We start from the raw sequence: 71,515 nt of genomic DNA, 5'->3' as shown, positions 1-71,515 counted from the left end.
TTGGAGACTTCTTCATTGACAGATAGATCTGGCTATCAGGACCCTCTTTGTGTCTTCCCTTCCTTAACTTCAGCCCAGACTCAGTCCTGCAAAGGTGCAGAGCGCGCTGACCCTCATCCAGCAAAGCACATAAATATCTGTGTAACTTTCAGCACAGGAATAGTCACCGGCCTTAAACACATGCTGCAGTCCTTGCTGATTCAGGGCCGCGGTGGAGACACCTTTCAGAAATGTGTAAACTTATAGCTGCCTGCGAATGGCTTACGTCTTTGTTGTCTCTTATCCAAGCCGTGCAAATGCAGCTCTTTTCAGCCTTATGGTTTTTATTGTTTCTGTTAGTGCCTGGAGGCCACAGTCATGACAGAAACCCTGTGGACACAGGATAGGCATAAAGGAAGACATTGTCTCTGCTATGACGAGTTGGACAATCTAATTTTAACATCAACCATAACACGTGGTTTTCACGAAGAATAACACCGATAAGATCATGTTACAGGGACTAGCTATCGCATGGCTCACAGTCTGGTCTGATCTGGTTTGGGTTTTTTTATCTCTAAAAACCCCTGTGCTTTTTCACATTGCCACTTCTTATTTAAAAGTCAAACCTCTGGTTTTCTCATGCCCAGGTGGCTTTGTTTTTGAAGCAACACCCTTCTGACTTTTCCCGTGTCTCATCATTTTCTTTAATAAGGTACTTTTTTAAAGTCTCCATCTTTGCCTGTGAGGGAAGGTACAAATCAAAACAAAGCCATCAGTCCAACTCCATCCTTTCCCTGCTTATTCTTTTTCCTAGGCCCAGGCCTGTCCCATGGTCAGATCGCTGTGATCTCCCCAACACAGTCATGTCCCCTTTCCCAGAACAAAAGCAATGCACTGTTGGCGAAGGTTGCCCTGCTGTGCTTGCTGCTGCCAAGAGCATGGACCCTTTTATAGGCCGCTCCCTGGGATCTCTACTCTCCGCAGAGCTCCCCGAAGGTGGCTGAGGGTTATAAATCAATCCCTCCACACCCCAAATTATTGGTATTGCTCTCCCTTAAATTCCTTCCCTCCTTCTGGTACAGCGGTGCCTAGAAATCAGTGCAGGATTCCAGGCAGGCTCACACCACCCATGCAGAGCCATGACTCTTCTTTGTATGTAGGCTTCTGCTGCATTTGCTGATTTGGTGCCATCTCTCCGTGCACATTGCATTCTAACTAGTTGTCCTCCATCACCTCTAAGCCTTTTTCAGGCTCATGGCTTGCCAGAGTTTTCCCTCCCACTAAAGAGCTGCGTTTTGAATTATTCTTTTCCCCTCTGCCGCCATCAACCCAAGGAGAAGATACACAAAGAACAGTCATTAAAACTTGAGTACTCCCCATTGTCCTCAGTCTGGCGTGTGCCTGCTCCAGGTCCCGCCGAGCAGTGGTGGAATTCACGTAGAGGCACTAAAAATACAGCAATCCCTTGATAACAACTTCACAATATCAGCCCGAATTCCCACGTTGTACAGACACATCCCCCAGATCATCACGTCTCCCTTTTCGAAAAAAGGATGGAAGCAAGGGGTACTTGACAAGGGCATGAACCTTAAAATCTTGCCCAAATAACATAAACCATAAAAAGCCTCCCAAAACTGGGCTCAAGGCCCAAAAACAAAAAATGCAATAAATAAAAATTAATAAATAAAAATATTATTCAAAGCCAATATATTCCTTTTATCTATTAAAATATATAATACACACAAAAAAAATAAAAAAAATAAAATAAAAAAACTAACACACAAACCAGCCCATCAGCAAACCAGCCTGCTTGCTTGCTTAAAGCCTTGTCATGTCTTGTATTTAAACCGCAACACCCAACGGCAGTTTTAAGGCCTGTGTGAATTAGCCTCTGCTTTCTCAGTGGGCAGAGTTGTGCAATTTGGAGCAAAGGGAAGCAATCATTAAGCAAAAAGGAGGACTTGTGGCACCTTAGAGACTAACCAATTTATTTGCGCATAAGCTTTCGTGAGCTACAGCTCACTTCAATGAAGTGAGCTGTAGCTCACGAAAGCTTATGCGCAAATAAATTGGTTAGTCTCTAAGGTGCCACAAGTCCTCCTTTTCTTTTTGCGAATACAGACTAACACGGCTGCCACTCTGAAACCAATCATTAAGCAATAGGTTCAAAAGGTTATGCTGGGATATCTCCAGGCTTTCAGTGCCTTAGGTAGAAGGCAGAGCACCAACACCATCTAACAAGGAAGGGTATTTGAGGGCGACATGCCCCTGGGATTTTGGGGGGCAAAAATAACAGAAGGATTGAATTAATAGTGTGTTAGGCTTTGCAGAGTCAAAGCAGCTCTGGCTTCAAGCAGTGATGCTTCTAGGTTAGTCCATTCCAGCTGGTGGCTCAGACACTAAGCTGGGACTCTAGAAATCTGTGTTCAGTTCCCGGCTCTATCCCCAGCCTTCTCTGTGATGATGGGCAAGTGACTGAATCTCTCTGTGCTCAGTTCTTTGTCTCTCAAATGAGGATTGCAATACATCCCCACCTGAACTGTCAGACTAAGTTTACTGGGTGCTCTGATGATGAGGGACCAGAAAAAGACCCCTAGATAGTGAGGTAAAGCCAAGCCCCTTGTTCTGCTGCTTTGGGTTTTACTTTGTCTGAGGCTGTGAATTCAACCCTGAAGAAATTTGCAGATGGCGTGAAAACCGCCTGCAAAGTGAGCCAGAGAGGTGATGGCAGTGCGGGCTGCAGGCAGCTGTAGGGGAGCAGGTATCAGTACATTCAAAGTCCTCCACGCAGGGAGAGGAGAGGAACTGCCTGATAGTGAGTGCCTGGGCGGAATGACACAACTGCATCCATCGGCCTTACGGAAACTGATTTCATTTGGTCTCTACACCTGTCCTAAGGTGACCGTTTAATGTAACCCAGTGTTCTAAATGCACCAGAAAAAGTGACCACCTGGGGCAAGAGTCTCTGTCTTAGGCCTTGTCTACACTGGAGGCGGCATGTAGGGTACATGAAGCTACACGTTGCAGTGAAAAGCCAGCTGCGTCCACACTGACGAGTAGCTACATGCAGCAGTAAACGGCTGTGGCGGGGCTCTTCCAATGGTTAATTACTCTCACCATTAAAAAGCTACCCCAATCTACCCTAAATATTTATTATTAATGACGATGCAAGTTTTCCTGCTTCTTTGACAGGTGTTTTTCTCTTGCCTTGTCCATACACTCCTGCTGCCTGCAACCCAAAGAGCAGGCAAGAGAACACATGCAGGGCCAAACCCAGGTATCACCAGGGTCATATGGAAACTTTCAGCTGCCTTCTTCACGGTTCTTCTTTCAATAGAGTTTAGAAACAGCTGCAGGCCTTGGTCTTACGCACTTCCTCCTGCCCACGCAGACAGCATAAAAACCTGAGCTTAAGTTTTCATTAAAAAAAAATCCCTTCAGGAATTTCAGAGACCTATATATTTTCAGAGCTCTGTGGCGGCTATGACAAGGAGGGCATTTAGGGCATTCATCTGTTAAAGGGTTTCCATTGAGAAAATGGGAGATAGCTGCACACGGAACCACCAGAGCAGATGGGGAAGGGTGTGCACATGAACTGCCGGAGGCATATGGGAGTAGGTGGGTGTCCTCTCCAGGTGCCTGAGAACTAAAAGTAAAACTGAGCATCAGATAACAAACTCTTGTCACGCCCTCAGTCACAAGACTCAGCTTTTTAAAGAGAAGCTGGGTTATTCTGAGAATTCACACCTTTTGTTTAAGGGTTTTGTGCAAGTACAGACCTCAATGGCCAGTCACGAGCCAGCCTCCTTCTGCACCACCCTCTACACCCAGTCCCTACACACACACATTAGCCACTGAACTAACTCACACACTGTGCTTCCACCATGTTTCTAAAGAGGTAGCTCCCATTTCCCATATTGCATCATTTATATCCCCATTAGAAACATACACAATAATAAATAAATATTCAAAATATAAACAACAGCCAGGGACCTCACACATTCACCGTTGAGATCCCCTTAGTGGTTCCCCATCGGCTGGTGAATCAAAGGTCTACATAACATTGCCCTTCCCTCATTAGCTTCATATTGCACCCCATCCTCTGCCAACCTCCCCAGCCTTGTCCTACCATTGGTTATTCATACAGTCATCCACACAGCCCCTGTGCGTGGTATGCCCTCCCTTAGCTCTTCTGTGCGGTCCCTACACCTCAGCCATGCAGCCTACTGTGAATCCAAAGGACTTGAATATCAATTGCCTTTTATTGTTCTCCTGTCCCTAATCTCCATCTGCTTGTCTGTCTGTCCTTCTTAACACAACGCACAGTCAAGTTGTGGAACTTGTTGCCAGAGGATGTTGTGAAGGCCAAACCTGTAACAGGGGTCAAAAAAGAACTAGATAAGTTCATGCAGGAAAGGTCCATCAATGGCTATTAGCCAACAGGGATGCAACCCCATGCTCTGAGGCTCCCTAAACCTCTGACTACCAGAAGCTAGGACTGGACAACGGGATGTATCACTCGATAATCGCTCTGTTCTGTTCATTCCCTCTGAAGCACCTGGCACTGGTCACAGTGATAAAACAGCACCCTGGGCTAGATGGAGCCGTGGTCTGACCCAGTATGGCCATTCTTAGGCAGTGAGTTCCTCGGCCTGGAGACCAGCCCTCCTTGAATGTTTTGAAAACGCCCACCATTTTGTGGGTACAACTGTCAATAAATAATAATGTTCAGAAGATTCTCTCGGGAATCAGTATTTATACAGCACAGATCATCAGAATATCTGAATTGCTAACAGAAAGCCACCACCACCACCACCACAATCCTTATGTGATTCACCTGGTTTCCTCCAACCCTCCTCTGAAGCACTTGGGCAATTTAAAAAAAAAATCTCTTTCACTTCCTCCATCTTTTACCTGCTTCCCCGCTGTGACTATTTTTGGTTGTAGCTGTGGTAAAGTTACATGAAAAAGGTAAGGTTGTCACTTGAAGAAAACTGATGTCTGAATTGGCCCTGGCTCCCTTTCAGCAACACATTCTACTGTGTGAAAGGGTTCAAGCTGGGGCCACTGCTGTAAATAACCGAGCCCACATCAGTTCAGACTGCAGGAATAAATGGGTAAGGGACTGCAAAGATTGCAAGGTCCCCTCCCTGACACGCCTCTGTATCGTGAGGGGTGAGGATGCAGGACATGTGAGGCCTTTTTCCCTAACCACGTGATTCCTCCAGTTTCCAGGCAGATCTCAGGGATGTGTCAGAGGCCAGCACTGCCGACGTAGGGAGAATTGTGTTTTCACATTCCACCTGGCCCCTCTCTCCCGTATTCATAGAGTATAAGGCCAGACAAGACCACAGTGATCATCTGGTCTGACCTCCTGCATAACACAGGCCATTGGACTGCCTTGAATTAATTCCTATTTGAACTAAAGCAGATCTTTTAAGAAACAAACATCCAATCTCAGAAGCAAGTTATCTGGACCTGTTGATTTAAAAACGTCCGACTCGAGTAGCTGCAGTTTAGCAGCCCCTGGAATGCAGCCCTGTTTCTGTGGACATAACTGGCAGCCGTTGCACTAGGGGTAATGCCTAGGGGCTAGGCAGGGCTCCCCAGTGAGAGGGCATGCACTGATTCAGGGCTGCCCAGAACTGCCAATTCTCTCACAATTCTGTTTTTTAAGCTTCTCCTGATGTCCTGCACCTTTCTCACAAATTTTTGCCCTCTCAAAATGGCTGCCATTTCTCACCACGGGCAATGGGACTGAAGCCACAGGCCAAAATAGCTGTGATTTCACAACAGCCTCTGCTGGTGTAAGTGAGGCTGCACCTAATGAAGACAGCCACCATCTCCCACGGTTTCCAATGGCAATAAAGCCAGGCTGCCCCCAGGGAAGATGGACTCCTGGCTAGGAACCTATCAGGGGGCAGGAGATGGTAGGGCTAAGGGAGACATAGGGGCATGCCTTGGAATGTGGGCAGAAGGATGGAGGCTGATGGCATGTAGGGGGAGTAAAGGGTCGGAGGCTGCGGGAAAGGGAGGGAATGAACAGGGGCAAGGGAATATTGGGCATAGATGGGGGTCAAGAGAGTGTGGGGGAGAGTGCTCGGGACAGGGGACTGATGGGGGCGGGGAGGAGTTAGAGGGAAAGGGGGATGGAGAATGATATAATAACAGTTCTCTCACCCCAGGGGCCAGGGCAGAATGAGCAAGCCCCTCTCTGGGGAGGCTGCTATTTTGTGTATATCTCTCCAAGTGCGTTTGGACCTTGGCATGATCCCACACCACCGGGGTCAGCGTCTTCCCCAGAAAAGCTCGAAAACCAGATGAACAGTGGTGGGGCTGGTTGCTGTTATTGGGCCAGCCTCTGGGCTCTGCGGTTCGTCTCATGCTAGTTTGGGGTTGGCAGCACCTTTGGACTTGATCCTGAGAAACCGGAGAGGCAGGTGGGTCCCTATCAACTGTGGCATGTGTAACCCTTCTGCCAGGTGAAGGCAGCAGCAACAAGGGCCGGGTTCAATACCTAGGGGTTCCTCATAACACTACAACACAGAACCGGCTCGAGCCCCAGCCCAGTAATCTGGGGAAACGAAACAGCGCCCCTCTAAGAGGTAATACTTCCCCTCTCACTGAGTCTGTGTACAACAAAAGAGAACTTGTATTAAAAGAGAAAGGCATTAGTTTGGGGAAATACCACAACCACATTCAAAACCGTGCAATCCTAAGCCAAACTGACCCTAGAGCACGCTGGGCAGTGTCCTTTGCCTCCGTTTCCCACCTGGTGGTGGGAAAGAACGATGAACGAATGTCCCTGTAGCACATCACTCTCCTCTCCCTCCCCTGCACCCCAGTCCCAGTTGCTGTCCTTGGTCAGCAAAGACCCAGAGCTCAGAGGTGCCTTCGTACGGGTTCCCCTTCCACTCCCGGGAAGGAGGGGTGGGGAAGCATTGAGCAATGACGGTTGCCGCTGTTCACTCTGCCGTCGCTCACTGTGGCCCCGCTGGCCACTGCAGCTGCTTCTCCGCTGCCACCTGCCCCTCGCTACCGTGACACATTTTGAGGTACCCCCATGGAACCCAGCTCAGTGGGGAACCGCCTGCTGCTGCAGGCCAGGCACTCACTTTCACTGCAACCCTACCCCACAGCAGGTCTAAGGCTCAGCAGCTGGACCTGGGCATCTATGATTTCAGCTCTTGGGATCACTGGACAAAATAAAGACTCTCACTGCAGCTTAATCAGCTCTGCCTTTAAACAGGAGAAGGGGGAGCGATTTCAAATGGTATCTGGGACTCTTGGAGCCCACACCCTCAACTCAGAACCCTGCCCCTGCCCTCTTGTTCTCTCTTCACTAGGCTTTGGCTTCCCGCCCCCTTGCTTGGTGAGTGCAGTTCAGTTTAGGGTGATCTCCTCAGTCAGGGCAAGCTAAGCACAGTCCTGCTGCCATTCACTCGTATAGTCAGGGTAACCATCTTCCACTACCCCTGCACTCAACACTAAAGTGATTTTTAACACAACACCAGCCAAAATAGATCACGTGGGGAACAGAGCTCCAGCTGCTGGATGCCTAGGCAGAGTGGGTGTGTTCATGTAAATACACCCTGGTCCTTGGTCTTTTCCCTCTGGCTCAGCGGTTCTCAAACGTGGGTTGGGACCCCAAAGTCGATCATGACCCCATTTTACTGGGGTTGCCAGTGTAGCTCAGCGGACCAGCTTACCTCTATTATATTCACTGTTTTGCATTATATTCTGCTTTATTATATTCAGCAGTAATGCAAGGAACCTCCAGACTTGTATCCTGTAAGATGTTGGCTTCAGCAGTTAGCATGAGGTTTGAGGCCTACGAACTTTGGCATAGAGAAACATAGGTAACTCATAAGTTCTGGGGAAGTAGCGTGTAGGGGGGAATTTTGTCCATAATGACATCAGCCAACCACAGAACATGAACTGACACCAGTTTCTGGAAGGTTTTGGATGGAACATCCGTCTCCAAGAGTGCCATGGCAACGAATTGACGTATATGATAATGGGGTGAAATCTGAAATAGACTAACCTATAGAAGAAGGGCATTTTAACATTGGTGAGGGAAGGAAATACAAATAAGGAAGCGTGGAGAAACCCCTATTGAATATGCATTAGACATGGTAACGTCATCGTAAAAGTGGCATCCCAGGGCAGTAGGGAAGAGAGCTGTAGCCCTTGGGAAGGGCCAGAATGAGAGCCACTGGTGAAGATGAGGAAGGTGATGGTGATGAGGAAGATAATGGCTAACGTTTCAGGTTGTTCTGCAAGGGATGGTGGGAGTATGGATGTTCAGATGTACTTTCTGTATTATCTCTATCTACCTGACTGGGGTAGAGTGCGTGTGACTTTGTTAAATGTATTCATAAATTATTTATTTGTAAATATAAAAGAGTTCCTATAGTGTGTGTGTGTTACACCTGTGCACGTCAGGGTTCCCCACTCTATAATCATTTTAATAATACTAGGCCTGATCTTGGGACAAGAACCTGTCAACCCTCAAAGTGATAACTGGAAATTTCTATTCATAATCTATAGATCAGGCCACACCAGGGCCAATGTTAGACTCGCTGGAGCCCAGGTCTGAAACCGAAGATTGAGCCCCGCCACCCCCGGCTGAAGCCCCTGGGGTGGCAGGGCTCTGGCTCTGGCCTCCACTACCCGCCCGGGAGAGTGGGGCTCAGGTTTCATCTCTGTCTACCCTGTCTCCCCCAGCCTGGGGTCATGTAGTAATTTTTGTTGTTGGAAGAGAGCTGCAGTGCACTGAAGTTTGAGAACCACCACCTAGCTCATCACTAGAAGTCAGGGGAGAGCTCCTTCAGACCGTGCTTACCCATGGACTCCCCAAGGGCTCGTGGGCGGGGGAGATGGACAACATGAAAACCATGCCTGTACTTCTCACTCTGGCTGCTCCCTAATGCAGCTTACCCTGCACTGCTCCCCTCTCCCTCCCTGACCTTTTAAAGGCTACTTACCACCCCCCCCACCCCCACACACACACTCAGTCTTCCCAGTTTTATTACAGCCTCATCCCCACTGACATCCGGCTGGGCAGGAAGATCTGTGAGCCACTACTGGATACCACTTCACTCACAGGGAACCACAGGACAGTATCAGGGAATTCCCAGAACTCAGCTTAGCAGCCGATAGACTTTTCAGAGCTGCAGGGTTGGGGCCTATATTGAATCTGGGAAGCCTGGTTGTTAAGGAGCCAGGGAAACAAGAGTGAGGCAATGTGGATGAGGGGAAAGCAGTGGATGTGTTATTCCCTGACTTTAGCAAAGCTTTTGACACGGTCTCCCACAGTATTCTTGCCAGCAAGTTAAAGAAGTATGGGCTGGATGAACGGACTATAAAGTGGATAGAAAGATGGCTAGATCCTCAGGCTGTTGTTAGAAGCTACCGGTGTGGTGCTCTGCTCATGTTTGGTGACGATAACAGTCGGCTGCGTGCGTGTTCCCTCTGTGTGCTGCCCCAGCTCTGCGCAGATAGCTAACACAGCAGACCCCGAGAGAACCCCCAATGACCACAGACTCCAGTAAGGTATGAAGGCACGTCGGCCAGGTTTATTGCTCAAACGAAGTACAGTGTTAGTTCCCCATAGACTCTACAGGGCGCACTACGAATTTGTGCTCCCTGGCAATGGACTCAGCTCAGTCAGTGGCGGGACTTTCCGCTGCCCCCTAGGCCGGACAAAGACACCACCCCAGGGATGCATTTTTATACACAGGTACAAACAAGTTACACAGCGCTCCTGATGGATTGAGGTGCAACCCCTTTACGTAACTATGCACCACCCTTCTACGTAGTGAGGTGCCGCCTCTCACCTTGTACATGTTGGTTCAAACAAAACAACTCTATCCATCATACTAGCCTTTTGCCCCTGTCCTTGCTAGCTATGTGGATGGTATAAAAATGTTCTTGTACCATTTGTATACAGTTCTGGTGTCCAATACACTTTAGATATATGTCTATGCAACCTCAGCCTTTTCCTTGTCAGCGTCTGTGAGCAGGGCTCTGGATCGCAGCTTAACTTTGCTTTATGTTAGCAAAGTCTTGACCATTACTTTAGCTCAGGCCTTAGGTCTCCTACCAGGCCCCTGATACCAAGGGTTTATGTTTCAGGGCCTCATCTTACTACAACGGGTAGTGATCAATGGCTCCATGTCTAGTTGGCAGCCGGTATCAAGCGGAGTGCCCCAAGGGTCGGTCCTGGGGCTGGTTTTGTTCAATATCTTCATTAATGATCTGGAGGATGGCGTGGACTGCACCCTCAGCAAGTTTGCAGATGACACTAAACTGGGAGGAGAGGTAGGTACGCTGGAGGGTAGGGATAGGATACAGAGGGACCTAGACAAATTAAAGGATTGCTCCAAAAGAAATCTGACGAGGTTCAACAAGGACAAGTGCAGACGGAAGAATCCCATGCACCGTTACATACTAGGGACCGAATGGCTCGGCAGCAGTTCTGCAGAAAAAGACCTAGAGGTTACAGTGGACAAGAAGCTGGATATGAGTCAACAGTGTGCCCTTGTTGCCAAGAAGGCTAACGGTATTTTGGGCTGTATAAGTAGGAGCATTGCCAGCAGATCAAGGGACGTGATCGTTCCCCTCTATTCGACATTGGTGAGGTCTCATCTGGATTACTGTGCCCAGTTTTGGGCCCCACACTAAAAGAAGGATGTGGAAAAATTGAAAAGCATCCAGCGGAGGGCAACAAAAATTATTAGGTGACAGGAACACATGACTTATGAGGAGAGGCTGAGGGAACTGGGATTGTTTAGTCTGCAGAAGAGAAGAATGAGGGGGGATTTGATAGCTGCTTTCAACTACCTGAAAGAGGGTTCCAAAGAGGATGGAGCTCAGCTGTTCTCAGTGGTAGCAGATGACAGAACAAGAAGCAATGGTCTCAAGTTGCAGTGGGGGAGGTTTAGGTTGGATATTAGGAAAAACTTTTTCACTAGGAGGGTGGTGAAGCACTGGAATGCATTACCTAGGGAGGTGGTGGAATCTCCTTCCTTCGAGGTTTTCGAGGTCAGGCTTGACAAAGCCCTGGCGGGGATGATTTAGATGGGGATTGGTCCTGCTTTGAGCAGGGGGCTGGACTAGATTAGGTCCCTTCCAACCCTGATATTCTATGATTCTATGGAATCCAGGAATCTGGAGAAGGGTTACATTTTGTTTTCCAGATAAGTCTGGGGGGGAAATATAAAGTATTGCTTAAAGGGATTAATTTGGGTAGGGGGGTTAATTACATACCCAGCATTTAGTGATTGACTTAGTATTAGAAGTAAATTTGCAGCGACATGGAAATATTCCCTATTCTGACATGGCTACATACATGTAGGCAGGTGTTTTGTGGCTATTTGCACTGCTCTGTGGAACACAGTGATTGAAACAGGTTTTCTTTGCGGCCACAGTTTGAGGTCATTTTTTTTCCCCAAAGTGCCCAAATGAGTGAGGAACCTCAACGGTATTTTCAACAGTGACTTAAGCACTTACCACCAGATTTTCAAAGGTATTTAGACACCTAAAGATGCAGCTGGGCACTGAAATCAATGGGAATCTCTTTGGCACCTCTCTGCATAGCCCTGCTTTGTAAGCAGAGTAATTATTCTGGAATAAAGTCACCTCTATTCCAGGGCAGAATGGCCACAGGGGGAGCGATTCTGGAACAGCTCTTCTGGTCAGGTTTCTTGCATAGACAAGGCTCTTTGCTGTTTAAGACACTTTTGAAAATAGGACTTAGGCTCCTAAATGAGGTGCTCAGGAAAGTTTTACCCATGGTTAAAATGGAAGCTCAGATTTTGGAGCACAGTTCTGCAGAGAGCAGGATGGATTCAAGGGTAAATTCCTTGGTTGCAGAATGTACATGGTGGCCTAAAAGGCACACAACCTTTCCTGACTTATTTCCTTTTAAATACAGTAAGATGCCCATCTTCCTCCTTCTCATAACCTTGTCCTGGTCTGTGGAATCTTCCTTAGAGGATCTCCAATCACATGGCAAATAACAATGGATTGAAGCCCCAGTTCATTGCCCTAGATTTACAGATGGGGAAACTGAGGTACAGAGAGGGGCCGTGATTGATCCAGGATTACACAGCAAATCTGTGACAGGCCTGGAAATAGAGCCCTGCTGACTCACAAGCATGTGCCTTAGGCTACCAGCTGGGGTGCAGAGGTGTCAACTCCGTGGGTGCTCTGGGCCTGGAGCACCCACAGAAAAAAAAAAGGGTGCTTAGCACCCACGGGTCACAGCTGTTTGGCGGCTCAGGGAAGGGCTTGGGGGAGGACAGAGAGTACTGAGTGGTGGGTGGGCGGGGGCCTCAGGGAGGGGGTGGAGCGGGGGCAAGAAGAGGCGGAGCAAGGCAGGGGCCTTGGGGAGGAGGTGGAGCGGGGACGGGAAGAGGCGGAGTCAGGGTGGGGTCTCAGGGCGGACTGGGGGTGGAGCACCCCCGGGAAAAACTAAAAGTCCCCCCCTATGTAGGGGTGCGATCCCCCTGCTCATGTACGCATACTTGTGCTAGCTCTCAACAAGCGAGTGTGAGTACAAACAGCCAACTGGGCAGCTGCAATAGCATGGGCACCTGGGGCACGGCTGAACCATGCCAAGCACATGCCCACCGGGTTCAGGCCAGTTTGTACACGGCACAGCTCAGCCATGCTTCATAGAATACCAGGGTTGGAAGGGACCTTAGGAGGTCATCTAGTCCTACCCCTTGCTCAAGGCAGGACCAATCCCCAATTTTTTGCCCCAGATCCCAAATGGCCCCCTCAAGGATTGAACTCACAACCCTGGGTTTAGCAGGCCAATGCTCAAACCACTGAGCTATCCCTCCCTTCCTCTGGCCCTGCATAAGAATGACCTAAGGGGTCAGACCAATGGTCCATCTAGCCCAGTATCCTGTCTTCCGACAGTGGCCAACGCCAGATGGGGCCCCAAAGGGAATGGACAAAACAGGCCATCATCCTCCCAGAACCTCCCAGCTTCTCCCCGTGCTACCATGGCTCTGCTGCTATTTATACTCATGCTAGCTCTCTGGCTAGCGTGAATATGTACCCAACCAAGGAAATCACACTGCTAGCTCCTAATGTAGACGTAGCCTTAGTCAAAAATCCATGCTTCAGACACCCACCTAGGATACACCGAAGCTGATGCCATACTGAGCACATCAGCCCTTTTCCTGGCTGCCCCTTGGAGAGCCCACCAGATCCTTATTCTTATGGCAGTGCTTCCAAGCAGTCAGAAAAGCCAAATACAGGACAGGTTATTGGGATGGACTAAACGACTGTGAGGGAACTTTCCATGCAGTAAATAAAAGCCTCCCTTCTTCACCTTCTTTTTGATAAATTAAATGGATTGAGTCCTTTAAGTGTTTCACTGGCAGGCATTTTTTCTAGCCCTCATATAATTTTTATGGCTCTTCTTTACATACCCTCTCCAATTTCTCAGCGTCCTTTTACAAATGTGGACAGTAGAACTGGACACAGTATTCCAGTATCAGTCTCTCCCATGCTGTCTATGGAGGTAAAATCGCCTCTCCACTCCTACTCACTGCTCCTTTCTTTACATGTGCAAGGAGTTCATTACAATTTAAGCACAAGCGTTAAGTGCTTTCCCGGATCAGGACCTGTATAAGTACTTTGTACATCATCTGGTCGGATGTATCCATAGGTTACAGCATTGTTCAGTTGATATTTCCAGGTCTTCAGAACCACAGATATGTAAGGTGGTGCTTGGGATCTGAGAGCTGTGGCTCTGGACCCAGTGGCAGAGACAAGAACTGTGGTGTGAAAAGTGATAGAGATGATATTTGCTAAGGGGGTCCGAAGTGACACTTAGAGCATAGGGGGAAGTGTTAGCCCAAAGGAAAGGTTTGCACAGAGTAGGCTTTTGGTGTCTCAGTGGGGCCTGAGCAGGTTCTTCAGGGCATAAAGTCCTCTTTTCCTGGCCCATCACAGTCCAGATCTGAAGATGTAGATGAAGTTAGCCAGGATCCCCATGGAAATCATCAAGTAGCTGGTTTCTATGCTGCTGGTTCCATTCACATTGCACAATAGTTTATCACAGCAAAACACTTTAGCAGCTGTTTTGCCTTGCAATTTTGGACACTCCGGAGAGCACATCTTGGAGATGCGGTATTTGGATTTGTAACCTGACCCAGGAAAAGGAAACAAAGAGAGGAATTGTTGCTGAAAGTTTCCTTGAGTTCTGACTACATTCAGTACCAAGGAGATAATAGTATCAAAGTGGCTATGCAATAATGACAAACAGGGCAGAATTTCTTTACAATTAATGACCAACTAGGCCATTAACCCAGTCAGTCTTTATAAACCAGGAAATGCAGGAACCAGAGGTCGTTGTTGCTTTTAGATAATGGTTAGACTCAGGCTATGGTGTTCATTTTACAGCTCTTAGTATTTAAAGACCGCTAGGTAGTAGCCTCTAACATGCCCTTTCGATTCCTGACCCAGACAGGCACTATGGTGATATAAGAACCCAGAGAGATGGAACATCCAAGAAATAGACTGGCCCATAGAGAATCCAGTCCAGATTTTAGGTTGAGCCCACTGCATGGTAGGATGAAAATTTGAGAGTTTGGTGAGTGCCCTGAGCATGCCCAAGCAGTGCATGTGTGAGCAACAAATTCAGCTGATCAAAATCCTGTGATACAGTCATGCCCTCTGACATGGCATGGCACAGTCACTGGTGCGGGGAACAGGAATTCTTCCCCAGTATTCCTGTAGGATCATAGGGTCACATTTCCATAGGGGAAATCCTAATGGGACCAGTGCAGGACTACAGCCAGCATGGGGGGCATGACAAGGCAGGATGGCATGGTACTGCCCACTGACCTGCAGGATGTATGATATCGCCTGCACTGGCTTCATCCCAATCACTCACCAGACTCCAAACCCTCCAAACCAGCACTGGGCTCTCCCACCCGTTAGTGTGTCTTAGTGAGATTCTGGGAGCATCCCGTCCCATGGAGACTGCCTCTTGGTGGTGTGAGGTTTCCTGCTGCTCAGCAATTTGATGTTCAGTGATCATTTATTTATCTTTCCAGAAGAAGATGAGGGGGAAAAGCCACAACAACTTGGAAGAGTGGCCTAAGAGAGGGAGGTTAAATAATGCTGTGCTTAATACTACATAAACTGATTCGGATGTCTCTTAGACACCATGTTGACTTGAGCCTTAGAAATACCTCTGATACGACAGGTTTCAGAGGAGCAGCCGTGTTAGTCTGTATCCGCAAAAAGAAAAGGAGGACTTGTGGCACCTTAGAGACTAACCAATTTATTTGAGCATAAGCTGTAGCTCACGAAAGCTTATGCTCAAATAAATTTGTGAGTCTCTAAGGTGCCACAAGTCCTCCTTTACCTTTGATATGGTGGGCCAGAGCCTCGGCTGGTATAATCTGCAGAGTTCTCTCGACTTCAGTGGAGAAACCCCAAGTTACTCCTGCTCAGGATCTGGCCTGGTAGTTCTAAAGCTAGGCAAGAGGTGAGCAGAGACCTCTGTTTAGGGTATAATAGGCTCACCGTGGATGGGATTGAAAGTCAGTGAGACCTGTGCTCCTAAGTCACTTAGGTGCTTTTGAAAACTTCATCCTTTCCTCTTACCTTGCCCTCTGCCCACCCCAGTCTGTCTGTCTCATCTACCTGTTGCATCTACTCATTACCTAGATCTTGAGCTCTTGGGGTCAGTCCTTTAATGGAATGTCTGAATAGCAACCAGCACAAGAAAGCCCCAATCCCTGCCTGGGGCCCCTAGACACCACTACAATACATTATAACGCTGGATGATTCCAAAACGTACCAGTGTCTATAACATCCTTGATTGTCACACAATATTTGTCTTCTTTTGCGCACATAGATATCTTCATACAGTACTTGTTAGACGTCTCCCCTTGGCATGTGTAGCACATGAACGAGTGACCTGCAAAAGGAGCACATGACATGGCTGAGAATGTGGTAGCAGAAGATGCTTCATTCTCAGAGGATCTAGCTCAGTCGTTTACAACCTTTTTTTCAATTGCGGCTCCCTACAATATTTCAAACGGAGGTGCGGACCCCTTTCGAAATCTTAGGCACAGTCTGAAGACTCCCAGGGGTTCGCAGGCCACAGGTTGAAAACCACTGTTCTATGGTAACGACAGCCTTTCGCAGACCCCTTAACATAGACTGCGGACCCCCAGAGGTCTGCGAACCACAGCTTGAAAGCTATTGATCTAGATGCCTCTGTTTTCCTTCAGCCTGGGTATGGCTTGTGACAGATTTGGCAGTTTCCTGCAATATCCTGAACAAACCTTACTAAATTAAGTTTAAGTATTTTTGGAGTCCAGTGTCTTAAAAATGCAAAGTTTATATTGTATAGTGCAGTTCTCTGTAACGTCTCTAGGGCCAATGTGAACCTTGGGGAAGGACTTCAAAGAAATATTTTAAACAATGTGCCTAACAAAGTTAAGTTAAGCTCCTAGGCAATACCTAGGGGGAAGTGAACGCAAATTACCCCCTTCGGTTATGCAAAGACTCAGCCCTCTCGAAGCTTTGTCCTGAGAAGTGGCCCATTGTCTGGCTGATGTCCCATTCATAATCTCCGCAGATCAAAGACCCCAAATGTATAAATGAGTGACTTACAGATCCATGGTGGGGATCAGGGCTAGGGCAGAGGGTTGGAGTGAGGGGGGTGAGGGCTCTGGCTGCGGATGCTGGCTCTGGGGTAGGGCATTGGATGAGGGGTTGGGTGCAAGCTGCCTCAGGGCTGCAGTGGGGAGAAAGGACTCCACCCATCCCTCTCTCACCACAGCAGCCTGGGGCTGGTGTAGAGGTATCTCTCCCCAGTCCAGCAGCTCCAGGGCTGGGGCCACAGGAGAGGCACCTCTCCTCCCCGACCGCAGCAGCTCGGGGGCTGGGGCCCAGGGAGAGGCGCCTCTCCACCCCAGCCACGGCAGCTCTAGGGCTGGGGCCGGGGAGAGGTGCCTCTCTCCTCTCTAGTCCAGACCCCTGTGGCTGTGCACCTGTGTGGCCACATGGCCATGCAGCTTAGAGGGAACTTAGGTGGGGGGATCCTTGTTCTGAGCTAACAGCTGTTATGAACTTGTAACCACAGAACCCGCCCCGACCCTTGGTGGGGTTTGAAAGACAGTCCATGTGGGAGCTGGGGAGATCTCTGGTAAGCTTATTAGCATGCATCTAGGTTCCTTCATTGTTTTAATATGTTTTCTCCGTAGCGCTGTCTTCTTAACAATAAATGTGCTTGCTTAGAAAGGCTGTGTGGTATCTTACACCTATGGGCAATTGTGCTATTTATAGCCTCTGAGGAGACATGCAAAGCAGGCCTGCTTGGGCAGTCTGACTTGCTGGTGAGTTCCCTGTGTAGACAGGGAACTGTATAGCCTGGAAAACACCCAGCCAGGAGGGAGAGAGACGCAGGTCTCTGCCCAGGAAAGGGGAAAGCTGGGGAGCCAGAAACCTAAAAGTGGGTGCCCTTGTTAGACCATGGACAGGAAACATAGGTGCAGTTGCCCTGGACTGTCCTGGGACTTTCTCCTGGTGATGGACAGATGCCCAGGCTGACATTGGTCAGACCATCTGCTGCTTCCCATAGCTGGCTTTGTGAGGTGTTAATGGCATTGTTATGGTCCCTGTCAGGAGTGGGCGGGACTGGATATCAGGGGCTTTGGTCCTTTCAGAGAGAGAACACAGAGGTTATTGTTGGGCAATTACCCTCCCTCCCCTGATGGCTCTCTCATGTGGGGGTACAGCTGGCACGACTCTGCTTTGCCACCCCTTTCATTCAATGGGTAGATCACACCAGTAGATGAGATTGTGAGGAGAGATGGGCTGCAGGGTTTTCAGCAGGCAGATAATGCCCAGTTTCATCTCTCTCTCTCCTCTGATCCGGAGACTACAGTCAAATGCCTTCCTGGTGCCCGGGTGGAATTGGGGCATAGAATCATAGAATATCAGGGTTGGAAGGGACCTCAGGAGGTCATCTAGTCCAACCCCCTGCTCAAAGCAGGACCAATCCCCAACTAAATCAAGCATGCACAGAGCAAACTGGCTCTGAAGCTCAGTCCTGAGCAATCTGAGGAGATGATGGTGCTTTGGAGAAAGACCTGCAGGCCTTAGATCAGCCCCTCTGACTGAGGGTGTATGACCAACGTTGGTCACCAAAGCCACAGCTTGGGGTCTTGGCTGGACTCCCAGCTGCTTCTAGATGATCAAATAGCATCCGTGCTTGAGGTTGCTCTTTTCCATCTGTGTCAGGAGGCTGTGACCTTTTCACTTTAGATGTGGGAACCTTGCTACTGGGATTCGTGCCTTTGTCGGCTCCAGCCTGGACTAGTGCAATGTGCTCTATGTAAGATGACACCTTTAAATCCATTTGGAAGCCAAAGCCAGTACCAAGTGAGAGATCCTGTCTGATAAATAGAATATCTCAGCCAGAGGGCAAGCGCCCAGTGCTCCGGGATATGCACTAGCTGCCTATTGCTTTCCAGGTGAAGTTTAAACTATTGGTTTTGACCAACAAAGCCCTAAATGGCCTGAGACCTTCCTATCTGAGACCCCCCAGCTCGCTCCCCACTCTTCCATGCAGTGCAGCTGAGCTCGACTACATTAATATAAAGAGGAGGGGACTTTAGGCTGAGCATTCTGCATGAGGGTCCCCTTCCTTGGACTCCTCACCCTGCCCAGGTCTGAAATAGCCTGACCTTCGTGGTCTCCTAGGCCCACCTGTCTGTTTGGGCATTGGTGGAGGGCTCGGGAAGTTAGGAGTGGGATTTTGATTTGGGGAAAAGACTGGCGTGGAGTGAGAGCTAATTAGGTGCCTCTGTCTCAATCACTTTTCGACTTTCTGTGCCTCAGTTTCTCAATGTTTAAAATGGCAATAAAGGGACTGACCTCTTTTGTAAAGCCCTTTGATCAGAAGCGCTAAGAGCTGGGTATTGCTGTTGTTTATTCTGGTGTCTAGCAAAGGACTAGGGGTGGGAATAAGGTTCACAGTTGACGTCCGAGAAGTCATGCAGCAATACGTGTACGAGCTACAGAAGATGATCACAAACCTACAGTGCCTGTGACCAGGGCCATATTAAGGTTATGCGGGGTCTAAGGCTCATGGGAGGGGAAGGCCTATGTATACGGTGACAGGCATGAGGACCCAGGGAGGCAGCGTCCTGGAGCTGCCTGCCAGCCTCAGCAGAGGAGAGGGACAGAGGGAGCCTCTTCCCTCCCCGACAGCTAAGCAGAGCTCTGGAGAAATCGGGATGCGGGAGGGGACGGACGGACAATGCCTGCTTAAATTACACCCACGGCTGGCACAGGTTCCCGTGGTCACCAGATTTTTAGTGTCCGGTCAGCAGTGTTAACCGGATCCCTGGCAGTGTGTTCCTGCAGCGCGGGGAGATGCAGCAGGCAGGCAGCTGGCTGCAGGCTGATCTCCTTCTAAGCCGCAGGGGGCTGCTTTGCCTTTCCTGCTGGCAGGAGCACTCCGGCAGGGCTATGTGAGCAAGCTCGCTCCCCTCACCCGGCCGCGGCCGCGCCCCCTGCCTGACCAGTAAGGGCCTAAAAATAGGAGGACCTAAGGCTATAGCCTTATTAGCCGAATGGTTAATCCAGCCCTGCCTGTGACGAGATAAGTGAACTCTTTAGTGGCTTAGGGCACGTCTTCACGGGCAACGTTCAAGCACTGCCGCGACACGAGGGGCATAGCTCCCAGCGCTGGGGCACTGTCTACACGGGCACTTCACAGCACTGAAACTTGCAGCACGCAGGGGGGTGTTATTTCACATCCCTGAGCGAGAAACTTGCAGCACTGTAAAGTGCCAGTGTAAACAAGGCCTGAGCTAAAGGGACATCCTCAACTTGACACATGCATGAAACCTAATCACGTTCAAACAATGAGTTAACAGTCCTTTCAGGCCCCTGAGACCTATGCAAAGCTATGGTTTACTGTTCCATTTTCTTGTTATGTTCCTTTTACGGTTATGGCCTTGTGACATCCGCACCCAACAAACAAACCACGGAGCAAAAGCACAGACGAGGCATGACCAATTGGGAAAGCAACAGTATACGAAATGCTATCAAAGGCCCAAAGTAAACACACGGAAAACATAAGAACATAACATAAGAACATAAGAACGGCCCTACTGGATCAGAGCAAAGGTCCATCTAGCCCAATATCCTGTCTTCTGACAGTGTCCTGTGCCAGGTGCCCCAGAGGGAATGAACAGAACAGGGAATCATCAAGTGATCCATCCCCTGTCACCCATTCCCAGCTTCTGACAAACAGAGGCTAGGGACACCATCCCTGCCCATCCTGGCTAATAGCCATTGATGGACCTATCCTCCATGAACTTATCTAGTTCCATTTTGAACCCCGTTAGTGTCTTGGCCTTCACAACATCCTCTGGCAAGGAGTTCCACAGTTTGACTGTGTGTTGTGTGAAGAAGTACTTCTTTTTGTTTGTTTTAAACCTGCTGCCTATTAATTTCATTGGGTGACCCCTAATTCTTGTGTTGTGAGAAGGAGTAAATAACACTTCCTCATTTATTTTCTCCACACCAGGCATGATTTTATAGACCTCAATCATAACCCCCCTTTGTCACCTCTTTTCCAAGCTGAAAAGCCCCAGTCTTATTAATCTCTTCTCATACAGAAGCTGTTCCATATCCCTCGTCATTTTTGTTGCCCTTTTCTGTACCCCGGCAGAAGTTTGCAACAGCAGTGTGGCATCGATACCATGAAGGCTGCAATAACTCTCTGAAATCCACCATTCCTGAGCTGCTTCCCAGCCTTTGTGTAACCTCTGTCTAACCTAGGAGAATCACTGGAGTCTCACCTTGCTCCGCACACAGGGCTGCAGCCAGCAGGGCGACAAGAAAAGCCTTCATCTTTGTTGACTCCTCTCCACCTGCATAGGCTGGGCAGATGCTCCAAGGCAGGTTATATACCTTCCGCAGGCAGCAGTTTTACTGGTTTGGGATGTCTCATAGAGCAGGACATCAAGTCAGCCAGGGGGCGTGTAACATGTGTGTGGGAGTTTTCCTGGCTGGAGTCTATGTGGCATATGTTGGCATCCCTGGGGAATTTCCCTGTATCTGACTTTACCCTTGCTGGATTTTGACTGTAGGTGGGTGGAAGGCCTCTGGGAATTAGTTTTTCCCTCTCTATCCTCCCCAAGTGTCACCTTCCAGCCAGAGCAGCACCACTGATGAATTTCAGGGACTGAAGGAATCTCACTTACAGTGCTGGGTTGTTCCCAACAGCACCGTTGCCGAGTCTCGTCTCCCACCTGCTTGTCAAAGTCTGAGGTATTGTGCGTCCTGCCATTCCTTTAGCACAGGGGTACTCAGACTGTGGGTTGGGACCCCAAAGTGGGTCGGGACCCCATTTTAATGGGGTCACCAGGGCTGGCGTTAGACTTGCTGGGGCCCGGGGCCAAAGCCCAATCCTACTGCCCAGGGCTGGAGCTGAAGCCCGAGGATTTCAGCCCTGGGCAGCGGGGCTCAGGCTCAGGCTTCGGCTTCAGCCCTGGGTGATGGAGATCAGGTTATAGGTCCCCCCGCCTGGGCCCAGGGTGGTGGGGCTCGGGCTTTGGCCCCCCTCACCCAGGGTGGCGGGGTTCAGGTGGGCTCAGGGTTTGGTCCCCCCTCCTGGGGTCGTGTAGTAATTTTTGTTGGTGGCCGCAGTGCGATGAAGTTTGAGAAGAGGTGCCTTTAGCAGACCATTCCATAGAGTCCTGGGGCCCTGTCCTCAGCTGGTGTCAACTGGCCTAGCTCTACTGAAGTCAGAGCTACACTAATTTACACCAGCTGAGGATCCCCCTGGGAGGAAGGTTCGGCCTAAATCTTTCCTTCCTTTACATCTTCCCATTGTCCGTCACTGAACCCTGTGTTCTCCTCCCTGATTTTGGGTGCCAAACTGAAGACACCTGAATGGGGTATGACTTTTCAGAGGGCGGGAGCTCCCCACTTTCTGAAACTCTGGCCCTATTTAAGGTGTCCCAAACTGGGCACCCAAAATCACTGGTCCTGTCTGAAAATCTTGGCCATACCCACGCTACTCAGCTCTTTTAATCCCTCCTCATAAATCAGTCCCTCAAGCCCCCTATTCACCTGCATTGCTCTACTCTGTAACCATTGCAGCCTGTCTGTATCTCTCTGGTACTGAGTGCCTGGAAATGAACCTCAAATCAGGAACCCAGGAGCACGTCGGAATTGCCTTGCCAAATCAGGTCAGGATCCTCCCTCTGACAGCCGGCAGCGGTACCTGTGTCAGAGGAAGGTGAAATAAACTCTTCGATGGGCATTTAGGGAATAAAGTAACAATAGGGGAGGTTCCTTCTTGATCCCCAGCAGCTAGTGGTTTGTTTATCCCCTGCAACATGATGCTTTGTATCCCTTATAATGTTTTAAATCTTATCTATTTTAACAGTGTTGTCATTAGCCACAAAACTCTCTAATCCTTTTCAGATCTTGCTAAGCTCTTGGCTGCCATAATAGCACCTGGCAGGGAGTTCCACAGGTTATTCATACATCCTGTAAGAAGAATTTCCTTGTGTCGGTTTTCCTAGGTTAATAGATTCCAGAAGGGGCCCTTGTGATTATCTAGTCTGACACAAGCCATAGAATGGCCCCAAATGCGTCCCCTTTCAATATCAGTGGTTGTCTCCTTGTGCTTGGATTTTGAGCTAGGGATAAAAGGGAACTCCCAATTTACCTTCTCTTCCCCATTCGTTGTTTTGTGTACCTCTATCATGTTCCCTTTCGTTTCCCTCTTCTGTGAACTCAACAGTCCTCTGACCATTGCCAAGTCTCCAGTCATTTCTGTTGCCTGTAGAGTCATAAAGCCAGAAGAGATCCATCTCATCTGATCTCCTCTGTCACACCCCTGAATTAATCTCTGCTTGAATTAGAGCTTATCTTTATTTTGAAAATTGCCAGTGATGGAGAATCCACCACAACCCTTGGTAAGTTGTTCCAAGGGCTATGTACCCTCACTGTTAAAAATGTTCACCTTATTTCTAGTCTGAATTGTCTAGAATTGCCCTTCTGTTTCTGCTTCATCTTCACTGAGATGGGGTGACAGTCCCAGAAGTGGTTGCAACAGATGCCGCAGCTCAAAACTGCACTAGTTTTTCCTTTATGCTCTAGCCTATCACAAATCGTGGTCTAACTTGCTCTGAGTCTGTTTCAGGCCTACTGCTTTCCAGATTTCAAATGATTTCAGTTTATTTTCCCTGGAGAGGAATTAGTTCTCATCAGACATTCCATGCCGCATTGCAGTGTTGTAACTCTCCGGTTCGCACTCCTCTTTGACTTGTAAACATCCCTAATTTTGTAAAGAGCATGACTCAGGCATGGAACACTCGGCTTTCTCAACAGGTTTAATCTGAGACATGGTAAACAGAAGCGACACTCGTGAGCTGTGTCATGATGATCTGTCTCAAGGCCTTTGGCCCGGGGGCCGGCATGAGGCAGAAGGCACAGTTCTGACCCCAGGTAAGGATTGAGGCTGTCGCAGCATGTCATCTTTCGTGGGGAGTCTAAAATATCCCCCGTCAGTATGATGAGTGGAATACGAAAAGGAGGATTGACTGAATTCTCGGTTAGGTTACCACTTGACTCAGCGCTGGTTATGTGTAAAATTTTGGACACCAATGTCCAAAAAGGTTGTAGAGAAACTGGAAATGATCCAGAGGCGAGCGACAAAGATGATCAAAGGGCTGAAATTCAAGCCAGATGAGCAAAGGCTGAAGGAATGGGGTATGTTTAGTTTGGAAGAGAGGAGATTAAGGCTAGACATGATAGAAGAAAGGTCCCCAAAGTGTGGGGTGGCGGGACCGTCAGGAGGGCATGGCAAGTCTAGGCCAGCCACCACGGGGGGCAGGGAGGGAGCGCCACCCAGCCTCTCCCCACCCCGAGCTCTGCTCCAGCCCTGCCCCCAGCCGCAGACCTGGCTCCCAGCCTTGTGGCTGGTTCTGCACCCAGTTGCGTGCTCGAGTGCAGCTCTGCTCCCGCCCAGAGCTGAGGCTTGGGGTGGGGTGGGGCTGGGAGTGGAGCCGCACCTGGCCACAGGCTCAGCTGCCAGCCCTGACTGTGGCCTGGTTGCGACTCTGCTCCTGCCCCTGCCCCCAGCCTCGGCCACTGGCCGCGGCTCAGTTCCTGGCCCCACTTCCGGTTCCCACCCCATCCCTGCGGCCCAAGCCTCGGCCACTCACCACTGTCTGCATCCCATCCCAGCTGCACCCCGCTCCTGGCTCTGGGGGGTGGAGAGCAGGGGCACGGGCAGGGGTAAGAAGGGCATGGCCCTCCAAAGTTTGGGGACCACTGTGATAGAGGTCTTCAAATACTTGAAAGGTATATTTCAAATGCTATTAAATAAACACAACTATGAGATAGTTGGCATCACAGAGACCTGGTGGGATAACACGCATGACTGGTATATTGGTATGGAAGGGTACAGCTTGCTCTGGAAGGACAGGCAGGGGGAAAAGGGAGGAGATGTTGCCTTCTATTTTAAAAATGTATACACTTGGACTGAGATTGAGATGGAAATAGGAGACACACTTGTTGAAAGTCTCCAGCTAAGGATAAAAGGGGTAAAAAACAAGGCTGATGTCATGGTAGGGGTCTACTACAGACCACCTAACCAGGTGGATGAGGCTTTTCTTAAAAAACTAACAAAATCATCCAAAGCTCAGGACTTGGTGGTGATGGGGGACTTCAACCTCTCAGACATCTGTGGGGAAAATAACACAGCAGGGCACAGATTAGCCAATAAGTTCTTGGACTGTATTGGAGACAATTTTTTATTTCAGAAGGTGGAGAAAGCTACTAGGGGAGAGGCTGTTCTAGATTTGGTTTGACAAATAGGGAGAAACTGGTTGAGAATTTGAAAGTGGAAGGCAGCTTGGGTGAAAGTGATCATGAAATGGTAGAGTTCATGATTCTAAGGAATGGTAGGAGGGAGAACAGCAAAATAAAGACAGTGGATTTCAAGAAGGCAGACTTTAGCAAATTCAGGGAGTTGGTTGGTAAGATCCCATGGGAAGCTAGTCTAAGGGGAAAAATAATAGAAGACAGCTGACAGTTTTTCGAAGAGAGATTATTAAAGGCACAAGAGGAAACTATCCCACAGCATAGGAAAGATAGGAAGTATGGCAAGAGACCACCCTGGCTTACCCAGGAGATCTTCAATGATCTAAAAATCAAAAAAGAGTCCTACAAAAAATGGAAACTAGGTCAAATTACAAAGAATGAATATAAACAAATAACACAAGTATGTAGGGACAAAACTAGAAAGGTCAAGGCACAAAAAGAGATCAAACTATCTAGAGACATAAAGGGTAACAAGAAAACATTCTACAAATATATTAGAAGCAAGAGGAAGACCAAGGATAGGGTAGGTCCATTATTCAATGAGGGGGGAAATAATAACAGAAAATTTGGAAATGGCAGAGGTGCTTAATGGCTACTTTGTTTCGGTTTTCACCAAGAAGAATGGTGATGATTGGACGTCTAACACAGTGAATGCCAGTGAAAATGAGGTAGGCTCAGAAGAGGCTAAAATAATGAAAGAACAAGTCAAAAATTACTTGGACAAATTAGAAAAGGAGTACTTGAGGCACCTTAGAGACTAACAAATTTATTGAGCATATTTGAGCATAATTAGATGTCTTCAAGTCACCTGGGCCAAATGAAATGCATCCTAGAATACTCAAGGAGCTGACTGAGGAGATATCTGAGCCCTTAGCGATTATTTTTGAAAAGTCATGGAAGATGGGAGAGATTCCAGAAGACTGGAAAAGGGCAAATATAGTGCCCATCTATAAAAAGGGAAATAAGGACAAGCCAGGGAATTACAGACCAGTCAGCTTAACTTCTGGAAAGGAAAGATAATGGAGCAAATAACTAAGCAATCAATTTGCAAACATCTGGAAGGTAATAAGGTGATAAGTAACAGTCAGCATGGATTTGTCAAAAACAAATTGTGTCAGACCACGCTGATAGCTTTCTTTGACAGTGTAACAAGCCTTGTGGATGGGGGGGAGCAGTGTGGTAAATCTTGACTTTGGTAAGCTTTTGATACTGTGTCGCATGACCTTCTCACAAACAAACTAGGGAAATGCAATCTAGATGGAGTTACTATAACGTGGGTGCAAAACTGGTTGGAAAACCATTCCCGGAGAGTAGTTATCAGTAGTTCACAGTCACGCTGGAAGGGCAAAATGAGTGGGGTCCCACAGGGATCAGTTCTGGGTCCGGTTCTGTTCAATATCTTTATCAATAATTTAGATAATGGCATAGAGAGTACACTTATAAAGTTTGCGGACGATACCAACCTGAGAGGGGTTGCAAGTGCTTTGGAGGACAGGATTAAAATTCAAAATGATCTGGACAAACTGGAGAAATGGTCTGAAGTAAATAGGATGAAATTCAATAAGGACAAATGCAAAGTACTCCACTTAGAAAGGAACAATCAGTTGCACACATACAAAATGGGAAGTGACTGCCTAGGAAGGAGTACTGCAGAAAGGGATCTGGGGGTCATAGTGGACCACAAGCTAAATATGAGTCAACAGTGTAATGCTGTAGCAAAAAAAGTGACCATCCTTCTGGGATGTATTAGCAGGAGTGTTGTAAGCAAGACATGAGAAGTAATTCTTCTGCTCTACTCTGCACTGATTAGGCCTCAATTGGAGTATTGTGTCCAGTTCTGGGTGCCACATTTCAGGAACGATGTGGACAAATCGGAGAGAGTCCAGAGTGACAAAAATGATTAAAGATCTAGAAAACATGACCTATGAAGGAAGATTGAAAAAATTGGGTTTGCTTAGTCTGGAAAAGAGAAGACTGGGGGGGACATGATAACAGTTTTCAAGTATGTAAAAGGTTGTTACAAGGAGAAGGAAGAAAAATTGTTCTCGTTAACCTCTGAGGATAGGACAAGAAGCAATGGGCTTAAATTGCAGCAAGGGAGGTTTAGGTTGGACATTAGGGAAAACTTCCTGTCAGGATGGTTGAGCACTGGAATAAATTGCCTCGGGAGGTTGTGGAATCTCCATCATTGGAGATTTTTAAGAGCACGTTAGACAAACACCTATCATAAATGGTCTAGATAATACTTAGTCCTGCCACGAGTGCAGAGGACTGGACTAGATGACCTCTTGAGGTCTCTTCCAGTTCTGTGATTCTATAAATACCACAGTACACGTAGTATTATTTACTATATAATATATACTTCAAATACATAAAAAAGATGGAGAAAAGTTGTTCCCTCTTGCCACAGAAGGCAGGACAAAAGGCCATGGGTTCAAACTACAGCATGGCAGATTTAGATGAAATCTCAGGAAAAACTTCCTAACTGTAAGAGCAGTAGGAGACTGGAACAGACTGCTCCTGGAAGCTCCTTCACTGGAGGTTTCCAAAAGAAGGCTGGAGCCGTCTGTCTGGGATGGTTTAGACACAACAAATCCTGCATCTTGGCAGGCGTTAGACTAGCTGATCCATGAAGACCCTTCTAACCCTATGAGTCTAAGATTCTAGGTTGCACAATGATGTCACGTCAGTTGGTTTTTGAGCACTGATGCTCATGGCTAGGTTCAGTCCCATCCAGGATGCATCAGTGTTTCCAGGGGCATTTTGGACCACTCACGCCCCTGTAGGACCTTGACACAGCTGCTGATTTGACCTTGGTCAAATTTGCAGATGACGTAAACTGAGAGGGAGGGGGACAAAGTCACAAGGGGAAAACCTCCCAGTGACCCAGAGAGGTAACAGCAGTGGGAACGGCAGTGTTGCCTGATTTTAGGGAGATTAACAATATTGTTTAGATAATATGGGTTATAGGCTCACCAATTAATCTGGTCAGAAGATAATAAGGTTCTTGTCGCAGAATCAGGCTACACAGAATTTGCAGGGACCCTCGGGATGCATGACAAGGAAACTTACACTGAGAACAAAATGTTGCCTTAAAGCCTTTTATTGAGATAAACGGAATAGTAATGGAATAGTAGTCAAATAATAATCAAATAATCAATCAATTGCAAAAGCAATAATATTGTTCTCACAGTACATGTGGTATTATATACTATAAAGGGTTCTCGGTTAATATACTCACAGCTTTCCTTGATAACCTGGTGGTAAGAGACAAAGGACAGTACAGCATTATTCATGTATTTATGGTTTACTATGCATGCTCTGATTTATGTCTATGTGGTATCTTTTATTATTTACCTGGGAAATGGTACTGTAAAAAATTTGTTAAAACCGCCATCTTGAATGATGTCTAGTAGTTGTTTGGCAGCCATGTTGGCTACCCTTCTCTTTGGAACTTTGGCGGCCCTTTGTTTGAGTTTGGCGCTTTTTTGTGGAAAGGAGGGGAAAGGACTGGTCAGGTGGTCACTAATCTGCCTAGAGACTAGAGGATATAAAAGCCCCACACACAGGCTCTAGGGTGCTGTCCTCTCTAGTGGCAGCCCGCGCCCGTGTCGTTGGATCAAGAACCACTGGAAGATCTCTGAGAGAAACCACCACAGCTACTTACCTGAGAAGTGATCCTGATCCTAATCCTAGTTCAGCAGTCATCGAAGGTCCAAGTCCCTCCTGCGCCGCCTGTCATCCCCAAGCGCAGTGGTGGGTCTGCGTCCAACATCTCCAGGCCGAGGCAGACGATCAGACGAACTTTGATCTGTAAAGTATAAATACTTTTGTCTGTCATTTGTAGAGGGAGAGGGTTCTGGGCTTCATGCCCGTGCAAGCCACTGGGATATTTTGTCCATATACTTACTTTATGTTAAATAAAGCACCTTTTTAGTTTACCTTTTCTTGTTCCTTATCCTTATTTGCACTGAAATTAATTAGGTGATAGATCCTAATTCAGGGACAGTCGTACCTGTGACTTCCTAGCGGGGTCCATAACATCCTTAATTTCTTCCCCCACATTGATACATTGTAACAGGATCAGCCTTGCCTCTGGCATGCCAAGAGAGTTCGATGGTCCAGGTTCCTCAAGCCTTGCGTGGGAGGTGAAGAACTTAGAAGAAGCTAGAGCTAAAAGCTATAGAAAGGCTACAGAAGCTAACTTAGCGTTTACCTAAAACTAACAATTAAGGGCTAACAACAGCAAACTAACAATGAACAAGTAGGACCCGAGCCCTATATGCCCTCCTTCCATGTCCAAGCTTAACTTCCTCGCCCACAAAAATGTCAGGGTACACTTACGCTATAGGCTGACATCTCCTGCATATTAATGACCTTTTCCTAACTACGAGTGACCATTAGCGCATCCTCACCTCTGTTATTTCTGTCCTAACAGGTTGTTTCCATGTTCTTTGTGGTGTACCTGTTAAGTCTGAAAAAGGACATGAACGTGGGTGGCCTTACCTAGCAACTTGCATTAACTTGCCCACTTATCTATGTTACTGGTCACAAACATATATGCTGTATGCTCTAGCACATCGTCACCTATCTGCGGTAAAGGTCTCGAACATGTGTATGCTAATTTGCCTTAGCTTAACACACAGGATGTGGCCGGTAGGTTACTTGCGTTACAACTGCAATACTCTAATACAAATGTATAAACCTATTTATATTAACAAATAACAAACCTATAATATAACAAATGATCAAACTCATAGGAAAATATATTTATGCAAGCAGTCAGGCTAGCCCTATAGGCTACAGCAGACAGTGAAGGGACCTTCAGTATCAACAGATAAACAATTGGAAAAGATACAGAAAAGGGCAACAAAAATTATTAGGAGTATGGAACAGCTTCCATATGAGGAGAGATTAATAAGACTGGAACTATTCAGCTTGGGAAAGAGACGACTAAGGGGGGATATGACCGAGGTGTATAAAATCATGACTGGTGTGGAGAAAGTAAACAGGGAAGTGTTATTTACTCTTTATCATAACACAAGATCTAGGGGTCACCAAATGAAATTAATAGACACTGGGTTTAAAACAAACAAAAGGAAGCATTTCTTCACACAATGCACAGTCAACCTGTGGAACTCTTTGCCAGAGGATGTTGTGAAGGCCAAGACTATTACAGAGTTCAAAAAAGCACTAGATAAGTTCATGGAGGATAGGTCCATCAATGGCTATTAGCCAGGATGGGCAGGGATGGTGTCCCTAGCCTCTGTCTGCCAGAAGCTTGAAATGGGCGACAGGGGATGGATCACTTGATTCCCTGTTCTGTTCATTCCCTCTGGGGCACCTGGCATTGGCCACTGTCAGAAGAGAGGATACTGGGCTAGATGGACCTTTGATCTGACCCAGTATGGCCGTTCTTATGAGTGCAGGGAGAGGCATGTGGGTAGCAGCCAGGATATCTCAGGGCAGGTCTAGCGAAGGCATGTCAGTTTAGACATCACTGTAGACTATGATCTCTGCAGGCCAGGGACTGTCTCTCTGTGTTATGTGTGTGTGCTATATCCAGTACAATGGTGTCTTGGTCCTTGACGGGGCTCCTTGGCATTACTGCAATACAAACAATAATTCATAATTTGTCTCCTTTGATCTTCATAATACTGACCCCCCTCCTGTTGGGATGGTGCTTAACTGGTGTGGCCATACTGAATGAATGGTGACAACATGGCTTGACATTACTGAACTGCGAAAGAGGATTCTGGGAGCAGAATCCTTCTCTTAGCATCAGGCAGATGCCAGAGGTGAAACTGACTGGCTCCATGCTGCGTGTGTGATCAGGACTCATCGTTGGGTCAGCAAATATGTCCACTTGAATGCAAACAACACGTGTAGAACATCCTGAGTGGAGCATGGGCTGACCGGGGCATCTCTTCCCCGTTGAAGGACATCACGCCGGGGGCTGAAATGAATGATTGAGAAGGGAGTGAATGTGGTGTAATGTTCAGTTGGCACCACTCTGCAGTCTCCTCCTAAAGTGGTAATTAGGTAAAAATCGGTAGCCACACGCCCACTGAACGTGCTTTTAAGACATGTGACTCCTTTGAGGAAAAAGAGTATAAAGATCAAGCAAATTAAATTACTGTTGGGGATTCCTTCATTAACGCTTAAAGAAGCAATGTTGTTAAACAGAGTAGCCACAACTCTGCCCCGTGGGTTCGAGGAGAACTGTGAACCAGAGGGGTTTCCAGGCAGCCAAGGCCTGGACTCGAGAGAATCAGAGACAGACCAGAGGGCTGAGGAGACCAGACCTGGAGAGAGGAAGCCGTCCATAGAATTGGTAACCACCTTCTCTGTTTGCCAAGCAGGAACTGTGTGAGGCTAGCACAGGGCCTGTTTGTGTATGTTTGTGAAAGAGAGGCTGCTAAGAGGAATGTATAGCTCTTAATGTCTAACACAGGAGTTATGTGATTAATGGAACCCTTTATCGCTTGTGTAATTCCTTCTCAAATAAACTGCTGTGTCTGCAAAATAATTACTGTGGACCTTTTTCACTGGTCTCACAGTGATCTGCTCCACTGGGAGCCATTAAAGATCCATTCAAGGGTAGTAGCCCCCTGGTGCTGACACCTCCCGGATGATGATGTCCTGTAGCCAGGAGCTCTGCTTTGGGCTCTCTCCCGTGGGGCCTGGCCAGTGGCTGGCTGGGGCCTGATATGATTTTTATTTACTGTATTTAAAAAATACATATCAATGGCCTCCTGGGACTCTCTGTTAGACCCTCCCTCGAATCCGGTGAGCCTGGCCCAGCTCCATGCTCTGTCTCACACCCAGCAGGGGTCACTATCCAAGTCACTGTGGGGCCAGCAGTAAGGGCAGAGAAACTGTTTCTCCAGCTCCGTTTCTGTCCCTGTGATGCCTAGCTAGGGATGGCTGCCAACAGGAAGGGAGATGGGGTGAGAACCGGAGCTCTGGGGGGAACAAGCTGGAGGGAATGGGGACTCAAGGGGGAAAGAGACTGGGGATCCCCTTTTGCCCCTGTTGCCCTTTCTACCCCCTTGAGTTATTGTGGGCCCTCAGCCTTTGCCCCTTCGCGTGTGTTCCCTTGGGTACTTGTGAAAGGGGCGGGGAACTGACAGTTTCAGTTCGCTCTTCTGTTTGAATCTGGGGTGCTCTGTGCACCTGCCTAAAGCTCCGAGCACAGAGACCATCTCCTAGAAGCATTTCCCGGTAAGGGCTGTCACAGCGTGACACATACTCTGTCTTTAACAGCTCCCACAGCTCAGTGTTCTCCCTAACATAGAATCACAGAATCATAGAACTGGCAGGGACCTCGAGAGGTCATCTAGTCCAGTCCCCTGCACTCATGGCAGGACTAAATATTATCTAGACCATCCCTGACAGGTGTTTGTCTAACATGCTCTTAAAAATCTCCAATGATGGAGATTTCACAACCTCCCTAGGCAATTTATTCCAGTGCTTAACCACCCTGACAAGAAGTTTTTCCTGATGTCCAACCTAAACCTCCCCTGCTGCAATTTAAGCCCATTGCTTCTTGTCCTGTCCTCAAAGGTTAAGAAGAACAATTCTTCTCCCTCCTCCTTGTAACAACCTTTTATGTTCTTGAAAACTGTTCTCATGTCCCCTCTCAGTCTTCTCTTCTCCAGACTAAACAAGCCCAATGTTTTCGATCTTCCCTCATGGTTCATGTTTTCTAGACCTTTAATCATTTTTGTTGCTCTTCTCTGGACATTCTCCAATTTGTCTGCATCTTTCCCGAAATGTGGTGCTCAGAACTGGACACAATACTCCAGATGAGGCCTAATCAGCATGGAGTAGAGCAGAAGAATTACTTCTCGTGTCTTGCTTACAACACTCCTGCTAATACAGCCCAGAATGACGTTTGCTTTTTTTGCAACAGCATTACACTGTTGACTCATATTTAGCTGTGGTCCACTATGACCCCCAGATCCCTTTCCGCAGTACTCCTTCCTAGGCAGTCATTTCCCACTTTGTATGTGTGCAACTGATTGTTCTTTCCTAAGTGGAGTACTTTTGCATTTGTCCTTATTGAATTTCATCCTATTTACTTCAGACCATTTCTCCAGTTTGTCCAGATCATTTTGAATTCTAATCCTAACCTCCAAAGCACTTGCAGCCCCTCCCAGCTTGGTATCATCTGCAGACTTTATAAGTGTACTCTCTATGCCATTATGTAAACCACTGATGAAGACTGATTCACAGGAAAGGGCTGATGTCACCGCTCCCTGCTGTTTGAACTCTGCACCAGCCTCCGCTTTGTACATACTAGTGTGCACAGCTCCGTCAGACCTGTGATGAGATGCTATTGCTGTTAAGTCAGCCTGGACAGATGGAACCAACCTATTCTCTCTTCCGTTGATGAGGTCCCATTCTTAGTCAGGCAACAACAGGCAGCTCCAACTCGAAGGTCTGCTTGTATTCAGGGGAAGAGTCCCACTCCTGCGGACCAAGTGGGACACCACAGCTGAGCTCGCGACACCATTTAGCTGTGGCAGCTAATGTACCCCCCCGGACAAGTGCGCTTCTGGCCCTTTCCTGTGCATAGATGATCAGCACCTCCAAGGAGCTGAAGATAATGTCCTTGTAGAGTGGAAGCATCCTGGGAAAGAAAGTCTAACACATGGGGTAAATTCAGGAGTCCATCGCTGCACCTGCCTCCTTGTCTACTTGATCACAGATCCCGGACCAGGCTCAACAGGCTACTCTCTGGCTCATCCAGAGTTGCTGCAGCTATGCGCTAGGTTGGCCTGGTTGTCATCCCCACGTTGTGACTATGAAGCAGTGTTCCAGAGAACGACTCATGGGTAGAAGAATGTGCAGGAGTGCAGAGCAGGTTACAAGGCCTAGCCGCACTTGCTACAGAGATTGTCCCCTGCCTACAGAGGCTGGACGTCGAGCTCTGATATCTGCATGCAAGAAGATTAGGGTCCAGACACAGCTGCAGGCCCTGTTCCTGTCCACTGCCTCCTCCTCGCCCCTTAGAAAGAACTGTGACCTCCAAGCTTCCATTAAGAAAACATTCAGGAGATCAAGAGACCGCTGGATCCCCCCCACTTGCTGTATCTTCATAGAATCATAGAACATCAGGGTAGGAAGGGACCTCAGGAGGTCATCTAGTCCAACCCCCTGCTCAAAGCAGGACCAATCTCCAATTTTTGCCCCAGATCCCTAAATGGCCCCCTCAAGGGTTGAGCTCAAAACCCTGGGTTTAGCAGGCTAATGCTCAAACCACTGAGCTATCCCTCCCCCATCTTGGCACCCTTTGATCAATCCTGGAGGTTTTCTCCTGCGGGGTCTGAGTTTGGCCACAGACTCCTCCAGCCCCCGCTTTGGAGAGGACACTCTACGAAAAGCCCATCTCTGACTCCCATCTCCCCACTCTCATCACTTCAGTCCAGTCCTTGGGTTCACATCCCCTCCTCTGGGATAGCCACGCTGTTAGAAGTTGCGCCCTATAAACAAGGGCCCATAAACTGTATGGCAAGGAACTCTGGCTTCTGTCCACTCTGGGAATATTCTGCAGCCAGGAAATTAAGACGTGGATCTTGGCTTTTCCTGAATTTGATACGAAAATGATTTGTGCGGTTCATTGTCCCTCTCATTTTGTTTATTTTGATAATAAGTTCTCTTTAGTTTAGTCTACCCATAATTCTCTATCTTCATTGGGTCTTAAATTCTTTCAGTGGCAATGCACACCATACCACAGCCAGTGTAGATGTTGTAGGGATGAGGGGAAGGTGTGTCAGCTATATAAAATGGAATGAGGATTTCTGACTCCAGAAGAGACCCGGGCAGTGGGCAGGGGTTGGGGAATAAGCACATTAGTTGGCTGTTTCTTCTAAAATCACCAGCAGTGAAATAGTTAACAATGTTATCTTTAAAACTGCCCTCATTAAGCTGCAAGAGTTCACACTCAACAGAGATGAATGGGGCAGTTTGAGCCTCTCAGAGACATTGTTTCCGGCTGCCTGCAGACTCAGGAAGAACAGACAATGTTTTACAGGCAGTTCAGGTTTTCAGGGTTATCTGCGGCACAGGAACTAAGACATTAAGGCTTGGATTTTCAACAGCACAGGGCCCGTCAAAAAGCACCGAGGTGGGTTAGGAGCACAATTCCCACTGGAAATCAAAGGCATGCGTGCTCCTCACTCACTCAGGGGCCATGTGCGCCTCACTAAGGTGCTTTTTTTGCACCTTTTTTTAAATGAAAGATTATATTTTGGAGACTAGGAATAGATTCTGTGGCAAATGCCATGGCCAGTGAATATACAGCGCAAGCTAAAAAGCACACACAACCTCTCCTGGCTGCTTTCCCTTTAAGAAGAGGCACTTCTTCATGCCCCTAATAACTTGTTTGTCACCTAGAGCAACTTCCATCAGAGGATCGCAAATTACTGTACAGCCATTACTGAACTGAGCCTTCCCCGTGAGATACAGATAGGTAATGGGAGGCACACCGAGGTTAAGAAGTTTGCAAAGATTCAAGCAGGATGTGTGTGGAGAGATGGGGACAGAACCAGTCCTGCCTCTTAATTAAAATCATCCTTCCTGTTTCCACCTGTGGCGTGTAGGATCTGAACTGCTGCTGAGTGCAGACACCCTTTTCCATGGATGCTGCTCCTTATGACAGTGATTCAAAGTGGCCTGGGCAAATTTTAGACAATACAGTGGGGTTTGAAAGTATGGGCTCCAGATTTTACATTGTTATGTATTGAGACTGGAACAAAGGAACCTGAGAGAAATTTTCCTGGAGCTAATAAAAAGAATGTCCCCCTAGGGCATTGATTCAAAGTGGCTTTATTGTTCCCCACCTGGTAGGGCTGGCATCTACAGCTAGTCCCGGAATGGGCACGTTTCGCTCTTACACAATGGAAGACAGTAAAACTTTATTTGTCCAACATCTGTCAAACCAACTGTATCCAAAGGGCTTTCCAGATTTCAGTGCCCCTTTGTTAGTACTCTGCAATTCATCCGACTGGGCACATCCCAGGCCAGGGGGCAGCACTTAGAGGTTGAGCTTCTCTGGTTCTCAGCCCCCCACCCCACCCCCCCACCCGCCCGAGACAGGAGGCAATGCTCTAAATCAGCTGAGAGCTGGAGGGTTGCACCTAGCAAAGTACAGAACCGCGGCGTGAAAGGCAACAGAGAAACCCTTTGCTAAGGGATCTGAGACGCCTCTTGGAAAAAGGGGTGTTGTAGAACTTTGCCGAGTGGGGCCTGTTCCCCCAACAGGGAAGCCTGAGCAGGAGTCAAGTTCTCTTTTCTCAGCCCAACACAGCCCAGCTCAGAGGACACAGACAAAACTGGCAACCCCCCCTCCCCCCCCTGCCCCGGGCTACTGCCCTGTGGCTGGGTTCATCCTGATTGCAGACTGAGAGCAGGAAGTGGAAATGGATTCTCCACCTACATTCTCTGGACAATCCCTGGAACATTTTTTGGTGATGAGGATCAGACACTCATCATCTGACCCAGGACCGGAAAACAAAGGGCAGCATTATTACAAAAGTTTCCTGTTTTCCGATAACCGAAAGGAGATCATTGTATTGCAGTAGCAAAGCAGCAGGGACTGATGGGGAGGGCATTTCTTAGCAATTAATAACAAAAGAGGGGGAAGTTCTAGCTCAGGTTTCATATCTGCCAGGAAATGCCCCAACCGTGCTGTGTTCACTGCTTACATGCAGAGAAGTTAGATAAAAATGTAACTTTATTTCATAGAATTCAGAACACAAGAACACACAAAACCGAGAGAGGCAAAGCTCCCTAGAATAGAGCTGCACAAGTCACTCCACCTGGCTGGGAGTGTGCCTCTTAGGCCAGGTACCATAGAATATCAGGATTGGAAGGGATCTCAGGAGATCATCTAGTCCAACCCCCTGCTCAAAGCAGGGCCAATCCCCAATTAAATCATTCAACAGATTTTTGCCCCATATCCCTAAATGGCCCCCTCAAGGATTGAGATCACAACCCTGGGTTGAGCAGGCCAATGCTCAAACCACTGAGCTATCCCTCCCCCCACACAGGTGCACAGCTTGGCTTGAGCGACCGCACTAAAGAACAGCAGCATGGACGTTACAGCACGGCAGTGGCTTGGGCTAGCCACCTGAGCTCAGATGCAGGGGGTAGCAAATATGCTACCGGTCCCAGTATCTGCCATCCTTTTTCCCCATTCCATCGCGCCACCATAATTTTGAACGCACACCGTTTGCCATAGGCAGAAAACCCTGGGAGGTTTGTATGGTGGGGTTTTTGCAGTTTGCTGTCTTTCATCTTGTGCTCTTGGTGATTCTGGTCTAAATAAACCAAATCTGGTACGTAGCCGATGTCTTAAAAAGCACTTTGCTGGAGTCTTCGAAGTGGCAGAAGATGCAGTAGACTTATATGTGAACAGAAACTTTGCAATGCAGCGTGGCAGGGTCTCTCATCATTTCCGATTTAAGCCTGTGTCCGTGTCTACCCAAAACGCTCTGCCGATCCATTTGAGGCTGGGTGGCAAGGAGCCAAGCTCGTGTGTTTCACAGAGTTTTGCCATAGTCATGTCTGAAAAGCCTCCCAAATAAATTGTGGGCCATTACCTGAAACGAATGCCTCAGGTAACCCACAGGTGGCAAACGTACTGTGAAGTACTTCGGCTCTTTCGACAGAAGAGGTTGTTGTCACCTGCACCGCCTCTGCACACCCGAACAAGCTTCAACTGTCACTGAACACATTGCCATGGCCCACATCCATGTGTGACCTGGTACCTTTTCTGGCATGTTTCAATGCCTTTTACAGGAGTCACACTGGCTACTTTCCATTTCTATATCTCGATCTAACACTGGCCACCAGAAATAACTTCTGGCCACCCCCTTCATTTTTACTACTCTGGGGTGCTACTCAGGTAATTCTGCTAGCATTCTTCTCTGTAAGCCTTTAGGTACTAGTGCTTATAGTCCCTATAGCAAACCACCATCTTCCATGGAGAACTCCAGATTCCTGTAAGGGCCATGTGGCTTCTTGGTTATGAGAAATGGCCACTCTGGAAGCATAATCAAAGTTGGCTCATTTCTTGTTTCCAGAGCAATTTCCTTAGCTGTAATAGGGAGGTCATCTAGGAAAGAGATTCTATACACAGAATTTCCCTCTCTCTGTTTCCCTGTGTAAAGGGGCAAACCACAAAGCAGTCTCCACAGCTCCACATAATTACAGTGCCATGTCATGGACACCATTCAAAAGCCTCTCCCATGTATAAGTCCGAAACCAAATTAATCTCTGAGAGCCTCTTTCAGAAAATTCCCAAAGCAAGGAGTGGCAGACAGGTTTTTCAGGCTTGCCAAAAATTCAGAGATTCTTTCTCCTTCTGTTGGCCTTCTTCGATGAAACTTACATCGCTCTGTTAAAAAAAATGGTAGAAGGCACATAATGTATCCTTCTAATCTCTGTTACGTCCTTAATTTCCATTTTACCATGTTCTTGTGGCAAACCTGTGGCTTTAGGCACTTCCTCTTAGCCTCAGGTGGCAGGTGACCAGGGTTCATCGCCGAATTTGGTCTGATGGTTGGCTCATTAGCTTTCCCGGGCCGGGTATTGCTGGGGAGCGTGACATGAATACTGATCCGTGCTCCCCGCTTTTGGCACTGCAGATGTGGTTTAACCCACCAATGTTAGGAAGCCAGCCCTCTGTGTAGCAGTATCTTCTAGAACATTGGTCTAAAACCACTGGTTAAGTCTTTGAGGACAGAACAGGTTGCAAAATTGTCCTCTGTTTCATTAAATTGGAACTGTGCATCTTTAGTCCATGCAGCCATTTTATCCTTGCTCTCCCTCTTCTTTATTTTTGTATAATCCCGTCCTTGGCACTGGTTTCTCTGTTGTGCTCTCAGCATTCACACAGAGAAGTTAGGTACCAACGCAAATTGATTTCTCAGAAGTCAGAACATGCAAACCCCAAAACACAGAGAAAACAATGGGCTGCTCCCTAAAACAGAGAGGCACAACTCACCACACTTTGCTTTACGCTGGCTGGCTGCAAACAAACTGTTATCTCAGGCTTTGGTGGGGAGCCCCTACCTTGCACTCTGCCAATAGCTTGGAATTCCACCACAGTCCTCAATACACAACCCAGAGGTCATTACTGGTACTAGGAACCCCTGAAACCATTGAGCATGGCATTCACTTTACAGCACTGGCAGGTACCAGGCAGTAGTTAATGTCCAGAGAATCTCTGCTCCCAGATTCCTGGCTAGGATCTTCAAACAGCCAAGTAGGCATGTTAGAGAATCCATTCTGGGTTTTACACTTAGCCCTGCACATAGAAGGATGGGACCATGGCAGTTTGGGGAGTTCAGTGTAGAAACCCATGTGGTACAGATGTGCATTTCTCTACAGGACTGCTCGTGATCGGGGGAAACAACACGGGCCATTAACTAGTCCGAGGAGCCGGAATTTGTTCTTGACATGTCAGATCAACTGAAAAAAACATGTTAGCTATAGTTAAGGTTGCTAAGGGGAAATAATGCCCAACTGAAACTGACAAAAGTCAGGCAATATAGAGTAGAGCCATAGCACCACAAGAAATCAACAAGGCACATGGGATTTTGTACCCCACGCAGGCAAAGGATGAGGGCCTGAGAGGCCAATTAAGCCCCCAGGCTGCACCTATGGGGTACCCCAGATTTAATTACAGATGAAGCCCAGCTGGGGAAGGAGCTGGGTGGTATAAAGGCAGGAGGTCTGGAGCAGAAGGGGGCTGGGCTGGCTTGAGAGAGCTGGGAGGGAAGAGGCTGGCTGGGAGGAGTTGTGACAGGGCTGGGGCTGCTGAAATAGGGTTCAGAAGGCTGCCGGCCTGCTGAGCTGTGGCTGGCTGAGTGAGATGGAAGAGACAACAAACAACACTGACACCAGGACAGACGCTGAGGCTAGGGAAAGCATGAAGGAAGACTGGAGGCAAACGAGGAAAAAGAAAAGGGTAGATTCTCTGGCACCAGAAGAAGGACCTGCAAGGAGGAGGGCAAGGAAGGGAAATGGCAAAAATTACAGAATTGTAACTTCCTTAGATGAGGACATAAGGACAGGGGATATCAACCCCCTGAGGATGGCAGTGTGGATCAGAACAAGTGCTGGAGATATGGTAAGAGCTAAGAAACTACCCGGAGGAAACTGGTTAGTGGAATATAAAAGCAAAGAATAAGTAGGGAACTCTGTAAGACAAAGGGACTAGGTAAAATGAAAAAAAGCTGTCAGCTTGTCATAAATATAAAGAGAAGGGTAAACCACTTTAAAATCCCTCCTGGCCAGAGGAAAAATCCTCTCACCTGTAAAGGGTTAAGAAGCTAAAGGTAACCTCGCTGGCACCTGACCAAAATGACCAATGAGGAGACAAGATATTTTCAAAAGCTGGGAGGAGGGAGAGAAACAAAGGGTCTATGTCTGTCTGTATGCTGCTTTTGCCAGGGACAGAACAGGAATGGAGTCTTAGAGCTTTTAGTAAGTAATCTAGCTAGGTTTCTTTAAATGGCTGAGAAAAGAACTGTGCTGAATAGAATGACTATCCCTGTCTGTGTGTCTTTTTTGTAACTTAAGGTTTTGCCTAGAGGGATTCTCTATGTTTTGAATCTAATTACCCTGTAAGGTATCTACCATCCTGATTTTACAGAGGTGATTCCTTTACTTCTATTAAAAGTCTTCTTGTAAGAAAACTGAATGCTTTTTCATTGTTCTAAGATCCAAGGGTTTGGGTCTGTGGTCACCTATGCAAATTGGTGAGGATTTTTACCAAACCTTCCCCAGGAAGTGGGGTGCAAGGTTTGGGAGGATTTTGGGGGGAAAGACGTGTCCAAACTACGTTTCCCAGTAAACCCAGTTAAAGTTTGGTGGTGGCAGTGGAAATCCAGGGGCAAAGGATAAAATTAATTTGTACCTTGGGGAAGTTTTAACCTAAGCTGGTGAAAGTAAGCTTAGGAGGTTTTCATGCAGAGTACCCTAGAGTTCAGAGTGGGGAAGGAACCTTGACACAGCTACCCAAATTCCTTACAGGAGCAAGAGGGGTAGAATACAGTGTGCCAACTGAACAGTCATCAAAGAGGAAATAAAGCAAGGAAGAGGTGAAGGTCGGGTGGTAACAGCTAAGTGGCTAGTTAGCAGATGTGGGGAGTGATACAGCAAGCCCTGGACAGCTTTGTTGGTCACCTTGAATAGAAGGATGCTACCAGATAGAGTAACTTTAGGGTATCAGCCAACGACTGTACTCCAGAGTTCACAGCACACAGCTGCACCAGTGCTGCTGTAACGCTGCTAATGCAGACTCTCTAAACTGCTGGGATAGTGCTCACCCGTCGACTGAATTACTCCAGCCCCCACGAGCGGCGGTCGCTGTTGGCTGGAGAATCTCTCCCACTGACATAGCACCGTCCACCCCAGTGCTTAGGTCAGTCTAACATTTGTCACTCAGGGCAATGGCCTATTCACACCCCTGAGCGACATAACTTATACTGACGTAAGCTGTAGTGTGTACATAGCCTCAGAGACACAAGGTGGGAGCGGTAACATCTTTTATTGGACCAACTTCTGTTGATGAAAAAGAGACAAGCTTTTGATGAAGAAGAGCACAGAAGCTCTTCAGGTTTGGGAAAGGGGCTCCCAGAATCGGAGCAAAATGCAAGGTGGAACAGATTGTTTAGCACATATTCTAAGGGACCATTCACGGTAGAGTGGCCCGTTAACACCTTTGCAGTCATGGGACAAAACTTGGGGGTTAGTAAATTATAGGATGTAATAAGCCATAAATCCAGTGTCTCTGGTCAGTCTGAGATTTTTGGTGTCTAGCAGAGTGATGAATTCAAGCTCCCAAGGTCATCTTTTGAAAGTATTGTGCAGGTTTCCTTTGAGGATGAGGACTGAGAGGTCAGCTATGGAGTGATCGCTTTGGGAAAAATGCTCACCTACAGGTGATGTCATGGGGTGTTTTCATCTTTCATCATTTTCCTGTGTGAGTTCACTCTAGAGCGTAGTGATTGTCTGGTTTCACCCACATAGTTATTAGTGGGGCATTTAGTGCACTCGATGAGATATACCACATGTCATGATAGGCATGTGCAGGATCCTGAAAGGTGTGTTGTCAAGGGCATTGGTCATTGTAGCAGTGGAGATATGTCTGCAGGTTTTGCATCTGCTGTTCTGGCAGGGTCTGGTGCCGCTTTGAGTTGGTGGGTCCTGGTTTGTGGGGAGCTCACTTCTGATGATGAGGTTGGGTGGAGGGGGGAGGGTTTGAAGGCCAGAAGAGGGGGTTCAGGAAAGATTTCTTTCAGGATGTGGTCCCCACTGAGTATGTGTTGTAGTTTGATGACACCCCAGTTGGGTTCCAATGTGGGGTGGTAGGTGACAACTAGCAGTGTGCCGTCAGAAGGGTTTTATTTTGTGTTGAAGCAGGTTCTCTCGGGGTATTTCCATGATGTGATCTACTTCTCTAGTGGAGACTCCTTATTTGGTGAAGGTGGTTTTAAGTGAGTTAAGGTGTATACCCCTACTTGTCACCTACCACGCAACAGACCAGGACACGTTGTAGTGTAGACATACCCTTTAGGCACTACCGCAATAAGCGTCACTAATAAGAAAGACATCCCTGCCTTACCTTACATTCACTCAGCTGATGTTTTCAAGGCTGTCATAGAATCATAGAATATCAGGGTTGGAAGGGACCTCAGGAGGTCATCTAGTCCAACCCCCTGCTCAAAGCAGGACCATCCCCAACTAAATCATCCCAGCCAGGGCCTTGTCAAGCCAGGCCTTAAAAACCTCTAAGGATGGAGATACCACTACCTCCCTAGGGAACCTATTCTAGTGCTTCCCCACCCTCCTGGTGAAATAGTGTTTCCTGATATCCAACCTAGACCTCCCCCACTGCAACTTGAGACCATTACTCCTTGTTCTGTCATCTGCCACCACTGCCACAGCAACCAAGAGGTCTAGAACGTTTAGATTTTATCTGAATGGAAGCTTAGTTTCCAGAAAAAAATTCTGCTGGACGGAGTGGGTTCTGTGGCTGATTGCCTGACCCCAGTATACACAAGGCACTCAGACATTCCTGACTACTTTCCCTTTAAGTGCAAGAAGGGGCCTTTCTTCCCCTTTATAATAGTCCTTGCTGCTTATAGAGCCCCTTCCACTGGAAGCTCTTAAATCACTTCATACCCCCCGATGATGGATTAAGCCTCACTACCCCTGATGACGAGGCAGGGAAGTCTCATTATCCCATTCCTTGCAGACGGGGAGATGGAGGTGCAGAAATGCGACATGATTTTCCTGAGCGCGCACCCCTCCCCTCCGTGTGGCATCCCATTGCCACCTGTGGGCTTGTGGCACCTTGCTGGGAGCAGCACCCCACTTCTGGGCACCCCTTAAAAGGCCACTTCACCTCATGGCACTGCCTCTGCGGCATGAGATCAAACGGAGGAAGATTTTTATATATAAACACACTAGACAGCCCCAGCTAGTGTGTGCCATGGAATAGAGCAATCTGGAGTAAATACTGGCACCGATAACTATAGTTTCAGTACCATACAGACTCAGACCTCCCGTCTTCTTGTTCCCAATTTGGCAGGGCTGTTTTCTCCATCTAGCCCAGAGCTGACACATCAGACGCGTATGCAATGGAATAAAATGACACTTTATTTTGTCCAGCATCTGTCCGACAGAGTGTTTCGAAAAGGGCTTTTCACAGAGTGAAACAATACAAACCAGCAACTGGTATATGGCCAAACTTACTGACCCTCTGAGCTGCATGTGATAATCTTCAGAAGTTCGAGAGCCCAGGGTGCCTGCCGGGGCTCGGAGCTTCAGCCCCACTCCTGCTGAAGCCCCGAGCCCCAGCAGGCACCTCCCGTGGGGCTGAAGGCCCAAGACCCCCCTCCCAGCAGGGCAGAAGCCTGTAGCCCGACCACCCTGCCGCAGGACACAAGCCCTGAGCTCCCCCACCCCAGGCTGGTAGGTGGAGAATGGGGTGGGGGTGCTCCCTGAGCCACACTTTAACTGTAAAAGAGCCGCATGTGGGTGACAAGCCATGGTTTGGCTATGCCTGGTATATGGGGAAAAAAGACAGAAATCAGTGGTGGGAACAAAATATAGGTGAATAAACTCAACTCTTCTTTCATTCACCAGGGCTGATGTTAGCGGGGCAGAAGGGGGACAGACCTGGGAGTAAAGGTCTGTTCAGAAACACAGGGAGGCTGCTGGTGAGTGAGCCGGGGAGGAGAAGGCTCTCTTGCTGTCGGTGGTGAAGGGAGGCAGAGAGGAGACTGGCGCCAGGAGAATTACACAGGGCCTGGGGCAGAGGTTGGAACAAGTAACTCTAACAGTGTTAGTACTTTGCGCGATATGGCGCCCTTCTCATCAGGCAGCGCCGTTCAGCTGAGCGTCCCAGGTCACCAACGCCAAGCATGGAGGTGTGGTTGTGTCAGAGACAGAACCACGGTGCGAAAACGGAGAGAGGAATGACTTGCTGATGGAATCTGAAGTGACTCTGAGGCCAAGTCTAGCTAGTGGTATGACTCCCAGCCCATGTAGACGTACTAGCACCAACTCTCATCGAGCAGGATGCTAACAATAGAAGTGTAGTCACGGCAACGCAGGCAGCGGACGCGCACTTGGGGAAACTAGGCCCTGCTGCTGCTTGCTGCGGCTCCATGTTACCATGGCTACACTCGTACTTTTAGCGTGCTCGCTCAGTGAGAGCTAGAGCGTGAGGACATCTATGTGAGCTGGGAATCACACCCCTAGCTTTAGGATAGACATAGCCTTAACAGGCATAGGGCAGTGTTAACCCGGGTGAAACCTTTGCACAGAGGATGTTTGGTGTCTCACTGGGGAAGCTCAAGCTGGTTCTTTGGGACATCACGTCCTCCTTTTCCTGGCCCCTTCACAGCCCGGATCTGAGGACATAGATGAGACTGGCCAGGATCCCCACGGCCATCACTGTGTAGCTGGTTTTCACGCTGCTGGCCCCGCTGATGTTGCACAAGGAATGCTGACAGCAGGAAGTAGACATGGCTGCTATGCCTAGGTTCCACTTTGTTTGAGGACACTCAGCAGAACATGCCTTGGTGATGCGGTACTCAGCTTTCTCACCTTCATGGGGAAAGAGAAACAGAGCCAAGAATCCTTATTCAGGAGTCCCCCTGAGTTCTGGCAACTCTGCTTATCAAGGAGATAATGGTACTAAAGCAGCTAATCAACAAGAGCCAAAGGGAAGGGCATTTCTCAGCAGTTATGACTGGTTGATTTGCCTCAGGCTTTTAACCCAGCCAGTCCATCTGCTAGGCAGTGCCCGACCTAACACTCATTGTTGCTAATCCATACTCTGGAGACACTCAGCACAGCAATCATGTCACAGCGCCGGTCTCTTGATAGCAGTTACGGACCAGTATGCAGCAGCATGGGAATGTTTAGGTATGTTTTCTAATTCCTTTAATCATTATAGTGATAGACTAAAGGAGCTCAATCTATGTATTTAAGTTAGTTGGGGATTGGTCCTGCTTTGAGCAGGGGAGTGGACTAGATGACCTCCTGAGGTCTCTTCCAACCCTAATCTTCTATGATTCTATGTAGTTTAGCAAAGAGACGGTTAAGGGGTGACTTTTGATCACAATCTATAAGAACGTACATGAGGAACAAATATTTGATAATGGGCTCTTCAATCTAGCAGAAAAAGGTCTAATATCATCCAGTGGCTGGAAGCTGAATCTAGACAAATTCCGACCGGAAAGAAGCGTGCTTACATTTTTAACACAGAGGGTAGCTAACCACTGAAAGAATTTAGCAGGGGTCATGGTGGATTCTCCACCACTGGCAATTTTTTGGTCAAGATTGGATGGGTTTTTTCTAAAAAAATCTGCTCTAGGAATTGTTCTGGGGCAGTTATCTGGCCTGTGCTATACAGGAGGTCAGACTAGATCACCCCCATGGTCCCTTCTGGCCTTGGAGTCTAGGAAGCGATGAACATCCTCTCCAGATTCCTGACCATGCCTTTGGAACAGCCAAAGGAGAGACCACACCCTAGAGAATCCTTCCCAGGATTCAAACGGAGCCCATGGAATGTGGGGGGAGGAGGATTGGGGAGTTTGAGGCTTTTGCGGACACCAGTGCAGTGCAGATACTATCGATATGGTTCACAGCTATGCGCCTCACTCCCACTAGGAACCTGGGTCAGTGCCCAGCACCTAGAGCAGTAGGAGAGAGTGAGGATTCACTGCCAGCGTGCCATTAGGGTTATTATAGGGCCATGTTCCCTAGGGTTCTCAATCCTTTTGTGCATGCACAGCACAATGCAGATATATTTTTGATCATCAAGATCAGGTAATGCGATTTTGCACGTAAATTCTATTTCTCCAAATAGGTCCCTCCCTGGAGTGTGATTAGTGAGGATCTATCCCCGGTGAGAAGGGATACAGGTCATTTGAAGTGTCTTACTGCTGTGCAGTTTGCTCTTCATACGCTATGCTCATGACTCCTGAGTAATTATTCATCCTCCCAGGAGAGGGAAGAAAGAGTCCAGCTCCCTGGCACAGGGGTGAGGCAGAGGACCTATTGTGTCGTCAATAAACTGATACCCAGAAATCCTGGTGATCACAGCCTTAGACAAACCTTACTGAGATATTGCGCGTACTCACCAAGCCCTGTTTTCGTGTAGGTTGTTAGACAGTATTTGTCGTTCTCTGCACAGCTAGTTATTTTAATACAATTCCAGTTGGAGGGCTCATCGTTACAAGTGAAGCACTGCAATGCGTAAACTGCAAAAGAAAGACGCAACACAGTTTAGACCCTTGCAGAACACTCCTCTTTGGAACAGCACTGAGAAAACCGGCTGATCCTACTCGGGAAATAGTGTAAAGTGCTATCAAATGTACGGAGTTGAACAGACTGGAAAAATAGGGACAGATGCTTTTTCTCTAATCTCAGGCACAGTAACCACAGATGTTATGTCTAACAGCAGTAGAAACGTTTCAGACAATGATTATTGATGTCCTTTTACATGACAATTGAACAGTAATGCTCATTGGTTAATAGTCAGAGCTTCTCCATCATAGACGGCTCCAGACAGGGAACAAAAGATAAACATATAGCACACACAGCTTTTCTCTCTGAAGGTCTCCCCACAATGCACTGAGCAAACTCAGACCTACCTTGGCTCCAATGCTTCAAATACTTTGTCTAACCTGACACATGCAAATCGTCCCAATGAGTTCGACAGGATTACTTATATACAGACCATGACTCACCTGTGCAGTTGTTTACAAGGTCAGGGAGGTAGTTTTGAAAAGCAGATTGAGATCAGGAATCCTTGGAGAAGAACAACTATCTCCTTGAAAGGATCCAGCCTCTGGCCTTTCAGCTAGAACTTATCGCTCTGATTGCGTATCGTTAGATCCTCTAGCAAATATCTGCTATATCATTGTACAAATTTATTTTGTATTTGATCACGTTTGTTAAACTCTTGCCCAAGGGCTCCACCCAGCATGGTGCTGAGCACGCCAGTCCCCAGCCAGCAAAACACTTTATCACCTGCTGAACTTTCTACATGGGAGTAATCCTATTGACTTCAACGAGAGTATTCACATGCTTACCACTAAGAATGTGATTACGTGCTTTGCTGGATAGGAAGCAGCATGAACAGCACTGGGCAGGATCAAACCCCATGCGACAGGATAGTTATGGAAGGTTATTTCTGTAAGGAAATGATGCTGGCCAGCACTGGTCATCTGAGTAAAAGGCTCAAGATTGCAGAGTATATAAATGATCTTTGTCCAATGTCTAGGTAGGTCTCCAGAACTAGCCTCGTCCTGTATTGTCCTCTCCCTCGGGCCCTCATAATATGCAGCTGGTAGACCGGGCACCTAGTTTAGGGGCATGGGACTGTGGTCCTTTGTATAGCCCAGTATTCAAGAGTACAAAGCTTTGCACCTGGCATGGCTCTCTGAATGGAATGGAATGAAACTAACTCGCTGAAGGCGCTTTGAAATACCCCAGTCACAAGCTGGGGCTCAAAGACAGCAAAGGGGACAGCACCAGTGTCAATTCACTGTTGACTGTCACATCTTCACCACTGAGGCTGTAAAATCTCCCTGTGTCCCTGCCATTTCTAGGCTGGTTCTCTCTCATCTGCACATTCTTTGTCTAGCAGAGAAGAATTATGAGCATCTCACCTTGCTCCGCGCACAGGACTGCAGCCAACAGGGCGAAAAGCAAAGCCTTCATCTTCGCTACGTCTTCGCAGCCTTTGCAATCAGGGCAGTTCCATCCAGGGCAGGTTTTATAGCTGTGTGGTGTTTGCATTTCATTACTAGAATGATGATGATTTGAGGGGTGGGGTGTGAGCCATAGCATAGGACACAAGATTGATGGGTGTGTGTCTGTGTGAGAGACAGGGAAATAACCTCTCCCTACAGAAAGCTTCTGCCTGATTCTTTCAGTTAGTGTTTGGCTTATGCCCCACGAAAGAGTAGGGAATGCCTGTGAGAATGTTTCTTCCTTATGCTTTGTTTTAGAAGGTGCCTTTGGGGGAAATGGCTAGTTTTGTTTTTTGCATTTTCTTCAAAGCTTTCTGCTGATAGCATCCACACAGCCAGTGAGGGAAATGCAAGGGGGAATGAGAGAATTAGGTTTAAAACCAACGGGAAAGAAAACTTTTCTGAAATGTTGTCTGATCTAAAAGCATTTATTGTCCCATGGTCTCACTTTCATCAACAAAATTTTTCAGTTTCAAAACTGGTCATTTTGAAGATACAATTGGTTTGATTTTTAAAGCATCCTGCCATGTGATTAAGCTGGCCAATCAACATGAAAATAAAGACAACGTTTAGAAGAATAATTACACAGGAAAAATATTTGTGACAGGGTAAATGGAAGCACCTGACTGACCGTCTATGAGTAGTTCAATATTGTGTTCACCCCTGTTATAGCCCCTCTTGTCTCTCTTCTCTCTCTAAACTAAAACATCCGAATCTTTCTGGGCCTTTAATGATTTTCTTTGCTTGCCCCTTCACTCTTCTGATTCTCTTATCTCTTCTTTGAGGTGGAGTCATGGCCCCATGGTCGAAATGCCAATGCACATACAACCCAAAACTGCACTGGAAATTTTTCATGCCCTACCCCTTTGCAAAGGATTGTATAACTTGCTGTTCTCCATCATCCCCAATGTCTCTGTTAAGTCTTGACCTCAGGTTTCTCTCTCCCACTGAATATTCATGTTTCTGAATATTTTCCACCTACAGCCATGAACTCACTTGCAGAATATGTGAGTGAGCCATTTAGCAGTGATGCCCTTTTTCCAGCACACACTCTTACATTAATTAATAATGCCAAATTTGGGCCCTGTGTGACTCAGGCATGGACATCTCTTGTTTCCCAACAGCTCCGACTGTGAAACTTGGAGCAAGGATAGGCACCAATTAAACAACCAAACCTCAAAAGAGTATGTGTGTTGGGAAACTTTCCAGGCCTTCATCGTGGTATCAGGCACGAGGCAGAAGGTAGTAGGACCTCTGACCCAGCATGCCATGTCGTGTCTTGTTTTGTTGGGATTATAAAATAGCCCCATGTCAATATTATTGGGGGTGGGGATCCAAAAAAAAAAGAGTCTTTATTGGGTATTTTCCTGATGATCAGAAACATATTACACTAAGAAAAATAGTTCCCGATGGAAAGCTATTTAAATTAAACTAAATATTCGCTGAAAAATAATAATTGTACTTTTGGTTGGTGAGTGTGAACCAGTCAGTGGCTTTTGGGGACATGGCAGTGAGGCTGCTTGTGCTCCTCAAACCCACATCTGTCTAAAGGGAGAAGCATCTATCATGCTCCAAAGAATGATGCTTGTGGTTAGCTGTGGCCCAGCGCTGGGCTCTGGGAGGGTTTTCCAGCCTTTCATGCCCAACCATAAGAAAATAAGAACAGTCATACTGGGTCAGACCAAAGATCCATCTAGCCCAGTATCCTGTCTTCTGACAGTGGCCAATGCCAGGTGCCCCAGAGGGAAGGAACAGAACAGGGAATCATCAAGTGATCCATCCCCTGTCACCCATTCCCAGCTTCTGGCAAACAGAGGCTAGGGACACCATCCCTGCCCATCCTGGCTAATAGCCATTGATGGACCTATCCTCCATGAACTTATCTAGTTCTTTTTTAAACCCTGTTATAGTCTTGGCCTTCACAACATCCTCTGGCAAGGAGTTCCACAGGTTGACTTTGCGTTGTGTGAAGAAATACTTCCTTTACTTTGTTTTAAACCTGCTGCCTATTAATTAATTCCAATCCAAGCCGCCTTCTGCTCCTTTCTTGGCTATTTCGCCTCTTGTTTGGTCAGATATTTCTTGGGGATAAATGTGTTCAAATTTGCTGCAAGATTGGAGTGGGGAGGAAACACACGAGCGGAAAGAACCAAACTACACAGTGATCTGGGGAGATGAGGGGTGGGGGCTGCAGGTAGCAAAGGGACAGTCAATGTCAATGAATGCAGATTCCTCCACCCAGTGTCGGTATATTTGGGATCACCTAAGACAAAGCCCTCGGGCCTCCACACCGACAACAAATTAAATTCTCCTTTTATTGCTCGCTATTCAGAGCAAGAAATCAAAAAAGAAGGTCAAATCGCCACCCACTGCCATTCTGCAGTCCATATGTTGCCCTGCAAAACCAGCCAACACTCTGATGATGGAGCATTTCACATTTCATTCAGTTAGCATCATCCATTGGCAGTTACGGAAATAGCAGGTGCCATTTCGGCAAAAGCGTCTTATTGCCTGACTCAGCTCAGGTGTTAAAACTTAAAATACCCATTAGACAGCTTTTCTCTCCTGCACACTGTGGGAGTTTAGAGATGACAACTTTGCTGTGTGTAAATGATTCTTAGCTGGATTTCGGGCAGTTAAATTGGTCTGGACTCATCTGGCAATTCCTGTATGTTTCTGTGATCTTAATATTATCTTCACTTTTCCAACACCAGAACGATGTAGATAAATTGATAGGCATTCAGAAAAGAGGGACACAAATGATCGGGGGGAGTGGGATTGACCAAGGAAGAAAGATCGAAAAGAGTAATGAGGCTAGTTAAAGAGACTAGGGGATCTATGAGCGGAAGGGGTGGGAATGATACCAGTCTACAAATATTTGGAAGATATGTTTGTCCAGGAGTGTGGGATTAATTAGGGAGAAAAACGGGATTTAAATAGGGAAAATGGGAGGTGTTAGAGAAAGGGGGAAGCTATTTATGGATCTGTTTCATTGTAGACACAGTGAGTAGAAAGAAGTGCCCATCACTTGCTCTAGGTGCTCCTTGACACTAGAGCTGTTTAAAATATATCAACTGAAACTTTATCAACCGAATTTTTGGATGTATCGCCTGTAGGCCACCTGGTCCCTCTCTCTAGCCCATTCTGGTCAGGACACCTCTCAGGATCAGGCTGAGGAAGGCCCAGGAGATGGTGGGGGTGGCAGCCATGATGGTGAATCTGGCTTCAATAGTCTCCATCTCCTCTTCCATATTCCCACCCCCCTCCCCACCAAAGTCTCTTTCTTTATGGACCCAGAAAGGGAGTGATGGGAGGCAGAGACCACCCCCTCACTATTTTGTCCACCAGTTAGGCCTCATATCTGACACAGCTCTTTTGGTTCATTAATTTCCAGTTCCACTTTCTGTTCTGAACAAACGTAATTTCAACATTTCTTGGATTAGATCAATGTGGCCTTTTTGGTTTAGGCTAATCCAGTTTCTCTGCCTGGTTTTCTTGCCCCTGTTCCCATCCACACTTGTTGTTATAGCTTATTGTGATGTTTTATGCATTTACACTCACTTTTCACAGTTAAGCTCACAATTAGGGTAATATTCATAGGCCCAATTGCCACAACATACCCCTTGTCCTCCTCCTTGAGCCATAGTGTGTCCCTACCAGACTCTTGAGGCCATGTTCTGGGGGCAGGGAGTTGAGGAGCTAGCAGGTCACTCCCTGGCTTCAGCCTGGATTGCCCTTTCTGCACCTGGATAAAGGCCTGGACATAGAAACTAGCTCCTCCATTCCCCTGAAACACGCCAAGGAAAGGGCTGTTACAACAGCAGATATCATGGTTCTCTAGTGTTTCATTAAGCACTCCTCTGTAGGAATACTGACCCTCATCCTAAAAGATCTTTTGGGGCCTAACTCCCATTGATTTCATCGGACCGTTGTCTCTAGTGCACAGGAAGGTGGAGCTGCGGTGCTCAGTGGCTTTGATGCAAGGGGAGGCTTGATGGTTAAAAGTTTGGGAGCTGCCGCTCTAGACGCTGCATCAGGGCTGAGACGTCTCTTGCTGAAAGCAGCTTGTCTCCAAAGAGAGCCCGTTTCACCCATCACCACTAGGGGCCACATCTAAGCTCCCCCTGCCTCTGAGCCATGACTCTCACACCAGCTATCACGTTTTTGTTGCTATATTTTATGCATTGCTTAAAACCCCAGCTCCTGGAGTCAGGGGATTACAAGAGAATCTCAGCTTGGGAAGGTTTTCTTTGTCTGTTTGTTGTTCAGGGAAGTTTCCAGCCCTCATGGCTGCGGAGAGAAGCTTGAAAACATAACCCCTACAGACTCAAAACCAGAATATAAATAAAAAGAATCCAACATTTATTATTATTTTTAAGCCCTTTTCATTATCTCGTGGGACTGAGTCATGAGTTTCCAGCGCTTGGGGTTGACAATGCTGCTCACATTGCTCTTGTTTTTGGGGAAGTCTTCTGGTCTGTGTTTTGGGAGTGGAAGGGGGGGTTGTAATGGCTTCTTCTGCCCATCCCCCATGCTGCTGCTGCTGTTTGTGAACTCAAAGAGCCAGCAAGGGCAGCACCAAGAGTAGAACCCATGAGGGGAAGCACTCGACCCCTTCTTCTGTTCGTGGGCCAGAGCTCCTCCTTCATTAAGGCCCAGAGACTTCTGTAGGCCCAACTCCTGTGCACTGCCTCCAAATACCCGATCTAGGCTTCCAGTAAGAAAACTTCTCATTCAAGAAAACAAGAGACCCCGATCTCTTGCTGCGTCCCCCCTCCCCCGTCCCGATCCACACCGGAGATTTTCTTCGTTGGGGTGAATTTGGCCACAAACTCCTCCCACACCCCCAGTTCGGACAGGATCTCACCTCAGGGGCGCACAAGCATTTGGGGAAACGTGAGGAAGTAACAGAGACCAGCAAAGGAAAAACAGCACTGTGCCCTGTTTACTTTTTTATGAAGCAAAAAGGCGGCCTGAACGGTATGTGTGTGTATATATCCTCTGCAGTAGGAGAGTGTTCACCATCCACCGCTGTATAGAACTGGGGGCCGGTTACCTCCTACCCGGCCCTGTAATAGGAGCTGGGCCATGTCCCTGCAGCGCCTTGGGAGGTTTCCCCAGTGAGAGACAAGTGAGTCAGCTCTCAGCAAGAAGCTAGGTAGGAGGCAGTTGTGAGGGAACCTGGCACTTGGTGGGGTGGGGGGTGGATAAGCACATTAGCTGGATGTTCCTGGTAAAGTCATCAGCAGTGAAAGCGTTAACAGCGTTGACATTTACACAGTGATTCCGACATTTCCGAGTCCACACCCTGAAGCTCACATCCTCCATGAGCAGGTTTTTTCAGGCTGTCTGCAGACTCAGGCAGACCTCCCTCCATCAATTCACATTCACTCAGTTCATGCTTTCAAGACCTTCTCCACCACAATGTAGCCTAGAATGTTAATTATTTTTAATGGAAGCTTAAAGCTCTGGAGCAAATTTCTGCTGCAAGGGATGGGTCCTGTGGGTAATTCCATTGCCACTGAAAACACAGGGCAGCCTACAAGGTGCACTCAAACACTCCGGACTATTTGTCCTTTAAGTGCAAGGACAGGCCCTTCTTCCTCCTTATAATGAACCTTTCTGTTTATTCAGCAACTTCCACTGGAGGCTCTGAACGCCCTTTACACACAGTGATGAACTAGGCATCACTGCCCCCTTGTGAGGTAGGGAAGTAGCAATATCCCCATTTTGCAGATGGGGAAACAGAGGCTTGGCGTGGTTCAGTGATTTGCCGGAGGTCACAGAGGGAGGTTGTGGCAGAGCCAGGAATAGTGCCTAGATCTGCAGACTCCCAGGCCTGTGCTGCAGTCACAAAGCCATCCGGCCTACTTCCACCTGTGACTCTTAGGACATGGCTTCGCTGCAAGCGAACGTGTGATTGCCGCTCAGCTCGGCAGACCTGCACTAGATTTACTCTAGCCAAGCTAAAAAATAGCAGTGAAGATGTGCTATCCCAGGCATCAGCACAAATTGTACTAGCCTGCCCAGAGCCTGTGGGTACGTACCCATGTGCTGCTGCGTCTTCTCTGCTGTTTTTAGTCCGGCTACCTAGAATCAAGCGGCAATCAGACCTCCCAAAGTACTGGAGTCAAACCTATGGAGTCTGAACGCCTTCAGGCCTCACCACTCTACTTCTTGGATGGCTCAGGAAGAGCCTGGGAGGCTGTGTTCCTTCTGACATCACTTTTGAAGGGTCAGAAAAAACAGTTTTTAAAAATATAGCTATGCGATACCACCTCAGCTGGCACCCAGGGGCTCACCGAATCCGAGACAAGTTGCTGTTCAGCTAATTCAAAAGAGTTTCAATATAACTAGGCTGGGCAGCACTGGATTTGTGTTTTTTATCATTTGGATGGATGATATCAACATTTATTTTTAAGCATTTCCCCCCCGATTTTTATCTATTTACATGTTCACAGTTGCAGGGAATTATGGGGGGAGGGTCAGGTAATGGGACGGGTTCAGAGAACAATTATTTAACGACAAGAGATGCTGAGATTCAAAAAAAATTAAAGCTTTATAACCATTAGAACACAAATCGTCAACATCCCCTGTCAAAATATACAACCTAAATAGCCCGAATTCAAAAACTAAGTTCTCAAGCAGCATTTGTCTTGCTTTGCCTGTCTGTAAATGTCTATTATTATCAATGGAAATCATTTTTGTCGGTTTGTATATGGACAGTGCAATAGATGTTTACCCACATTGCTCAATAAAAATCGAATGCTTCCAAGCCTAAATGTCATGCACAGACTTAGACCACGGATCTTTTTGCTCCCAACCGGGCAGGGCTGTTTTCTCCAGCTATCCCAGAGTTAACACAACTGATGCTTCCACGATAGAATAAAAAAACACTTTATTTTGTCCAGCATTTGTCCTACAAAATGTATCGAAATGGGCTTTCACAGGGTGAAGCAATACAAGACAGTAAATGCTTATATGGGAAAAATTACAGGAACAAGAAATGGGAACAAAGTGTAGGTGAATACAGCCAAGCATGCATTCATTCACTCATTCATTCATTGGGGCTAATATTAGAAGGGTAGTAAGGGGACAGACGTGGGAGTAAAGGTCTGTTCAGAGACACAGAGAGGCTGCTCTGGTGAGTGAGCTGCGGAGGAGAAGGCTCTCGAGCTGTCCGTGGTGTGAGTGTGAGGAGAGGCAGAGAAGAGACAGTGCTGGGGGAATGAGGAGGGGAATGACACAGGGCCTGTGACAGAGGGTGGAACAAGTGTTCGTACTTTGCGCTATATGGTGCCTTTCCCCTGAGCCGGCACATCCATCCAGGCAGCACCATTCTGCTGAGCATCCCAAGTCATCAACACCAAGCGTGTGGGAGGTGACTCTGGCTCTGCTAAACCAAAGGTGGAGGCGGAGCTACTAACTATAGATAGATAGATAAAATCTTCGGTGTGTATCTAGCCTCCATCAGCGTAACCTCTTTAATGCACTTATCCTCACAACCCCCTGGTGAGGGAGGGCAGTGCTCTTATCCCCAGGGTACAGCTCCTGTCCCGCAGAGAAAGAACAACACTGTAGAAAATTAGACAGAAACTACTTGCTGAGGTAGGGTGACCAGATAGCAACTGTGAAAAAACAGGATAGGGGGTGGGGGGGTAATAGGCGCCTATATAAGAAAAAGTCCCAAAAAACGGGACTGTCCGTATAAAAACGGGACATCTGGTCACCCTATGCTGAGGGGATCTGAGGTGACACAGAAGAGACAGGGCAGTGTTAACTCGGATGGCAACTTTGCACAGAAGGCTTTTGGTATCTCTCTGAGGAAGCCCAAGTTGGTTCTTTGGGATGGCAAGTCCTCTTTTTTCTGGTCCCATCACAGTCCTGTTCTGAGGACGTAGATGAGACTGGCCAGGATGCCCGTGGCCATCACTGTGTAGCTGGTTTTCACGCTGCTGGCCCCGCTGATGTTGCACAAGGAATGCTCACAGCAGGAGGTAGAGATGGCGGCTACCCCGAGGTTCAGGTTTGTTTGGGGACACACCGGCGAGCATTTCTTGGTGATGCGCTGCCCCTTTTTATCGCCTGAAGGGGGAAAGAAAATCAGAGAAGAGAATTGTTATCAAAGAGCCCCCCCCAGAGTTCCAGCAGAGGAGAGAATGGTCTTAAAGTAGCTAAGCAACAAGGGCCAATGGAGAGGGCATGATTGGTAGTTTTGCCTCCAGCTTTTAACCCAACCAGTGTTTATCTGCTAGGAAGCGCCCGACCTCGCGCTCATTGTTGCTCTTCCGTGCCCGGGGGCAGTCAGCACAGCAATCACCCGTCTCTGGCTAGCAGTCACAGACCTGCCTGGGAACATCCTCTCCAGAGCCCTGACTCTGGCTGCGGAACAGCCAAAAGAAAGGCCACCCCCAAGGCAGAGACTCCTTCCCGGGATTCAAACTGAGCCCACTGCATGCGGGGGGAGCAGGGGTTTGAGGCCTGTTGTGTGGATGCCCGTGCAGGGCAGAGCTGGTCAGTAGAGCTGACCTGTCATGTGCTTCACCCCCATAGGTTTGACCTGTAGCTGAGACAAGGCACAGCACCTGTAGCAGACCAGGGAGCAAGGATTCGTTGGCAACGTCCCAGCCGGATTAAAGGGACACCAGCCCTCAAGGGTTAAACTCAGGATATGCTTCTATGGGCACAAAGCTCTAAAGATTTAGAGCAGGTTGCACAGCGGAGCCAAGAGGCCAGTGAAGAAGCTTGGCAACATGTGACCTCCAGAAGAAGAAGGGGGAATGTCCGGGCTTCAGCAACACGGACACAGGTAACTAACCGCTTTCATGTTCTCTCCACAGGTACTAATGCGGAGAGTGGATCAGATGATACGTCTGAGGGAAGGGAGCAGAAGGAGACTCCGCTGGTTGGAAGGCATGAGATGCACTGTCCTGAGATGGGGGGTTCCACGACCACCACTCCCAAGAGAAGGAGGCGGGTGGTGGTGGTCGGGGACTCTCTCCTCCGGGGGACTGAGTCATCTATCTGCCGCCCTGACCGGGAAAACCGAGAAGTCTGCTGCTTGCCAGGGGCTAAGATTCGCAATGTGACGGAGAGACTGCCGAGACTCATCAAGCCCTCGGATCGCTGCCCCTTCCTGCTTCTCCACGTGGGCACCAATGATACTGCCAAGAATGACCTTGAGCGGATCACTGCGGACTACGTGGCTCTGGGAAGAAGGATAAAGGCGTTTGAGGCGCAAGTGGTGTTCTCGTCCATCCTCTCCGTGGAAGGAAAAGGCCAGGGCAGGGACCGTCGAATCGTGGAAGTCAACGAATGGCTACGCAGGTGGTGTCGGAGAGAAGGCTTTGGATTCTTTGACCATGGGATGGTGTTCCATGAAGGAGGAGTGCTGGGCAGAGACGGGCTCCATCTTACGAAGAGAGGGAAGAGCATCTTTGCGAGCAGGCTGGCTAACCTAGTAAGGAGGGCTTTAAACTAGGTTCACCGGGGGAAGGAGACCAAAGCCCTGAGGTAAGTGGGAAAACGGGATACCGGGAGGAAGCACAGGCAGGAACGTCTGTGAGGGGAGGGCTCCTGCCTCATACTGAGAATGAGGGGCGATCAGCAGGTTATCTCAAGTGCTTATATACGAATGCACAAAGCCTTGGAAACAAGCAGGGAGAACTGGAGGTCCTGGTGATGTCAGGGAATTATGACGTGATTGGAATAACAGAGACTTGGTGGGACAACTCACATGACTGGAGTACTGTCATGGATGGTTATAAACTGTTCAGGAAGGACAGGCAGGGCAGAAAAGGTGGGGGAGTAGCACTGTATGTAAGGGAGCAGTATGAATGCTCAGAGCTCCAGTACGAAACTGCAGAAAAACCTGAGTGTCTCTGGATTAAGTTTAGAAGTGTGAGTAACAAGAGTGATGTAGTGGTGGGAGTCTGCTATAGACCACCGGACCAGGGGGATGAGGTGGATGATGCTTTCTTCCGGCAACTCGCAGAAGCTACTAGATCGCACGCCCTGGTTCTCATGGGTGACTTTAATTTTCCTGATATTTGCTGGGAGAGCAATACAGCGGTGCATAGACAATCCAGGAAGTTTTTGGAAAGCATAGGGGACAATTTCCTGGTGCAAGTGCTAGACGAGCCAACTAGGGGGGGAGCTTTTCTTGACCTGCTGCTCACAAACAGGGTAGAATTAGTGGGGGAAGCAAAAGTGGATGGGAATCTGGAAGGCAGTGACCATGAGATGGTCGAGTTCAGGATCCTGACACAGGGAAGAAAGGTAAGCAGCAGGATACGGACCCTGGACTTCAGGAAAGCAGACTTCGACTCCCTCAGGGAGCGGATGGGTAGGATCCCCTGGGGGACTAACATGAAGGGGAAAGGAGTCCAGGAGAGCTGGCTGTATTTCAAGGAATCCCTGTTGAGGTTACAGGGACAAACCATCCTGATGAGTTGAAAGAATAGTAAATATGGCAGGCGACCAGCTTGGCTTAATGGTGAAATCCTAGCGGATCTTAAACATAAAAAAGAAGCTTACAAGAAGTGGAAGGTTGGACATATGACCAGGGAAGAGTATAAAAATATTGCTCGGGCATGTAGGAATGAAATCAGGAGGGCCAAATCGCACCTGGAGCTGCAGCTAGCAAGAAATGTCAAGAGTAACAGGAAGGGTTTCTTCAGGTATGTTGGCAACAAGAAGAAAGCCAAGGAAAGTGTGGGCCCCTTACTAAATGAGGGAGGCAACCTAGTGACAGAGGATGTGGAAAAAGCTAATGTGCTCAATGCTTTTTTTGCCTCTGTCTTCACTAACAAGGACAGCTCCCAGACTGCTGCGCTGGGCATCGCAACATGGGGAGTAGATGGCCAGCCCTCTGTGGAGAAAGAGGTGGTTAGGGACTATTTAGAAAAGCTGGACGTGCACAAGTCCATGGGGCCGGACGAGTTGCATCCGAGAGTGCTAAAGGAATTGGCGGATGTGATTGCAGAGCCATTGGCCATTATCTTTGAAAACTCGTGGCGAACGGGGGAAGTCCCAGATGACTGGAAAAAGGCTAATGTAGTGCCAATCTTTAAAAAAGGGAAGAAGGAGGATCCTGGGAACTACAGGCCAGTCAGCCTCACCTCAGTCCCCAGAAAAATCATGGAGCAGGTCCTCAAGGAATCAATCCTGAAGCACTTACACGAGAGGAAAGTGATCAGGAACAGTCAGCATGGATTCACCAAGGGAAGGTCATGCCTGACTAATCTAATCGCCTTCTATGATGAGATTACTGATTCTGTGGATGAAGGGAAAGCAGTGGATGTATTGTTCCTTGACTTTAGCAAAGCTTTTGACACAGTCTCCCACAGTATTCTTGTCAGCAAGTTAAAGAAGTATGGGCTGGATGAATGTACTATAAGGTGGGTAGAAAGTTGGCTAGATTGTCGGGCTCAACGGGTAGTGATCAATGGCTCCATGTCTAGTTGGCAGCCGGTGTCAAGTGGAGTGCCTCAGGGGTCGGTCCTGGGGCCGGTTTTGTTCAATATCTTCATAAATGATCTGGAGGATGGTGTGGATTGCACTCTCAGCAAATTTGCGGATGATACTAAACTGGGAGGAGTGGTAGATACGCTGGAGGGCAGAGATGGGAAACAGAGAGACCTAGACAAATTGGAGGATTGGGACAAAAGAAACCTGATGAGGTTCAATAAGGATAAGTGCAGAGTCCTGCACTTAGGACGGAAGAACCCAATGCACCGCTACAGACTAGGGACCGAATGGCTAGGCAGCAGTTCTGCGGAAAAGGACCTAGGGGTTACAGTGGACGAGAAGCTGGATATGAGTCAGCAGTGTGCCCTTGTTGCCAAGAAGGCCAATGGCATTTTGGGATGTAGAAGTAGGGGCATAGCCAGCAGATCGAGGGACGTGATCGTTCCCCTCTATTCGACATTGGTGAGGCCTCATCTGGAGTACTGTGTCCAGTTTTGGGCCCCACACTACAAGAAGGATGTGGATAAATTGGAGAGAGTCCAGCGAAGGGCAACAAAAATGATTAGGGGTCTGGAACACATGACTTATGAGGAGAGGCTGAGGGAACTGGGATTGTTTAGTCTGCGGAAGAGAAGAATGAGGGGGGATTTGATAGCTGCTTTCAACTACCTGAGAGGTGGTTCCAGAGAGGATGGTTCTAGACTATTCTCAGTGGTAGAAGAGGACAGGACAAGGAGTAATGGTCTCAAGTTGCAGTGGGGTAGGTTTAGGTTGGATATTAGGAAAAACTTTTTCACTAGGAGGGTGGTGAAACACTGGAATGCGTTACCTAGGGAGGTGGTGGAATCTCCTTCCTTGGAAGTTTTTAAGGTCAGGCTTGACAAAGCCTTGGCTGGGATGATTTGATTGGGGATTGGTCCTGCTTTGAGCAGGGGGTTGGACTAGATGACCTCCTGAGGTCCCTTCCAACCCTGATATTCTATGATTCTATGATTCTAAGGCTTTTGTGCATGCACCATACAGTCACTTCTTTCTCTTGAGCACCAAGATAAGGGGATGGGAGTTTTGCCTGTTCTCCAAATCGGTCCCTCCCCTGAGTGCACGTAAGTGAGAAATTAGCTTCTTGGATCATTTACAGTTTCCTAAGGCCCAGCCCATGTGCTATGCTCATCGCTCCTGAGTGATTATTCATCCTTTCAGAAGGAGGACGAAAAAATACAGCTCGCTGGCATGGGGGTGAGACAGAGTGACCTGCATCCTAAATAAACTGATAACCTGTCACTCAGACACCGTGGTGAGCAGAGACTGAGGAAAACCGCATTGAGGTAATTCCAGGTACTCACCAATCCCTCCAGTTGCGTATATTGTGAGACAGTATTTGTCAGTGTCTGCACACTTAGTCGGTCTAATACAATTCCAGTTGGAGGGCTCGTCGCTACATGTGTAGCACGAGAAGGAGGCCGCTGAAAAAGGAGCACACAACCCAGCTTAGCCGCTTGCGGAAACGTCCTCTTCAGAGGAGAGGATCCAAAATGTTTCCATTTTTGGAAAAGGGAAAGAAAAAAGGTGGGGGAAGGAGGAGGGGGGGAGAGGGATCAAAACAGAGCAAACATTTTCTATTTGAAATTAAAAGCACGAGAAATTTTAGTTTTAATTTGTCTGGTCAGGGAATTCTAGGAACAATTTCAACCAGAAGGAAAATTTGCAAATATATGCCGCAATTACTTACCATGTTTCTACCCGCCCTGCCTTCTCCATCTATGTCCTTGACTCACACAAGCCAATGATCTAACTCTGCATCTCAGATGACCCTCTTTTCAGACCCATCTCTGCCTCCATCCCACAACAATCTCTCTTTCTCTGCCAGGAATGACTGACCTCCCAAGTGGAGCTCCCAAGTCTGTAGAAAGCAGAGCTCAGTGAGGCCCTTATTTCCCAGCTCCTTGCAGATTATTAATTGTCTTTCCTCGGGGAAAGCTAATTAGCTTTGTCCTCCTGTGAGAGCATCACGGTTAGTATTATATAGGGCAGTGCATCTGCAAAGCATTGTACAGACATGAATGACTCTTAAGACAGCCCAGAAAATTAGATGTGTGATTAGAGAGTCAAACTGAAGGGAGTTCCTTGGGAGAGGTGTCGCTAGAGCAGGGGTGGGCAAACTATGGCCCGTGGGCCAGATCCGGCCCATCAGGGCTTTGGATCCAGTCCCTGGGCCCACCACCCCCTGCGTGCCATGGGCCCCGCGCTGCTCCCTGCGGGCCCTGGGGGAGGAGGGGAGGCAGAGGACTCCGCACGCTGCCCTCGCCACGGCCAATGGGAACTTTGGGGGAGGTACCCAACCCCTTGCCCTGAGCCCCTTCCTGCACACTGCACCCCCTCCCACACCCCACACTCCCTCCCGCACCCCAAACGCCTGCCCCAACCCTACGTTCATGACCTGCATGCAATTTCCCCACTCAGATGTGGCCCTCAGGCCAAAAAGTTTGCCCACCCCTGTGCTAGAGGATAAAAGGAATATTCCTGGTGCTGTCTGGAACAAGGCAGTCTTGCAACAATCCCATTAAAAGGATTAAGGGAGACCTAAAGTGAGGTCAAAGGGCATTTGCAGTGTGTGTGGCCAAGCAAGGGTAACAACCAGGGCTTAAAATTCTCATAGAGCAGTGGTTCTCAAACTTTAGCAACCCAAAGACTCCCATTTTGATTTAAAAATTTTTGGGGACCCCCAAGCTCCCCGCTCAGCCCCAGACCCTACCCCCACCCTACCCTTTCCCCCAAGGTCCCACCCTGCCCCATCTCTTCCCATCCCCACTCCGCCCCTGTCCCTCCTCTTCCCCGCCTCTTTCCGCCCCCTCCCCTAAGCGTGTCCTCAACCTGCTCCTCCCCCTCCCTCCCAGTGCCTCCTGCATGCTGCTGAACAGCTGTTGCCCGGCATGCAGGAGGCACTGGGAGGGAGGGGGAGGAGTGGATCAGTGGGGCCCATGGGGCCCCTGGAGTAACCTCGTGGACCCCCAGGGGTCCGTGGACCCCAGTTTGAGAAACGCTGCCATAGCGTATTTTCCAGAGCCCATCATGCCCCCACCCCATTCTCCACAAAGTACGCCGGGGCTTGGGACTTCTGCCCTGTGGGGTGTGCTGGAGCTTGGGGCTCCGGGCTTCAGCCACAGGGCCCCGTCGATCCCCTGAAACTGTCTCACGGACCAGCAGAGGGCTGCAGACCTCTGGTTGAGAATCGCAACAGCATCAGGCTGGAGTCAATATTTGAAAATATTTACTGGATCTCTGCTCCGGACAGCTCTGGCTGAATTTAAGCCCTGGTAACAACACATTCAACTCACAGCCTGGCCAGGAATCTGCTGAAATAGACACTGGGGCTTGGTTAAGAGCAATCTGTTTGCAGGCAAGTGAATTCCTACTTGAGAGACACCACCTGGCTGCCTCCCACTGAGGTTCCCAAGAGACTGGAACTGCTCCTGATGTCCGGGCCAGAACCTCAGCTGACTGAGAGCAACTTGAGGGACTGTTTGTCTTAGCCTGTTCTGCTTTCTCATCTCATCAGGTGAAGGGCTGGGGGCAAGAATGGTAAGACTTTTCTAAACATTTGCTACCATGTGCGAGTAGAGGCATTTGTAGTGACACATCTGTGTGACCCATAGAGGATCATCTACTATACCTGAGACAATACACATGATGTGCTTAGTAAGTTAGTTTAAGGGGCATCATTAACCTGAACCTTAGCGGCTTGTCTACATGAGAAAGCTGCACCAGTTTAACTTAAATTGGTTTTAAACTGAATTATTTAAGCCAGTTGCAAACCCCTGAGTGGATGCTTTTATTTTGGTTTAAGAGGGGCTTATTTCAGGGTAGTTTAAACCTGTTCCTAATCAACCTAAGCTGCATTGAAATATAAGTCTTTCTTATACCAAAATGAAGGCAGCCACACAGGGGTTTGCAGCAGTTTAAATAAATTGGTTGAAATTCACACCTTCAATTAAAGCAATGCAGCTTTCTCTGAAGACGAGCCCAGAGTCCATTTTTAAAAGGGAGTTAAAATTCATTTCTGGTCCTATCCCTGTACCTGAATCCAGTCTATCAAAATCTGTGGGTTTATAATGACATTTTGCTACCTTTTCTCTCCCCGTAGATGTGAAAGACTCACAATAGAACAGGGCAAACTGGATGACCCCAGTAGTGAAAGCGTGAATCTGGCGCTACATAAAGTGCTGTCAAAGGTGCAAAGTAAACAAACTGAAAAACACAGGGACAGTTTTTTTTCTCTCTAATCGCAGCTACAGTAACCCCCGGGGTCACCGATAACAGCTGTAGAAACAGGTCAGACCATTTTCGTTGATGACGTCCCTTTAAATTGCAACACTCTTGGGTTAGCAGCCGCCAGAGCATCTTCTTCACAGGTTGCTCCAGATGGGCTATAACATATAAACATGTTGCAGAGGCCCCTTTCCCCCCTGAGGTCTCCTATCCAGGCATTGAGCAGACTCAGCCCAGCCTTGGTTCCCATTCTGCAAATGCACTACGTTGAGGACTCGTGGCACCTTAGAGACTAACAAATTTATTTGAGCATAAGCTTTCGTGGGCTAAAACCCACTTCATCGGAGGCATGCAGTGGAAAATACAGTAGGAAGATAGATATATACACACAGAGAACATGAAAAAGTGAGTGTTGCCATACACACTAGAATGAGAGTGATCAATTACGGTGAGCGATTATCAGCAGGAGAACTACGTGGAGTAACCTTAGGGTGTAAATGGTCCTGATGATTGCAATGGGTTGACTCACAAGCATACAGTGTCTCACATGTGCACTTGTTTGCAGGGTCAGGGCTTTAGCTTTTAAAAGCAGATGAGATCAGAACAGCTGGTGCAGAACAACGGTCCCCTTGAAAGCATCCAACCTTTAGCCAGGCAGCTAGAACTTATAGCTGATTGTGTAAATTACTCATCTTCAACTGCTTAATCATTGCATGCATTTATTTTTTGGTTTATTAAATTTGATAAGTTACTGTGTAATGGCTCAGTCCTGCAAGCGGGGGGGTGGACGGAACGCCTTGGGATATAGGAGAGATCCAACCCAAGAGATAAGGCAGTGTCAGTGCATTAACTGTAAAATCTTTACCACCGATACTGTAAAATCTCCCTGTGTCCCTGCCATGTCTAAACTGGGTTCTCTCTCATCTGCATATTCTTTCTCTAGCATAGAAGAATGATTAGCTCACCTCGCTCCACGCACAGGACTGCAGCCAGCAGGGTGAAAAGAAAAGCCTTCATCTTCGCTACAGTCTTCGCACAAGGGCAGCTGCACCACCAGCACCAGGGCAGGTTTTATAGCTCGGTGGTATTTGTTTTAGGTTACTATGGCGATGGTAATTTTAGGGTTTGGGCTGTCACATGGAGCACAACACAAGGCTGATGAGTGTGGGTGTGTGGGAGGGAGTCTGGTCATGTTAAGAATCCAGCTGGAATTTCCCCTCCCTGATTTTCCTGTTTTACAAAGGAACATGTGAATTGCCAGACTGGCTCTGCCCAGTGGTGTAGCCAACATCCTCCTGCGTCCAACAGTGGTCACTTCTCACTGCTTCAGAGGAAGGTGCAAATAAACCTGTAGCAGACAAAAATAACCTCCCCCTAAGGGAAGTTTCTGCCTGATCTCTTCAGTTAGTGTTTGGCTTATGTCCTACAACATGAAAGGTTTGGATCTCGGACTAGGGAAGGCCCATGAGAATTTGTTTTTAATTAGGCAGGGAGTTTAGGGTTTCATTCTTTTGTTACATTTTCTTCAAAACATTCTTGTGTCAGCATGCTCACAGCCATTGAGGGAAATGCAAGGAGTGAAGGAATTAAGTTGAAAATATAGATTTTTTTTTTAAAGAAATGTGGACAATTTGAAAGCATGCATTTTCCCATTGGGTATCTGACAATCTGGTTTTTGCATTTTCTGACTTTTCAGTGACTTTTGTTTTTAATGAAAAACCTTGCTTTCACAATCAGACATTTCCAAACACTATGTGTTTCTCTTTCAACTTTTGAAGACTAAATTGTGTTGATTAAAGAAAGAAAAATCCTGCCATGTGACCAAACTGACCAATCAAAACTGAGTGCGAACAATTTGAAATCAAAAGAAAACACTTCTGGAGAACAATGAATGGATACATTTTTGTTTGCAAATTTCAAAAAAATGAAATGTGTTTGCAGAAAAAAGGACCAAATTTAGACAAAACACATTTTTATTGGCAAAATATTCGCCAGCTCTGAGTATGCCAGACGGTACATAGAAGTTCTTCACTGACCTTCTATGTCTTAGTTATTCTTTTGTATAACTCTGTCATATCAGCTCTTCTCAATGAACTGCAACGCCCAAGGGCCAGATCCTCAATAGGTGTAAATTGTCATAACTTCAGTAAAGTCAGTGGAGCTACACCAGTTTACGCCAGCTGAGGAGCAGCTACTCAGTCATCACAAGCCTCTAATAATTTTCTTGGCCTGTCCCTTCACCCTTCTGTTTCTGCTCTATCTTTCTGAGATGGAATCATGGTCTCAGCAGTAGTTTCTCCAGATGCCAATGCACATACAGCCCAAAAATGCTCTGGCAAATTTTCATGCCCTATTCCTTTGCAAATGACCATCTAACTTGCTGTTCTCCATCATCGCCTATTTCTCTCTCCCACTGAATATCCATGTTTCTGATGATTTTCCACATAGAGCCATTAGCTCACTTGGAAAATATGCTTGTCACTTAAAGGCGATTAAAGAGATAAGGTGGGTAAGGTAATATCTTTCATGGGACCAATTTCTTTTTCTGGGTAAATTCTGGTATGGAGTCGTCTCTGAGTTCTTTATAGTCGGTGGTGTTGGAGGGTTGTCGGTTGGCCTCATTAACGTAGTCATCACAATTGAGGATTACAATGGCGCCCCCTTTGTCTGCTGATTTGATGGCTGTCTGGTCCTTAGATTTCCGAGACTGTACAGCTGTCCTCTCGGCAGTGGAGAGATTGTGGTGGATGTGATGTTTGTTAAGGGTTTCACAGTCAATTTTTTCCCTGAAGCAATCAATGTAATGACCAAGAAGAGCATGGTTTTGCATGCTCTGTGGTGTCCAGTCAGATGTCATGCAAAGGCAATGTCATTTTTCCAGCACCCACTCTTCTTAGGCACATAAATCTTGCTAATTTGGAGCCCTGTGTGACTCAAGCATGGGCGTCTCTGCTTTCTCATTTGGTCGAGTGATGAAACTTGAAGCAAACAGAGGCAAGAATTAAACAACCAAACCTCACAAGGGTGTGTCAGTCTGAAAACCTTCCAGGCCTTCAGCGTGATATCAAGTGCAAGGCAGAAGGCAGCAAGTTGACATGGCATGCCATGTCCTGTCTTGTCTTGCTGGGATTACAAAACAGCACCAAGTTGATATTATTGGAGGTGTGGGTAGAATCAGAAGAAAGGTGTTCTTTACTGGGTGTCTTACTGCTGATCAGAACATATCATATCAGTGCTGTTCAACATGCTCATAAATGATCTGGAAAAAGGGGTAAACAGTGAGGTGGCAAAATTTGCAGATGATACAAAACCACTCAAGATAGTTAAGTCTCAGGCAGACTGTGAAGAGCTACAAAAGGATCTCTCAAAACTGGGTGACTGAGCAACAAAATGGCAGCTGAAATTCAATGTTGATAAATGCAAAGTAATGCACATTGGAAAATATAATCCCAACCATACAAATTAAATGATGGGGTCTAAATTAGCTGCTACCACTCAAGAAAGAGATCTTGGAGTCACTGTGGATAGTTCTCTGAAAACATCTACTCAATGTGCAGTCAAAATAGCAGTCAAAAAGGTGAACAGAATGTTGGGCATCATTAAGAAGGGGATAGATAATCAGACAGAAAATATCATGTTGCCTCTATATAAATCCATGGTACGCCCACACCTTGAATACTGCGTGCAGATGTGGTCGCCCCATCTCAAACAAGATATATTGGAATTGGCAAAGGTTCAGAAAAGGGCAACAAAAATGATTAGGGATATGGAACGGCTGCCATATGAGGAGAGAGAAATAAAATTGGGACTTTTCAGTTTGGAAAAGAGACGACTAAGGGGTATATGATTGAGGTCTATAAAATCATGATTGGTGTGGAGAAAGTAAATATGGAAGTGTTATGTACTCCTTCTCAAAACACAAGAACTAGGGGTCACCAAATGAAATTAATAGGCAGCAGGTTTAAAACAAACAAAAGGAAGTATTTCTTCACACAATGCACAGTCAACCTGTGGAACTCCTTGCCAGAGGATGTTGTGAAGGCCAAGACTATAACAGACTTAAAAAACAAACTGAATAAGTTCATGGAGGATAGGTCCATCAATGGCTATTAGCCAGGATGGGCAGGGATGGTGTCCCTAGCCTCTGTTTGCCAGAAGCTGGGAATGGGTGACAGAGGATGGATCACTTGATGATTCCCTGTTCTGTTCATTCCCTCTGGGGCACCTGGCATTGGCCACTGTCAGAAGACAGGACACTGGGCTAGATGGACCTTTGGTCTGACCCAGTATGGCTGTTCTTATTTTCATATCATTACTCCAAGAAAAATAGTTCCTGATTGAAAGTGGTTTAAATTAAACATGCGCTGAAAAATTATAATCCTACTTTTGGTTGGTGAGTGTGAACCTGTGGGACTGGGCAGTGAGGCTGTTTGTGCTCCCCAGACCTGCATCTGTCTCAAGGGAGAAGCATCTATCATGCTCCAAAGTATGGTGCTTGTGGTTGGCTGTGGCCCAATGCTGGGCTCTGGGAGGGTTTTCCAGCCTTTCATGCCCATCCAAGCCGCCCTTGGCTCCCTGAGTAGCTGCTTCGCCTCTGGCTTGGTCAGGTGTTTCAGGTTGGTCAGGGCAAGAATTCAAACATGATCAGATTTGCTGCTGAAGCCCAGACTGGCATGGGGAGGAACCGTACAAGAGGAGGGAACCAAACGGCGCAGAGACCTGGGGAGATGAGAGTGGAGGGGCAGCGGGGACAATCTGCACCAATGGAAGCAAATCACACCATTCAAGGAGAGGAAGGGAACCACCCAGCACTGGTGGAAGCCCGGCAGCTCTGCTAACGCAAGTGGATTTCATGTAACCGAGCCTCTAATTGCTGCAGGAAGGGAGCTGAGTTGCAGTTGGGATGTGCCCATGAGAGGATCTCCTATTCCCAGCCACTGCTTCTACCAGCCTCCAGGGAAGCCAGCAGACCGCCCCGCTGCCTCCTTTAGGGTGGCCAGATGTTCTGATTTTATAGGGACAGTGACGATTTTTGGGTCTTTTTCTCACATAGGCATCTCCTGTCCCGATTTTTGACACTTGCTCTCTGGTCAGCCTAGCCTCCTTCCTCCTGCCCCATTGAGGGCTCATCCCTGCTGCCCCCCACTTCCCTTCCTAGGGCCTGCAGGCTGCCCTCCACATCCCTTTGGCTCCTGCCGTGCTCTGGAGGAAAGAGGTGCCCTTCCTGTTGATCCCCTGTTCCCCTCCGTGGCTGTTTGTAGGGGTCAGTGAGGGAGGGTCTGTTGCTCCTGTTCCTTTTCCCTACCTCATTCTAGAAATAAGGGCCGACGGAGGGCTTGGGCCCCACCGTTTCACCCGCATCACCGTGCCCTGCCGCAGTTCTCTCCCCTCCCGCTCTGCCCATCACCCTGGCTTCCTTCCTGCCACGCTCCTCCCAGCCACCTTCCTTCCTACTGCCTGCCTCCACCCTCGGCCCATGCCCAGAGATCTCCCACCTGTTTCCTTCCATCACTCCGTCCCCAGAGACCATGCACCTGCTCCCAGCACCCACCCTGCTCTCAGGACTGACCCTCTCACCCACACACATTCCTTCCCAAGCCCACCTCCCCGAGCTTCCAGTTGTGGTGTATTGAAAACTGTGTTAAAATGAGAAGCTACCACTTTAAGAGTAAGAGGTTTCCTGCTCATGCTTGTAGGCTAGGGGCTCTGCAGGGAACCATAGGATCTAACAGCCAGTTTGCAAAGGGACAGATTAGTGCAAAGGGACAGATTAGTGCCTCGCTACTTTATGGAGCAGCCTGCTTCATCTCTCTCTCTCTCTCTTCGTTTGTTTGTCTTTGGTTCTTGTGTGTCAGGGCTTTGGATTCTAAGAAATAAAGTGGTGTTGCACTGAAACAGTCCAGCAAGTGGTTTTCTGGTTTTTAATCTAACTTAGAATCATAGAATCATAGAATATCAGGGTTGGAAGGGACCCCAGAAGGTCATCTAGTCCAACCCCCTGCTTGAAGCAGGACCAATTCCCAGTTAAATCATCCCAGCCAGGGCTTTGTCATACTTCTCTCCGGGTATGTCTGCACACAACACCAGAGACCCCTCACAACACCAGAGACGTCCCTTCTCCCTGACAGTGGCCTGAACTCTGCCACTGTTTGCCCTCCGGGTGAATCAAGACTCTGGGGATAACTCATATCCCCTGTCTGATCAGTTTAGTTGTCTTGATCCATAACAAAGAGAGTGTGAGCTAAGTTCCCATTCCACCTAAAATCCCATTCAGGATTTTAAGAGACAAACAGGCTCCCCTCCGCAATGAATGCAGTGATCATTCGTCAAAATTACTCTGCAGAAAGGTGGCACTGTCAAAATGAGAACTAGCCCTGCAAGCAGGGCCCTGGCTGCAGTGCACAAACAACGGCGGGCAGGGCGTGTGAGCTGCCAGAGAAATGTGTGAGAAAGCTGTGAACCTTGGCTATTATTTGTTTGGATTGCAAAAATGTCCTAATCAGATCAAGGCCCCGTTGTGCCAGAGGCTTCACTGACACACAGTAACAGAGCCGCCTTGCCCTGAAGACTGGAAAGTGAAACAAACTCCCCAGTGCATCTGAGTCCAAGAAACAAAACTTTAACTTCAGTACAGAACTGAAACTGATTCTCCTACCAGCTAATCTGAGAAATGAAATTTACTATTAGCGATGAAATAAAACTGACAAAACACAGAGAACAGCCAGAGGAAAACAAAACACAGCTGGGGGTGCAGAGGAGGGGAACCAAAGAATTTTATTGTCTTTAAGCTCCATGCAGTTGTAGGCATCAACGGTGTTGCAAAATTTAAAACAAAAAAACCTAACTAAATAGAGGCTTTAAAACCAGGAAATGAGAGATTTGCAAATAGAATGATGAGAACAGATCTTACAAACGTAATAGGAAGGCAAGAAAAGATTAAAATGTCTAAAAATAGATGAGGGAAATTATTAAAAATCAGCCAGGGTTGCTAACCAATGGTGGTCAGAAAGAGAATGGGCAGGAGTTAAGAAATAACAAGGCAAAGGAAAAAATAAATCAAACGAGCCCAACAGGCAAAGTTGTCAAAAAATGAAAAGGGTCCATTGGGTGAGGAATAATCAGATAAGAGGCCTGATTGCCCTCTGCTCGTCACCTTGTGTTCTTGCTTATCCCTGTGCAAGAGGCGTGCAAAGAGGCTGTAGAATACAGTGGTGTTTCACACACACGTCACTCACAAGGCAAGGTTTCGGGGTCCCATTCACCAGGATGCTGCAGCTGCTTTGCACTACTCGGGTGAACCCAGTTAGGTCAGGTTTAAGGTTCATTTGCACCACAGCGAATTTGTCCCTTTGAATCTTAGGATCATGGAAATGCAGGGTTGCAAAGAACCTCGAGAGGTCATCTAGTTCAGCCCGTGGTGCTCAGGCAGGACCAAGTAAACCTAGCCCAGCCCTCACAGGTGTTTGTCCAACCTGTTCTTAAAAACCTCTAGCGATGGGGATTCCCCAACCTCCCTTGGAAGCCTCTTCCAGAGAGTAACTACCTTTAGAATGTCCTACCCCCGGTGGACATGGGGAACAATTGATCACCATCCTCTTTCTGACAGCCTT

At 47.7% G+C, this 71,515-nt stretch overlaps 1 protein-coding gene across 2 annotated transcripts; it reads right to left on the bottom strand.

The window, feature by feature from the left end:
• Positions 1 to 43,847: 43,847 nt before the first annotated feature.
• On the bottom strand, positions 43,848 to 65,147 carry LOC141981247 (lymphocyte antigen 6E-like). Of its 2 annotated transcripts, none has more exons than XM_074942926.1 (3): positions 64,871 to 65,147; positions 46,554 to 46,673; positions 43,848 to 45,012 (listed from the first exon to the last, which is right to left on the bottom strand). In XM_074942926.1, the coding sequence occupies exons 1-3, from the start codon at positions 64,920 to 64,922 to the stop codon at positions 44,804 to 44,806; spliced, it is 381 nt and encodes a 126-aa protein (XP_074799027.1). In that variant the 5' UTR covers positions 64,923 to 65,147; the 3' UTR covers positions 43,848 to 44,803. The 2 variants fall into 2 exon arrangements, with proteins under 2 accessions (XP_074799027.1, XP_074799028.1); XM_074942927.1 differs by lacking the exons at positions 43,848 to 45,012; positions 46,554 to 46,673 and adding exons at positions 55,090 to 56,255; positions 60,983 to 61,102 and having other exon boundaries at positions 64,871 to 65,136.
• Positions 65,148 to 71,515: the final 6,368 nt, after the last annotated feature.

The sequence above is a fragment of the Natator depressus genome, chromosome 2 (assembly GCF_965152275.1).
Source record: "Natator depressus isolate rNatDep1 chromosome 2, rNatDep2.hap1, whole genome shotgun sequence".
NCBI classification, from domain to species: Eukaryota; Metazoa; Chordata; order Testudines; family Cheloniidae; genus Natator; species Natator depressus.
This window is presented reverse-complemented; position numbering and strand designations above follow the sequence as displayed.

Excerpts from the sequence above, each read along its gene's own strand:
- LOC141981247 (XM_074942926.1), bottom strand. The coding sequence starts at position 64,922 with ATGAAGGCTTTTCTTTTCACCCTGCTGGCTGCAGTCCTGTGCGTGGAG. Across the intron at positions 46,674-64,870 it reads AGTCCTGTGCGTGGAGCGAG|TTTACGCATTGCAGTGCTTC; the intron begins GTGAGCTAATCA and ends TTTCTTTTGCAG. Across the intron at positions 45,013-46,553 it reads CTACACGAAAACAGGGCTTG|GTGAGAAAGCTGAGTACCGC; the intron begins GTGAGTACGCGC and ends TTCCCCATGAAG.